Source organism: Notolepis coatsorum (assembly GCF_963971535.1).
Source record: "Notolepis coatsorum genome assembly, chromosome: 4".
Lineage (NCBI taxonomy): Eukaryota > Metazoa > Chordata > Actinopteri > Aulopiformes > Paralepididae > Notolepis > Notolepis coatsorum.
Window position 1 is genome coordinate 134,871,802 of NC_140168.1, and position 72,089 is coordinate 134,943,890.

The window sequence follows — 72,089 nt, forward strand, 5'->3', positions numbered from 1 at the left end:
CCAAAGGGATTTCTACGTGGACGATGGTCTGGCAAGCGTGGAGCGTGAAGACGAGGCTATAAGACTTGTCCAAGAGTCAAGAGAACTCTGCAGCACTGGGAGGTTGAGACTACACAAGTTTGTCTCTAACAGCAAAAATGTCATGGCAAGCATCCCAGAAGAAGAATGTGCTGTAGTTAAGGAACAAGACATGGACATAGGAGAACTACATGTGGAAAGAGCTCTTGGAGTAGAGTGGTGTGTTACATCCGACACCTTCCAGTTCAGAGTCCAAGTAAAGCCCCTTCCTGGACGAAAACGGGATCCTCAGGGTGGGAGGGCGTTTAGGCCAAGCGGAGCTACAACCAGTACGGTGTATTTAGAGAGACCAATACACAAGATCATTACATTGATAGAAGCAGACTAAAGCACTAGTGAGTCATTTAACATTAAGTTGTTTTGGCACTTACCCATTTTCTGCTTGCTTTTACTCTAAAAATAGGAATTTTGTTTTTTGTTTTGTTTTACACTAAAAAGAGATACTTACCTGGTTGAATCCAATTGATCCTAGATACATATTCTTTGAAGTATCCGCAATAGGAAATTCCACATTCTATAAGTATGTGCAATAAGACATTCCACATTTATTGGTATGTGTAATTGGTGGGAGTGTAACTGCAGCTATGGTTAACAGTTGGTTAATATAGTTATTTATGTTTACAATTTGGTAGGCAAGGTACCTTGGTTGAGAAATGCAGGTTTCAGTCTATGTCAGAGTTTCAGAGCCTCCTCCTCGGAGAGTCCTAGTCCAATTGTTACATAGCTCAATGTTGCAATATGTCTTTTCAACCTATTGCTCACGTGGGAAGTCTCTCTGGGGGTTCCACGTCCCCTCCTTTATGGAGCAGGTTGACGGGGTATTGTTTATAGAGTTCCCTGACTCCTCGCCGGTAATGGTCTGTTGAGTCATGGGTTTCCCCCGTCATAGGGTACGTCGCTCCCCGTCCCCTCTTTTATGGAGCATGGTTGACGGGGTGTTGTTTTCCCTCAGCCGTGTCGTATGGGACCCATGTCCGTATTTTTTTCTGTGAAAAAATCGGCTTCTTGTCCTTCTCCCAGGCGGCTTGGAGGAATTGTATCTGGGTTCTTGTTAGAATGTCCATTGATATGTTTTGGGTCTCGACGTGTACATAGTGCTGGCCCTGGGTGCTTCTGATAGGAACCACGCATGGGCTTGCGCGCCTTGGTTGTTCATCATTGAAACTGCGTTTTTATGGGGCAACTGGGATGGAGTTTGTCTCCTCTGAGCGCCAGTGTACTAGGCTTGTCTCGACGAATTCTCGTTCATATCTGGGGGATGTTAACAGAATAGATCAAAGCATAGGTAGAGGGGTCTCACGCCCTTGGGGTGGGCCACCGGGCGCGGTACGAAAGGGACCGTCTGGGTGGCGCCCTCTATAATGTTTTGGATCGACACGCGTACCTACCCCCCTCCTGGGACTGGGGATGGCGGCGTGATTAGGGCACGGGACTGATTCTGGTCGCGCCGGACCTGGTCAGTTAACCCGTTGTCCGCCGGGGTGCAGATCTGCTGTTCTGGTACCCTGAGGGACTTGTGCTTTTTTCGGGGGGGAAAATGCCGGGTCGGCCCGGGCGTTGCAGGGTTTGACGTTATGGAGATGTTTGTGGTTGTGTTACTACGTGTTACCCCTCACTGTTGCTTGGTCCATGTTGTGTTGTACCTTGCACTGTGCTAAAGAAGCCTGGTCTTTCTCCATTCTTTTTCGCCCCTCTCTTCTCCTGCTTAGGCAGGGCTGGGAGGGGGCTGTTGAGGTGGTTCTTATAGAACCCCTCTGGCATCCCTGTGTACGTCCCGGTCCGCGGGGCCCGGGTTCGAAATTGTTTTCGCCGACCCGTTGGCCTGGGTTAACCCCTTTTTGAAAACTGAAACACTTGTACTGCGGTATAGCCAGTGTATACTCGCAGTTGTGTTTTGGAGTTTTTTCTTGGGGGGGTTATAGGAACAACCACCTCATGTTAGAACCAAGGGGGTGGTTGGTTCCCATGTGTGTTGGTAGCGGAGTCAACTCTCGGGGTAGGCCGGATTTGGCCCTGTCTACCTGTGAATGTGCCCCCGCACCTTTCATGACGTCTGCCAATCATGTCAGCCTTCTCTGCCTCGGCCCCTCTAGAGAGTCGAGGGGTTTTTGTGGAGGCTGTGACATGGTGCACAACAATGCCAGCATACGCCCCTTCCGCCGGGGTGCTGTTTCAGCAGACCCCTTTGGTGCCTGTCTAGTCCGCAGTGCTCCAGGCTCAGGTCGAGTGGCCTCTTGCCTGGATTGAGGGACCGACCTCTTTGGGGGTCGTCTCCCCGGTGCGCTGCCTGCTCCCGCTGTGGGTGTAGCCTATTGAGTGCTTCGGGGCGGCGTGCTGTAGGGGGGAAGGGCCTGCTCTTGGATGGGCCCTGTCCGAATACGCTGGCGATGTGGGGGGTGGTGTCACTAGTGACCGCCTGGTGGGGTCTCGATGCTGCGGCGTCATTGGCCTCTCCAGGCCCCCTTTTTTCCCGGGGGGGTCCAGTCCCTGCCTGGGTCTGGGTCCTCCTTCGCGCTCCGCTGCTACGGCCTTGCCACAGGGTTGGGCTTTTGCTCTTGACCCTGTGATGTTAGGGGTGGTAACGGGGGTTTGTTCCTTTCCGTTTGTTCCCTAGTGGCATGCGGGTTGCGCGTTTGTGTAGTCGTGGGTACGCCCCACGGTCTGCTCACCCTGTGCGTTGAGTTGCTGAAGTCTCCTCTTCGCGCAGTCGGATCCGACACCTTCTCGTCCTCCGCTAGGCGGGTCCGGGGGCTCGGGTCCTCCCCGGTTCTGATGATCGTGGGGGGCCTCAGCGGGTGCATTTGTCGAGCTCCGTTCTGCTCAGCTCCTGTGTTGCAATACGACGCAGAGCGGAGCTATACGATGTATAACGTACGGTTATGTATATAACCATAGTTATATGAGTATAGTGACGCTCTGCGTCGGACTCACTGAGGACCCCGTGGTCTTGCCTTGTGGTGAAAGACTTGGGAAGGAGCTGATGGTATGGCCACACCCCTGCTTATGTAGGGGCGGGTGGGGGTGTGGCCAGACAGATGATGGTATGTAAAGGTGCATGTGAGAATTTATTCAGTGCTAGTACTGAAGTGAAGAGTATTGCAATATGACGCAGAGCGTCACTATACTCATATAACTATGGTTATATACATAACCGTACGTTCCCCCACATAGTTTACGAACAGCTATTGAACGTGTGACATTATGAATTGAAAATGGGGGACCCTGATGTAAACAAGACGAAAGTCTTTCTCTGGTCTGCATCCCCTTAACAATTCTGTGTATTGAGTTGTACTGTATTTTCGTTCATACTAATACACATTGGCCGTATTAGGGGGTGGGAAACTGATGGGTGGGGATCGGGCGTTGTGGACAGCGACTCCTACAGGTCGGTTGGTGCGCCTGCGCAGTAGAATCAGGAAGTGTCGGGGGCAGCGTGAGCCTCCCACGCGTTACTCCTCGCCACTGAGAGATCGAGCTGCGCAGGTGAAAAGATGCGACTGCTGTTACCTCAAGTACCGGAGGGGACTTGTGCTATGTATGACTTAGTCCACATTGCAGCCGGCTTGTGGGAGGCAAGAAACAGCGTTCGTGACAGGGGAGGGTTGAATTGGATGATACGAAATTGGGATGGGAGAAAATATAGAAAATGGGAAAAAAAGTGGATAAAAAAAAGAGTTGTACTGTATTTTCCCATTCTGCAATCTGTTAATTAAAGTTTTCAATCAATCAATCAATCAATCAATCAATCAATCAATCTCTTCCTCAGCCTCCATGCTGTTTTTTGACAGGGGTGTAAAAAGTACCCAGAAATTATACTTAAGTGAAAGTATGGGTACCTTCTCAAAATCGTACTTAAGTAAAAGTCAGAGTATCTGGCTAAAAACACACTTGAGTAAAAGTCAAAAGGTTAATACTTTTAAATGTACTTAAGTACTAAAAAGTTAAACTTTTTTTCTGACTGTCTATTCTTCTGATAGCAGGTGTTTAATCAAAGATCCCCGCTTTCTAGGCTTGCACAAGGACCAATCAGCATGGGTATGGGCGGGTTCATTTTCCATTGATGGGGATTTGATTGGCCTTTTTTAAATAAAGTGTGGCCGCAGGATTAATAACGTTAACGTTAGTTCGGCCAGAGAAACAAATATACTAATAAAAATGGTTGGAGCTGCGAGATTTGTACTTTGTACTTTGTAGGTCTGCAGGAGTAAAAAGTATGTTTTTTTCTCTGAAATGTAATTCAGTAAAAGTACAAGTATACAAACCTAATAATACTCGAGTAAAGTAAAAATCCCCAAAAATGGTACTTAAGTATTGTAACGAAGTACAATTACTTTAGTACTTTACACCCTTGCTTTCTGACCAGTAGCCGACGTGATCTCACTCTGATCTACCGGTCTGTGTGCACACGTCATCTACAGAGGACTGCGTATAAACCTATTCTAACGTTATAGAGCGGTCGTCTGGTAATAGGAAGGTTCCTGGTTTAATTCCCGCTCCTCCTGGGCAGCGTGTCAAAGTGTCCTTGAGCAAGACACTTAACCCCCTAACTGCTCCCAATGAGCAGGTTGGCACCTTGCATGGTTGCCTCTGCTGTCGTGTGTGAATGTGTGAGTTAATGGGTGAATGTGACGAACAAAATTGTAAAGCGCTTTGGATAAAAGCTGTTATATAATAAACCATTTACCATTTATTTATTCATTTAAATGAAAACAAAAAACTCTTAGCCTAGTTACTAACTAGTTACTGGATTTTAGTCGGTGCTGAAAATCTCTATAAAAACAATAAAACACTCAAACATTCATGTCCATTAGTATCTCAATAATATTTGAGTAAATGAGTAAATTTATATGGCTGAAAAAGAACATGACATGTCAATTGTTACGTAGTTTTTGTTGTTTGCTGTTGTTTCATGTTAATCGTGTTAAAATGTTTAAAATAAACAAATGGGTACAAGAATAATTTTGATTCTAAGTTTTGTTGACAAAATGTACACTTCCATAAAATAAAAATAGAAGAGAATTAGAGAGTAGCTCTTGATCACATTCGACTGAGAGAGTAGCTCTTGATCACATTTGACTGAGAGAGTAGCTCTTGATCACATTTGACTGAGAGAGTAGCTCTTGATCACATTCGACTGAGAGAGTACCTCTTGATCACATTAGATGGACAGTTAATTCCTTTCTGCCTTTATTTCTGGTAAAAATAAATTGACCAACGTTTTCTTGCTGACCGGGCTGCTTGTTGAAATAGAAATACACTACATTTAGCAAAACAGCCCGGTGCCTCTGCAGGGAGTCCGTGTAAAACATTTGTTGCGCGTGCATGGCCTTGAAAAGTGATTTCTGCTGGGCAGGTAAACTGCTAATTTCTCAGAAGTTGCCTACTGGGAGCTTTAAATTGCAATTTCCACCATGATTAGGCGTACAGCTGCCAACAGCGCCCGCCTGGTATTGAAAAACAGATTTGATTTCTACTTCCACTTTTAAGTGTATCCTTCATTTTATTTCATTACATTGTAAGTGTTTTGTTCCCAACAATTTTTTTTTAAAAACAGGGACAAAGGAAGAGAACCAATGAACACTTTTCATCCCAAACATTTAAAAAATGGAAGAAAGTAAAGAAAAAAAGGACATTCAGAATGTAATTCAATTTCAATAGATGTTCATTGTTGTGAAATGTTTGTATATAAAAAAGTTATTTCAGTGGCCATTGTTCCCTGGAAAAAAAAAATTCAAAAAAAGAAAAACAGATTTGATCTGTGAAGAAACCTGTCTAAAAATAAACAACCTCAGCCACACTGGGGACGCTCTTTTCATGACAAAAGCAAACGTTTCTGACTATAAGAGGATTTTGGAATGCTGGTTATTCTGGTTATTCCTTCCTTACAGTGTAGCTGCAAGGTGCCTTGTTCCAATGTGTTGTACACTGAGGGCTAGATCCACAAAGAATGGATTGCACAGTGCTAATTGCACCCTTACTTACAATTCACTATGAATTGAAAATGGGGGACCCTGATGTAAACAAGACGGAAGTCTTTCTCTGGTCTGCATCCCCTTAACAATTGTGTGTATTGAGCCAAACTGTATTGTATCCATTCTGCAATCTGTTAATAAAATTTTCATTCAATCAATCACCGCGCAGAATGATGTATGAATCCGAAGGAGTACATACTCAGAGTTGTACTTAAAGGAGCTGTAAGTGGTATTCTTTTGTTAAAATATGTGTTAAATAGCTCTAGATTCCAACAGCCGTCACTGATATAGAGTGTCTGGTCAGTAACATCGGTCTCCCAGTCCCTCCAGTCTGCAGTAAACAGTCATCACTGATATAAGAGTGTCTGGTCAGTAACATGGGTCTCCCAGTCCCTCCGCTCTGCAGTAAACAGCCATCACTGATACAGAGTGTCTGGTCAGTAACATGGGTCTCTCAGTCCCTCCACTCTGCAGTAAACAGTCATCACTGATATAGAGTGTCTGGTCAGTAACATGGGTCTCCCAGTCCCTCCACTCTGCAGTAAATAGTCATCACTGATATAGAGTGTCTGGTCAGTAACATGGGTCTCCCAGTCCCTCCACTCTGCAGTAAACAGTCATCACTGATATAGAGTGTCTGGTCAGTAACATGGGTCTCCCAGTCCCTCCACTCTGCAGTAAACAGCCATCACTGATACAGAGTGTCTGGTCAGTAACATGGGTCTCCCAGTCCCTCCACTCTGCAGTAAACAGCCATCACTGATATAGAGTGTCTGGTCAGTAACATGGGTCTCCCAGTCCCTCCACTCTGCAGTAAACAGCCATCACTGATATAGAGTGTCTGGTCAGTAACATGGGTCTCCCAGTCCCTCCACTCTGCAGTAAACAGCCATCACTGATACAGAGTTTCAGTAACATGGGTCTCCCAGTCCCTCCACTCTGCAGTAAACAGCCATCACTGATATAGAGTGTCTGGTCAGTAACATGGGTCTCCCAGTCCCTCCGCTCTACAGTAAACCCAAAATAAATGTTCTGGCTTATTTTAACATATCACTTACAGCACCTTTAATGTACTCTATTATTTTTTAAGAAGCCTGTATGACTTGGCACTAATTTCAACACCAGCGTTTTGGTTCATGAGACGCTGGAAGGAAGTGGGCCGCTGGTATCAAACAGCTCCATGGCCGTTACACAACATTCCAACGGTAAACGGTAGAGAGAGGTATGTAAAGATAATTAATTGCTCATTAAAATGGGTGAAGGGCAACCAGGAAACAACAGTCAGTAAGAAACTCTGTGGAGGGCAACCGGGAAACAGTCAGTAAGAAACTCTGTGGAGGGAAACCGGGATGGTTGAGTTATGCAGGTCACATGACCCGCAATGACCAAATGTGATGCAAGAAGCATGGATACATTCCATAATGTTTTGGCTAAATGGTAAATGGCTGCTTTTTTATATAGCAGCTTTTATCTAAAGCGCTTTACAATTTGTTCCTCACATTTTAGCCATCCACTCACACATTCACACACCGACGGCGGAGGCAACCATGAACCTGCTCATGGGGAGCAATTAGGGGTTCAGTGTCTTGCTCAACGACACATCGACACACTGCCCGGGAGGAGCGGGAATCAAAACCAAAGAGATGATTGTGGATTTTAGGAGGTCTGGGGCCAGGGACTACAGCCCCCTCAGCATCTATGGGGCACCGGTCGAGAGAGTGAACACTATCAAGTACCTCTGAGTCCACATATCTGAGGACTCTCCAGGACATTAACACCAGGCATTGCAGGGCCAAGGCTAAGAGAATAGCCAAAGACTCTAGTCACCCAAACAACTGCCTCTTTGCACTGCTGCCAGTACAGAGAGACTCAGAAGGAGCTTCTATCCCCAGGCCATCAGGATGCTCAATGACTCCATGTAACATCAACCCATCCATCTACACTCATTGCACACACATCCACATGCACACACTCACTTTAAACATTCACCTTAACATTCACTTTAGATACTTTCTAACACTATGCAATTTTTTTCCCTATTTATTACAAAAAGTATTTGCACTACATCTCTACCACATTTAAAAAAAATTGCATTTTGTTAACATTTTGTACTTTAGTTTTGTATATTGTATATGGGGCGACAGTGGCTCGGGAGGTAGAGCAGTCATCTGGCAATCCGGAGGTTCCCGGTTCGATTCCCGCTCCTCCCGGGCAGCGTGTCGATGTGTCCTTGAGCAAGACACTTAACCCCTAATTGCTCCAGATGAGCAGGTTGGCACCTTGCATGGTTGCCTCTGCCGTCGGTGTGTGAATGTGTGAGTGAATGGGTAAAATGTGAGTAACAAATTGTAATAAATGGATAAAAGCGCTATATAAAAAAGAAGCCATTTACCATTTGTATATTATTTTGTATAGTGTTTGGTTTTTATTCTTTTTACTTTTTTTACTGTATGAAGCACAATCTCAGGAGGCTCATACAGAACCAAGCATTTCACTGTAATGTACTGTATAATGTAATGTATCTTATGTGACAAATAAAACTTGAAAACCTGATGATGATGATGATGATAGTAATAGTGGTAGTAATAATACTAATGATAATAATAATAATAATAATAATAATAATAATAATAATAATAATAATAATAATAATAATAATAATAATAATAATAATAATAATAATAATAATAATAATAATAATAATAATAATAATAATAATAATGATAATTAAAAAAAAAGGTTATTAGTTGGTAATAATGATTATTCGTTTTGCAAATACTTTTATCTATAAAAAAATATTTATAAAGGTGCTTGAGTACGCCTATATAAATATCACCCATTACATTTTGAAAAATAACATTCGAGGGACCCTTAAGTCAGAAAATAAAAAGATAGATAATACAATTTAAAAAAGTACTTACCCCAAAATTAAAATCAATTGTTTCAATATACCTTCTTCAATAGGTTTCCAGAGAGTCAGATGTATTCAGATGTATTCTGCATTAATATTATATAATTTTTACAAAAGTTCCGAGTCTATACCGATGAGGCCCGTCTGATCTTACACCTGTCTTGAGAGCGAGGACTTATTATAAGGTGAGTGCATGTTGTGACGTAGTGATGAAAGGTGTTCAACATAGCGTCTGTCAGTTCCTGGTTAGTTACAGTAAGGGCTGCTCCTTTGTTCTCAGGGTATTGTTACTGCATTCCATTCAGGAGCCAAATCAAGGTATCTAATTACTGGATCTGAGCAAAGCAATACTGGCTCTGACTTGTGACGTCAAATAAGTCAAAATAGAAATGCTGATGAACTGATATGCAAAGGAAGAATAAATCAAATTGATTTCAAATCAAATTCAAATGTAATTGTAAAGCCTGAGATCAGACATGGAAAAGCCCCCATGGGCTGTACAAGCCTTCTTGTACAAGTCAAGAAGAAACATCAAAATAGATAAAAAATAATAATAATGAAAACGCCATAAAATCCATAATGCAACACTCCCAATGAAGATAAGGAACGACTCACTAAAGACCTAGCAATAGGAAGAAAGAAAACCCACCACAGGCGGCATGGTAAATGGTAAATGGCTGCTTTTTTATATAGTGCTTTTATCCAAAGTGCTTTACAATTTGTTACTCACATTTTACCCATTCACTCACACATTCACACACAGACGGCAAGGTGCCAACCTGCTCATCAGGAGCAATTAGGGGTTAAGTGTCTTGCTCAAGGACACATCGACATGCTCAATATGGCGAAGAGCGAGACGTGATTGGCCGGTATGATAATATAACGAAAGGTTATCCTATAACCTAGTTATATGAATACTGGCTGAGCGTCTCGCTCTTACCGCCCTGAGGTCCCTTGGTTGGGTTTTCAGTGTTGGAAACTTTTTCTGAGGAAGGGGGACTGTGACCATGTCCGGCGTCATATAGTAGGATGCGGGGGCGTGGCCTGGTCACGTGCATTAGAGTGCAATTGTTTTGTTCATGAGCACAGTAGGTGCTGGAGATAAGAGATATCTCATTATGGCGAAGAGCGTGACGCTCAGCCAGTATTCATATAACTAGGTTATAGGATAACCTTTCATTTTATGGTGAAGCTGTAATAACAATACACATTAAATGCAAGCCCATTTAAATGGGTGACATTGTTTGTACAGGATATTCAATATTCAATATAATATTATCAGACTTTTTTTTTTTATCCACTTTTTCTCCCATTTTCTATACTTTCTCCCATTCCAATTTCATATCATCCAATTCAACCCTCCCCTGTCACGAACGCTGTTTCTTGCCTCCCACAAGCCGGCTGCAATGTGGACTAAGTCATACATAGCACAAGTCCCCTCCGGTACTTGAGGTAACAGCAGTCGCATCTTTTCACCTGCGCAGCTCGATCTCTCAGTGGCGAGGAGTAACGCGTGGGAGGCTCACGCTGCCCCCGACACTTCCTTATTCTACTGCGCAGGCGCACCAACCGACCTGTAGGAGTCGCTGTCCACAACGGCCGATCCCCACCCATCAGTTTCCCACCCCCTAATACGGCCAATGTGTATTAGTATGAACGACCAGCTAAACTGAAAGCAATGTGGAGCGCTGGGCTCGAACAGGCAAGCCCAGCGTCTACGTCATTCATGGCGAGCGCCTTGCCCACTACGCCACGTAGCCGCCCATATTATCAGACTTATAAACATAACTACAGAACATTATAATACGCATATACAATATTAAGGTGTGAGCACACATACAGTACAATAAACAAAATACAATAGTCCGTTCAAATTGCCATTCTTTCTGTGCTGCTTGGGAAACTCATTTGATAATTTATTTTTAAGTGGATTTGTTACCATCCTATTATACAAATAATAATAATTCATATAATAATAATTACTGAATCACATGCAACAGGATTGTGATTGGAGGATCAAGAAAAGAGGGCAGGGTTTGAGACAGGTCGATTACCAGTAGTACTTGCCGTAACAAATAATAATAATAACTTTATTTGTATAGCACTTTTCATACAGAAATTGCAGTTCAAAGTGCTTCACAGCAGTAAAAAATAAAGGCATAAGCGAGCATAAAAAAGATAGACAGGTAGCAAGGTAAGATAGATCACAGTTTTTCACATTAGGATCTAGCATCCCAATATCTCTGTTTACAGTTTCATTCGGTAATAAAAAGAATAAAATAGAATAGACAGAGTAAAAAGTGCGTTTTGATTCAGTTGAAAAATAGGCTAAAAATAATAAAGACAGTAAAAAGTGTGAACAAACCCAAAACTAAAAGGATAAAGTGCCCATGCATATTTAACATCATCCATATACTGTAGGAGTACTGATCAATAAAGGAATATCTTATCTCTTATCTTATCTAGGATCAATGCTCCGGTACATGACCATATATCTCATTATGACTTATGAGGTACATCTGGTGTCAACTTGACCTGCTTTCACACATGACACATACAGTAGTTCTTGATGAGTCACGTAGCGTGTGGCAATCTCATTTGCAATCTTGTTCACTGTGGTTTTACAGTAAGCTGGATTTCCTTGTGCTGCCAGTCATGTTGTAGATGAGTAGGTGTTTACATACTTGAGAGCAGAGCCCAGGAACCCAGATTCGGCTCAAATAAGGGACTAAACACGTTTCGCAATTATGCCACATCAATGTGGAACGCCCTACCCAAAGCTGTAAAGGAATGTGGATCACTACCCACTTTCAAAACCTCTCTCAAGGGACACCTACGGGAGACTGCAATTCAACACTGGCCCCTGTAAATATCCTAACCCAACCCCCTCCAATGTACAGTCATTTACCTAGTATGGTTTTGTCAATAGTTCAATGTACAATTGTGTTTGTTTGTACAGTGTCTCCTCCCCCCCCCCCTCAATGTACAGTGTTACTTGTTTATACAGTGTGCCCCCCGCCCCCCCGCCCCCCCCCCCCCCCCCCCCCCCCCCAACCACCTCCAATGTAAATTACCCAGTATGGTTGTCAATATCCCAATGTACCCAACCCCCCCCCACCCAACCTCCTCCAATGTACAGTTTCTACGTCAAATGTATATACTCCCTTTTCTTGACTCCTTCTGTATCACAAACAGTACTGTATTTGCAAATCTGGTATGTCATAAATGTATAGATGTAGCAGTACTGACTATCTGTATGTCATGTATGTCATATATGTCTATATGAATTGAAAATGGGGGACCCTGATGGAAACAAGACAAACGTCTTTCTCAGGTCTGCATCCCCTTAACAATTGTATGTATTGAGCCGTACTGTATTGTACCCATTCTGCAATCTGTTAAATAAAGTTTTCATTCATTCATTCATTCAGGTCTGACAACACTGTAAGTTAAGGACCAGTCGACCAAACGTTCAGTGTTGTATCCATTGGTCTTTTTTTTTTTATCTCTTAATTAATTTACATTTACATTTAGTCATTTAGCTGACGCTTTTATCCAAAGCGACTTACAAGTTCTGTACGACAAGTCATCAGGAAGGGCACAACTCTATCAGCTGAGTAACAATGTTCATCAAAGTGTTGAGTGCTACAGTGTAGGTTCGTTTATTAGGACAAGTGCATGACAGTAAGGTTAGTTAGGGTTAGATTATTATTATATATTTATTTTTTATTTCAGATCAAATTCATTCTGCCAGTAGAATTGCTGGAGATGCTGCTGCAGTTCCTCTGCTCACTTATTTGACCTACAGTGTACGAGAAAAGGGAACATAGTTACTTTAGTCAGGCCCTCAAGTACCTGTGTCCCCTAGGAACCTCTTAAAAAGGGAACATGGTTACTTTAGTCAGGCCCTTAAGTAGCTGTGTCCTCTAGGAACCTCTTAAAGGGAACATAGTTACTTTAGTCAGGCCCTCAAGTAGCTGTGTCCTCTAGGAACCTCTTAAAGGGAACATAGTTACTTTAGTCAGGCCCTCAAGTAACTGTGTTCTCTAAGGACTTCTTAAAAAAGGAACATAGTTACTTTAGTCAGGCCCTTAAGTAGCTGTGTTCTCTAAGGACTTCTTAAAGGGAACATAGTTACTTTAGTCAGGCCCTCAAGTACCTGTGTCCTCTAAGGACTTCTTAAAAAGGGAACATAGTTACTTTAGTCAGGCCCTAGGAACATCTTAAAAAGGGAACATAGTTATAGTCTATTTGCCACCCCATAGAGCCCCATTGTGAACCCGGAAATTTCGGAACCACCAACGTTTTATGATGGATATGGATAGTACGGATCCCCAGCACTCAGAAACTGCCGGATGCTAAGTTGTAAATGTTGGGCAACTTTTTTTATTTGCATAATTAGCTAACATTTGCATAATCGCCTAAATGGCCAAATCTCAGAAACTACTTGATCAATTTCAACAATGTTGGAGTTGTTTTGGGGGTTATTCGGGATACTGAATCCAGTTGTATGATACTTAAGAGAAGAAAAAAGTTTCAAAATTGCAATATTTACTGGAATTTACCAAATTTTGGTGAACTTCTTTTTGAATTTTCTGTTTATAAATGTTTCAGAAGATGCAGAATTTATAGATAATTTTCATGGACTGTTCAATTGTAAACAGAATGATAATAATAATAATAATAATAATAATAATAATAATAATAATAATAATAATAATAATAATAATAATAATAATAATAATAATAATAATAATAATAATAATAATAATAATAATAATAATAATAATAATAATAATAATAATAATAATAATAATAATAATAATAATAATAATAATAATAATAATAATAATAATAATAATAATAACTTTAATTTGTAGAGCGCCTAATAGACCACTACACTTCCGCGTTACATTGAAATCGGGGAGGAGATTGCGGGGGGAGCAAATGAATGAATGTGGATGAGAGCCGTGATGTAAGTGGTTGCATTCCTAATCGGCAGAGAAAAAGCCAATTTTTAAGCACCTATTCCCCATGCACATGCGCAGATTTCCCACGGATTGTGACGCCACGCACACCCGCCCTGGACTGTTCCATCAGAGGGGTGAGCTTCGTGGCCAGTGTCCTTTCAGCCGAACAGGATAATGAAACAATGATCCCACTAAATGGCCAGACGAGTCATATGGCGACATCTACAATTACCTCATTGAGTCTCCAGGTAGACTGTTTATATTTAAGTGCAGTGGTCTGTAGCCACTCAGACTACCACCGAAGCTCCCCCCTCTGATGGAACAGTCCAGGGTGGGTGTGCGTGGCGTCACAATCCGTGGGCAATCTGCGCATGTGCATGGGGAATAGCCGAATAGGTGCTTAAAAATGGGCTTTTTCTCTGCCGATTTAGTTCTGATCGATTAGGAATGGATCGCGCCGTGTTCAGGAGATTCAGGCGCATACAAGTCTATTCGATCATGTCTCCAGCACCCACACAGCCGTAGCTGCAATCACTTACATCACGGCTCTCATCCACATTCATTCATTTGCTCCCCCCGCAATCTCCTCCCGATTTCAGAATCCCGGAAGACTATTGTTGATGAGTTGTTATGAAGAGCTGGCTACAATCCAGGAACAAAGATACAATGGTAAACCACTATCTTCCTCATTCCTGGTTGTGTCTGTGTGAAATATCTCCCCAAACAGGTTCAAATGTTCTCGAGGTCATGTCCTACAAAGTATCCTCTATACCAGTGATGCCCAACCTGGGGTCCGCGGACCCCCTGGGGTCCGCCAGGGGGCGCAGGGGGTCCGCCAGACCACAGATGATTTTTTTTTTATTTTTTTTTTATCATCAGAAGCATGAATAGTCTCTCCACTACAATAAAAAATAAAGATAAATAAATAAACATCTAGACATGATTTTTGAACGTTAACAGTAGGCTACCGGGTAGCCGCTAAAACGCGAATCAGTTGACTGTATCACTTTCTGTAGCTAGCCTAGCACGCTAGTTAACTTTCTCGGCTCGTCTGCAGTCAGCCGCCAGAGGCGAAAATGTGTGACAAACGAAAAGGAGATGACGGCAGCTCATCTGCAAAAAAAGTTAGGACCTACAGCAATCGCGAAAATTACATCACCATGGGCTTCACTGAGGGACCAGACAAACGACCTGAGTGTGTGATTTGTGGAGAAAAGTTGGCAAACTCGAGCCTGAAGCCCAGCAAGCTGAAGAGACATCAGGCGTCTAAGCACCCAGAAACCGTTGGGTAGGATCCAGACTTTTTTCGGAGGAAAGAACAGTCTCTCAAGGCGAACAAGCCTGTTGATGTTAGAGTAGCGTGGAGCAGGGGTGGCAGTGATTTACAGAAGGCTACCGAAGCCTCCTTTGAGTGTTCGCTTTTAATTGCAAAAGCAAAGAAACCGCACAATATTGGCGAGCAGCTCATCAAACCAGCCTGCATCAATCACAGGTGGCGGATAAACTAAAATCAGTACCACTCTCGAACAATGTAGTGAAAGACCGAATTGATAAGATGTCAAGTGATTGCGAGCAGCAGCTGTCAGAAAAGCTTAGAAAGGGTCCATTTGCCATACAACTTGATGAAACTACAACTGTCGCAGACGAGGCTGTGCTCATCGTTTATGTGCAATATATTGAAAATGAGGATCTGAAGCAGGACATTCTCATGTCAGTCAACCTTACTACCAGGATATTTTTACTGCAGTGGATTCTTACTTCATTCAACATAAATGCAAACCGTTCACCATTAGGGCCTGATTTGAGAGGATGAATACAGGATTTGAATATTGGCCAACATTTTGAAATACATATGGTGCAAGATTAGATTTGTTGATTGAAGGCACAAGTCAAAGAAGCATAGTGGGTCTAATTATGATGCATATGCCTGTGTATAAGCAGTTTGTTATTAAAATGACAAAAAAAAGGTATTAAACCCAGCTAGGACAGATTCTCTCTGCTACTGATTGGAATTTCCTGTCTCATATTTAGTTTAATTTGTTGCATTGATTTGTTCCATAAATGCAAACCGTTCACCATCAGGGACTGATTTGAGAGGATGAATACAGGATTTGAATATTGGCCAAACATTTTGAAATGCATATGGTGCAAGATGAGATTTGTTGATTGAAGGCACAAGTTAAAGAAGCATAGTGGGTCTAATTGTGATGCATATGCCTGTGTATAAGCAGTTTGTTATTAAAATGACAAAAAAAAGGTATTAAACCCAGCTAGGACAGATTCTCTCTGCTACTGATTGGAATTTCCTGTCTCATATTTAGTTTAATTTGTTGCATTGATTTGTTCCATAAATGCAAACCGTTCACCATTAGGGCCTGATTTGAGAGGATGAATACAGCATTTGAATATTGGCCAAACATTTTGAAATGCATATGGTGCAAGATGAGATTTGTTGATTGAAGGCACAAGTTAAAGAAGCATAGTGGGTCTAATTGTGATGCATATGCCTGTGTATAAGCAGTTTGTTATTAAAATGACAAAAAAAAGGTATTAAACCCAGCTAGGATAGATTCTCTCTGCTACTGATTGGAATTTCCTGTCTCATATTTAGTTTAATTTGTTGCATTGATTTGTTCCATAAATGCAAACCGTTCACCATTAGGGCCTGATTTGAGAGGATGAATACAGCATTTGAATATTGGCCAAACATTTTGAAATGCATATGGTGCAAGATGAGATTTGTTGATTGAAGGCACAAGTCAAAGAAGCATAGTGGGTCTAATTGTGATGCATATGCCTGTGTATAAGCAGTTTGTTATTAAAATGAAAAAAAAAAAAGTATTTTATGGTATCTTATTAGGAGGGGGTCCGCAAATTTCATCAGAGATGTTTGGGGGTCCCTGGGGGGAAAAAGGTTGGGAACCACTGCTCTATACAGTGCCCCATTGTTCTGACAGGATTATTACGTTCCTTTTGGCCTCCTTGCTGACGTGGACGAGAAACCTATCTATAGGCCTAGTTATCAAATTCTTGGTTTGCAATGGTTTTGCACCTTGTGGGTAAATAAAAACCCAGTTTTCATCTACAACTCCTGTTTCCTCATTGTCTCACGGCTTGGTCCCTAACAAGGAGAAATGGGCATTCTAAACACTGTGCAATTTTTAGAATGTATATCCCGGACTGTATTTTTATTGTTATTTGTGATTTTTGACTACCTAAACTTTACGCAACATAGGGGAGGAGCAAACATAGCTTGCATAGCAGCCTTCTAAACTCTAATTTGAAAATTACCTTGAAGAAAACGTTTTCTGCCAGTGAAGTTTTGTCACAGATATTTGACGGTGAAAGTGACATAGGAGAGAATGTGTCTGAGACCCTGATTATGAGGCGTCCTCCTCTGATGAGAATGAGACCCTTAGTGCAGATGCTCCTGTTGTCTCTCAACCACAAGCAGACACGTTACTTTCCAAAAACGGAAAGTTATCATGGGCCCACTCCCCACTTGAACAACATAATATATATTATGTATGTATAATTGGGTGGGTGGGGGGAGTAGGGGTAATGTTTTATTTAAATGGTTATTTAGGTAATCAACTAAGTAACATGAAGCACTTGAAACATACATTTGGGTAACACTTTTGATTATGATCATTTTCTGGAGGTTTAAACTGCTGGGGTCAAAATGTCCCCAAGGATAAAGAGTGTAAAGTCAATTTGAGGATAACACGAGGGTTAACAAAACCATTTCAAATAATTTGAGCCCTGCTAGATAGAGGTAGCAAATAACTCTAAGGATGGCAATAATAATAATAAACGTTATTTGTACAAATTCCATACAAGAATTGCAGCCCAAAGTGCTTCACAGCAGAAAATACACTAGAATAAATCAAATGAGCATAAAATAGACAGAATAAATGCAATGCAGAAAATAAAAATACAAGATGATAGAAGTAGATGATCGTAGTGTTCTTGGGGGCATGTAGTTGACAAGAAAATTGCCAATATAGCTTGGTCTGGTTCCATTTAGGGCTTTGTACATAAGGAGGAGGACCTTCAAATCAATTCTAAATGTTACCGGAAGCCAGTGTAATAGCCTAGCTGAGAGTTGAATAAGCTGAAGGATTTTCTTCAGTCGGCTTGGAATAAAGGCATGGATCCGTTTTTCAGTATCCTTTTGATTTATAAATGGTTGTACTTTAGCTTTGTTTCTAAGGTGGAAGAATTATGTTTTTGTCACCTAGTTAATGTGGGACTTAAAGCTTACAGTAGACCTGAGTCTATGATAACCAAGACTTGTAAGCAAGGAGTAAGTTTCCCCATAATATTATTCAGCAGAATTTCTCTTGAAATTGAAATTTGGTAAATTCCAGTAAATATTGCAATTCCGAAACTCTTGAGTATCATAAATGGATTCAGCATCCCGAATAACCCCCAAAACCACTCCAACATTGTTGAAATTGATCAAGTAGTTTCCGAGATTTGTCCATTTAGGTGATTATGCAAATGTAGCTAATTATGCAAATAAAAAAGTTGCCCAACATGTACAACTTAGCATCCAGCAGTTTCTAAGTGCTGGTGACCCATACTATCCATATCTATCATAAAAGTTTGGTGGTTCCAAAATTTCCGGGTTCATTGTGTTGGCAAATAGACTATTACTTTAGTCAGGCCCTCAAGTACCTGTGTCCACTAGGAACCTCTTAAAAAGGGAACATAGTTACTTTAGTCAGGCCCTCAAGTACCTGTGTCCCCTAGGAACCTCTTAAAAAGGGAACATAGTTACTTTAGTCAGACCCTCCAGTAACTGTGTCCTCTAAGGACTTCTTAAAAAGGGAACATAGTTACTTCAGGCAGGCCCTTAAGTACCTGTGGCCCCTAGGAACCTCTTAAAAAGGGAACATAGTTACTTTAGTCAGGCCCTTAAGTAGCTGTGTTCTCTAAGGACTTCTTAAAGGGAACATAGTTACTTTAGTAAGGCCCTCAAGTACCTGTGTCCCCTAGGAATCTCTTAAAAAGGGAACATAGTTACTTTAGTCAGGCCCTCCAGTAGCTGTGGCCCCTAGGAACCTCTTAAAAAGGGAACATAGTTACTTTAGTCAGGCCCTCCAGTAGCTGTGGCCCCTGGGGGCCTCCTAGAAATGCTGAAACATACTCCAGACACTTTATTATGTAGTATGTATTGTACTGTACTGTATATGATTGTTGTTTACCTGTGCATCATCAGCATCTTCGTTTTACGTCCCTATTTTCCCACTACAGTGAGGTTGGATGGGCGATGACTCCACGCCACTGGAGTCATCATTTTTGGTTTGTAGCCAATCTGTTTTTCTATACCTCGGATGCCCTTCCTTACAGGTAACCCCATTGTCGGTGAGAACCTAACCTTTGCGTATTCCTACACACACAAGGCAGTGCGGTTTTCTTTCAGGGTTTTCTCCCTTAGCCTTTGCGTATCCCTACGAACACACACACACGGCAGTGCGGCACCCTGTATCCCTAGGTAGGGAGGCTAGAGGGGGTACTAACACTTGCCCAAGGTGGACCCTCCGACTAGTGGAGGGAAGGAGTTGTCTTACTTCTCCATTCTAGTTCGGCTTCCGCTAGAACTAGCCACTGCCTTGCATCACCAAGACAAATTACAATCAATGTAATCTTAGCAGCTCCCCACTTTACCCCTATTTACTTATTCTACTATTACCTGCCCATACCTGTACCTCCCCTCCCCCCATCCCCCATGCTGCTATGATGCCTGCATTTCCCCAAAAGGGATCAATAAAGGAATATCTTATCTTATCTTAGTCTCTACTATTCTCTTTTCATTAATTCAAACATTAAACTTATCGTATCTGTTATCTTATCTTATCATCCCATTGCCGTTGTGTCCTTGGGCAAGACACTTAACCTACTTGCCTCGTATGAATGTGTATGCATGTGAATGAATGTTGGTGGTGGTCAGAGGGGCCGTAGGCGATGATTATTCGCCACGCTTCCGTGAGTCTGCCTCAGGGCAGCTCTGGCTGCAATTGTAGCTTACCACCACCGGTATGACTGTGTATGAACGAATAATGGACTCTGTGAAGTGCTCTGGGTGTCATGAAGAGCGCTATATAAATCCAAGCCATTATTGTGTCTTGAATGCACGGTAAGACTAAACTGGTGGATTAATTGAGGAAGCAGCCCTGGTACAATCTGATCATTAGTTGGGAGTACTTACATGCAATTATGGTAGCCAGTATAATATTCAGAAGAGTCGCTCCTGCATGTAAGGACTCCTTAAGGATGCTTACTGCTGTGCTGTTGCTTGGAACCACTGTTTGATTCCTGAAAGTGAGGGTCATATCCACTGCCAGTGCCCTCGAATCATCCCTGCAGAGAAGGTGAAATAGGTCAAATACTAGACGACACTAAAAACAAATACAAAACCTTTGCACCCTGACGAAAGCTGAAACGTTGCCAGGAAACCAATGAAGCCATCTTTTCAACAGAACAGCCTGACATTATTGTCAACAGAACAGTGACCTAGCGGCTGGGTGGTGCAGCGGACATTGCGCTCGTCACCAACGCAAGAGACACCAGGTTCGAATCCGGCTGCCAGTGTTGCCTCCGGCTTGGGCCGGCCGTCATACTGACTCAATTGGCAGAGTTAGCGGGTGGGAAGTCGAAGGGTGGTAGTCTGGTCGTTGTGAACAGCGACTCCTACAGGTCGGTTGGGGCGCCTGCACAGCAAAGTCAGGAAAATGGCGGGGACAGTGTGAACCTCCTACACGTTACTCCTCGCCAAAGTCTGCGCTGGCAGGTGAAAAGATGTGACTGGCTGCCTCCACATGTATCAGAGGGGACATGTGACGGGCTTCTATCCTCCCTACAACCGGCCAGTGGGGGGCATATGCGAGCAATGATCAGGACAGGGGAGGGAGAATTGGCACGATAGGTAAATTGGGATGGGAGAAAAAAAATCACAGAAAAAGGAGGAGAAAAAGTAGATAAAAAAAAAACAGAACCTGACATCCTTTTCAACTGAACAGCCTGACATCCTTTTCAACAGAACAGTGACATGACATCCCTTTCAACAGAACAGCCTGACATCCGTTTCAACAGAACAGCCTGACATCCTTTTCAACAGAACAGCCTGACATCCTTTTCAACAGAACAGCCTGACATCCTTTTCAACAGAACAGTGACCTGACCTCCTTTTCAACAGAACAGCCTGACATCCTTTTCAACAGAACAGCCTGACATCCCTTTCGACAGAACAGCCTGACATCCTTTTCAACAGAACAGCCTGACATCCTTTTCAACAGAACAGCCTGACATCCTTTCCAACAAAACAGCCTGACATCCTTTTCAACAGAACAGCCTGACATCCTTTTCAGCAGAACAGTGACCTGACATCCTTTTCAACAGAACAGCCTGACATCCTTTTCAACAGAACAGCCTGACATCCTTTTCAACAGAACAGCCTGACATCCTTTTCAACAGAACAACCTGACATCCTTTTCGACAGAACAGCCTGACATCATTTTTAACAGAACAGCCTGACATCATTTTCAACAGAACAGCCTGACATCCTTTTCAACAGAACAGCCTGACATCCTTTTCAACAGAACAGTGACCTGCCATCCTTTTCAACAGAACAGTGACCTGACATCCTTTTCAACAGAACAGTGACCTGACATCCTTTTCAACAGAACAGTGACCTGACATCATTTTCAACAGAACAGTGACCTGACATCCTTTTCAACAGAACAGCCTGACATCCTTTTTTTATTTATTTTTTATTGATCTTTCCCCCCTCCATTTTCCTCCGATTTTCTCCCATCCCAATGTTAGTCGTTATGCCAATTCCCAATCCCCTTCCTGGTCCCTGCGCACTTACCCCCCACAGTCAGATCATCTGGGAGAGTGGAGGCTATCACGTGCTTCCTCCGACACACGTCCAGCCAATCAACCACTTCTTTTCACCTGGCAGTGCGGATATTCTCCGAGAGGGCGTAGCGTGTGGAAGGATCACACTATCCCACTCAGGTCCCATCCGCGCTTAGCAGGCGCCCCGACCAAACTGTAGGAGTCACTGTTTACAACGACCCGGACCCACCCCGCCAGCTTCTCCCACCCTCTAATACTGCCAATTGTATTAGTGTGAACGGCCAGCCAAGCTGGTGACAACCCCGGAGCTGAGCCTGACATCCTTTTCAACAGAACAGCCTGACATCCTTTTCAACAGAACAGTGACTTGACATCCTCCACGTCTGCCTGAAGTATCCTACCCGCTGTGCTATTCTACAAAGGAGACAAACTTAAATTTCTTAACTGCTACCGTATAAAACATCATTTTATCGTGAAATGAGACCTCACCAGAATCTGTCAATTGTGCTGTTAAGAAATGAACCTGGATATCTAGTCCTGAAAGCATGGGCCACCTGTGAACACAAAATGTTAGCTCACATTAACACTTGTTACTGTACATACCAGCACACAACTGCATAGCACAAGTGTGTCTACACACACTACCATTCTTCTACAGTATGTGGTATCCACATAACCTCAACCGGTAGAGTGGTAGTTCCCATTCAAATCAACATTCATGAATAGTTACTTAACTTACTTGGCTACATTTACATTTACATTTAGTCATTTAGCTGACGCTTTTATCCAAAGCGACTTACAAGTTCTGTACGACAAGTCATCAGGAATGGTACAACTCTATCAGCTGAGTAACAATGTTCATCAAAGTGTTGCGTGTTACAGTGTAGGTTAGTTTATTAGGACAAGTGCATGACAGTAAGGTTAGTTAGGGTTAGATTTATTTTATAAAAGATTTTGGCTAGTACACAACACTATGTAATAGGACTGTAACAATCTCAATACATAATCAAATTCAGTGTATTGACATTTTTAACTATCGTTCTCATTCTTTTCTCTATGTCTCTTTTTTCTCTCAGTTTAACTGGTATGGTATGGTATGGTATGGTACGGTACGGTACAGTACAACGAAAATATGTTCGGCATCCAACCAGAGTGTAAATGTAACACAGTAAAGTGCAATAGTAATATACAATGTACAGGTTGTAGTATTATTATGTACAGTGATACAGGTATAAAGACACTATGGTATGGTAGCAAGTAATACTGGCCAGCAGTGTAACTAGTAAGAGTAGGTAAGGGATATGTACAGTTCTGTATCATAGTGGATCCGCTCGGCGTCACTCATGCACTATCCCCGCATGTGCACGCGCACTGAATAAAGACCACAATGTACCTTTATATCCCAATATTTGTCTGACCACACCCCTATCAGCTTACCTACATAAGCAGGTGTGTGGTCACCTGCTCTCCTCCTTCTCGCTTTCACCACAAGCCTTGGGAGATCCCCACTTGACGTGTTGCTAGTAGGAGGAAGTTGGAAAACAAGAGATACGTTGACATCATATCTTTATTTTCTCTCTCACTATTTTCGAGAAAATACGGCGATATTGTCTTCGTACTGGAGTGTCTGGAAGATGATGATCATTCTACACCTCCGTCGGGTTTCGTATTGGGAGTTTATGCCGCTACATGCCTCTCAACTGCAGTCCTCCTTGCTGGGGCTGGTTGCGGTAAAGCCTTTCAGCGACACAGCTGGACTGTAGGACGCGCCGCTGTTGTGAGAAGCAGTGGGTTCCAGGTTGGTGAGTGATGTTTTGCTTGCGAGCTCCACTTGTCTGTTAGTGCTATGGGGACTAGCTGACAATGTTTACGAACACCGGCCCCAGATTAGGGTCTTTTGTTCAGCCTCTTAGGCAACAGCGGAAGACCTTGGTCTGAAGCCCATTATAGTTAACTAGTGGGCCACGACCAGTAACACTGGTGATCCCTGTGTTTTCTGGACGAGTGGATGTTTCTCTGTCACCGTGTAGGCCCCGTCTTTCATATACAAATGAGAGTATTCCCTCACGAGGAAATATGGGCATGGATGTTCGTTATCGGAAAATCTGTGTTCAAGTCAGCTACGGCCCAGATGGGACTTGTGCTGGCTCCGTCGGATGTTGGTAAAATCACTGTTGTAAAACTGTGTTAACATTTAGTTTCTCTTCTCTCTTAAACAGTGAGGAGGGTTTCAGAACGGCGGCCTGTCTGAGTGATTGTTATATCATTGTGTACAAGTTCAGGTGATAGCTGCTTAGCTTACGTGCTAGTGGTGGCCTACTGTTAGCCAGTCAGCTGTTAGCTGCGGCGCTAGCCTGTTGTGATCACTAGGCTAGGAAACGTTAGCTTGCGTGCTAGTTGTGGCCTACCTAGGCTAGGCTAGGAAACGTTAGCTTGCTGCTATCGGCCGAGGGCGGCCGTTAGCTTAATGCTACACTGTTGAACGTGCTGTGACTATAACATGTTTTAAACACTCTTGACTACGACGTCATCTTTGACAGAGGATGTTCGTCGAACCTGCCCTGAGCCAGGACGGCGAGGACTGCGTCAACAAGGGGGACCGTAGCGGCGGGATGGAGCGGCGACGCTGCCCAGGTCAACAACACAGGACGGCTGTGTTTACTACGGTGCCTTGTTAGAGACTGCAGTTTCGCTTGATCTGCGCTCAAGGTAGGCAAGGTCCTGACCAGACCTTGAACACTTCTTCTTGCTTTCCCTTCTAAATGGTTTGTAAATAACGATGTTTTCCAAAACGAGTGTTGCTGCACTACATTTAGGATACGACGCGAGTTATGTGTGAATTGTCTTGTCACTGGTAGTAGCTTCTCCATGCAAATCGGGTTGTTTGTTACAGATGTGAAAATGATCTGGTTTGTTGTGTTGGGAAACATTGTGTGTTCATGTACCGTGTACTCACAACTAAGGGGGTTAAACTAACCTATAAAGCTATGCTTAGTGACATATGAGTAAAGAATGATTCTTTTCTCAGCCTGTAATGACAATAACAGTGTGTTCACATATTAACAGGTTTACCTGTTTAACTGGCCGTATTAAGGGTAAAGTAGGAGGGTTGTGTTTCCCCCCAGTTCCCTGGGGACTTCTTCATCCTCCTCTCAGACATGTTGTTACACTATATTGTGTCACTGTGTGGTAGGGATACGATGTAACCCTTAGCTTGATTGCTGAGGTTGTGCTGAAACAGCTTGAGGAATTTTATTTTCCTAAAAGAAAAGATTGTTTGGTCGCTTTTCGTGTGTGCTTAGCAAGGCCTGTGGCCGATACTAATCGAGAATTATGTATTCTCTCATTATGAAAAACGGCGTTCCTCTGTAGAGTGTTTTTGCCATTTTTTGTAGGTGATAATGGGTTGTGTGTGTCGTGTGACCTACAACTGGGTTGGGCTGGCCACAGAAGCACATGTGTAAGTTTGGTACCGGGGCTCTTGGAGGGCCCTCTCTATTCTGTGTTTTTTCCTTAGTAAAAATCAGATAGCAGGTTAGCACATGCGCTGGGTGAAGCTGTTAGACGCTTCATGGAGCTGACTATGACTGCGTGATACTCTTTTTGTCATTACATCGTATCATGGGTGTGGGGTCATAAAGGGGTGAACTGGTAACCTTTCCTCCCCCTTTTTTCTGTTGGTCAGGGGTAAACCCACCTGTCCTTCAAGGTTCCTGTCACGTTGCGGTTCGGCACGTTACAGGGTGAGGGGGGGGGGGGGGGGGAGTTTCCTGGTCCCACGCCCTGGAATATTGGGCGTGTGCACCGCAGAAATCCCCCCGCCATAGAGTACGTCACTGTGCGCGTCTCTGTTGGTAGGACTTCCGTGTGCTGTTCAGGTCCATGTGATGGATCTGTTTCGGGGGGTGGTCAGGGCTCCTCCTCACGAAGCTCCTATTCGGGCCTTCTGTGAGTTGGGACTCTCCTTCCATGTGAGGGAGCCTCCTCAGAGTACAGAGCCTCCTGCTCAGATTGTCAAGGTGAGTGGGACCTCAAGAAGGAGTCCTACTCTATTGTGTGTGTATTCGATTCAATTCGCTTATTGAGTGTGTATGGGTTCAGTGCCTCCTCCCCGGAGAGCCCTAAAACCAAACTTTTACATGGCTCAAGGTGCAATATATTCTTTTCAATCTGTACAGCTCGCGTGGGAAGTATCTCTGGGGATTTCCTTCTCCTTCCTATGGGAGGGTGGTGGGATGTAAAAAAGTGAAAAATGTTTACCCCCGGCTGTGTAGACTGGGATACATGATGTTGGTGCTTCCTTCTTTTCTATTAAAAAGAGTTGGAGTTAGGAAGTATCACACCCCTCTTGTCGTTCCCCTGGGCGCCTTGGGGATTCAATGACAGGTCTAAATAGCCTGTTCATTGATGTGGTTGTGTCCCGACGCACGCATAGTGCTAGCTCGGGGTGTTCTGTAATCAGGCGACTGACTGGCACGCCTTGGTTGCTTGGGGTTAAAACGGCGTTTTTATAAAGCAACTGGGATGGAGGTTTTTCCTCTTCCGACGACCTGTTTTGGTTGTCGACGGATTCTCGTTCATATCTGGGGGATGATGACGGAATGGATCTGAACATATGTAGAGGGGTCTCACGCCCTGGGGGTGGGCCAACGGGCGCGGTTCGCCCTGAACGTCTGGGTGGCGCCTTCTTGCCACGGGGTTGGGTTTGCCCTTGACCCCGTGATTCTGGGGGCAGTAACGAGGTTGTTCCCTCCGTTCGTTCCCGGGTGGCATGCGGGTTGTGCGTGTGTGTAGTCGTGAGGTCAGGCCACAGTCTGCTCACCCTGTGCGTTGAGTTGCTTGAGTGCCTCTTCGCACGGTCGGGTCCGTCGCCCTCCCAGGAAACCCCCAATAGGGGGGGTGCCCTCCATTAGGGGGTGTCGGGGGGGCTCAGCCCTCCCTGTTCTGATGGTTGTGGGGGGCCTTCAGCGGGGTGTATTTGTCGGCCGGTGGCTCCGCTCGGCCTCCCTTGTGCATGAGTGACGCCGAGCGGATCCACTATGATACAGAACGATAGGTTATGACTATAACCAAGTTCTGTTAATAGTGGTGACGCTCGGCGTCCGACGCCGCTGCAGCCCTTGATCTCACCTTGTGGTGAAAGCTTGGGAAGGAGGAGAGCAGGTGACCACACACCTGCTTATGTAGGTAAGCTGATAGGGGTGTGGTCAGAAAAATATTGGGATATAAAGGTACATTGTGGTCTTTATTCAGTGCATGTGCACATGCTGGGATAGTGCATGAGTGACGCCGAGCGTCACCACTATTAACAAAACTTGGTTATAGTCATAACCTATCGTTATAGATATAGTATCTACAGATACTGTATGTAAAAGGATTATGTGAAAGTATGTACAGACAGATGTGGATAGAAATGTATACGATAAGAATAAATAAACAAATATATATATATATACAGCATTATTGTTCATTCATTAAATTCTTTACCAAGAAAATTGACCTCATTAGAGATGAAATTGTTGCCTTACTCAACAATCAGAGTCCCTCCCAACCTCTGATGGGCCTTCCCCCTGATTTTGAATCCAGCCATTCGCTATGCTGCCTTGAAAATGTCTCACTTATGCCCCTTTTCCACTGCATGGTACCTACTCGACTCTACTCTACTCTACTCGGCATTTTCGATTTTCCATTACCATTTCCATTCCATTCCATTTCCATTACCAAAGTACCTGGTACCTGGTACCAGGTACTTTTTGGGTACTTTTTGGGTACTTTTGTTGCAGCAGGCACAAGTGCAATAAACAAAGGATACAGTCACTGTGTATTCTGCCTCATTTATTGATTAAACAAAACCGACATCAACACAATTTGCCACCGAGCGGAGAGTTTAGTCTCGCAAAAAGATCGCTGACTTGTTAAGGCTTAAGCTTGTTGTTAGGTTAGGTGCTAATATTGTGCTAGCGTTTTAGCATGGCTATCGTACATAGCGTGATCAATATAACTCGCTATTGATTGTTTGTATGAGTAACATTAATGCTAGTAGAATAGACACAACGTGAGGTAATCACCATCCATTTTAAACCGGTTATTACCTAATGCTAACGTTAGCAAATAGAGGCGAGACTGGTAACGTTACAGCTTTGTTGTTAGCCTAATGCTAATGCTAACGTTAGCATACAGCCTAGCTAACGTTAACGCTTGTAGAATAGACAATGAGAGCTAACATTAGCGTTAGCAGAATAGACACAACGAGAGTCTCGTTAATGTTGTTATTGATTGATTGATTGAAAACTGTGTTTTACTCTGGCTTGCGCCTAGCTCACGGACATAGCTATGCTGGAGCTCTCACAGAGCTATGGAGCTCTCAGCTGTACACCAGCAGCCCCGCCTCCCCACACGGAGACAAACTGAGTACTTTATTTTAGTACCTGCAGTGGAAAAGGAACGAAGTACCAGGTACCTAAAGCAAGTAGAGTAGAGTAGGGTAGAGTCGAGTAGGTACCATGGAATGGAAAAGAGGCATTAGTGCCCTCTCTAAATTGGTTGGCGCGGCTAAACCCTCAACCTGTCTGTTTGACCCTCTTCCAGCAACTCTCGTCAAAAAACGCTTCCCAACTCTAGGCCCTGCCCTACTCAATATCTTCAACACCTCCTTCTCTACTGGCGTAGTGCCCCTGGCCTTTAAATCAGCCGTCATTAAACCACTACTTAAAAAACTGAACCTCGACCCTCTAATCTTGAAAAATTACAGATCCATCTCCAATCTTCCGTTCCTATCCAAAGTGTTAGAACGGATCGTCGCAACGCAATTTACTGACCACTTATCAAACAATAATCTTAATGAATCTTTTCAATCTGGCTTGCCTTTAGGGCCTTACACTCCACCGAAACGGCGGTTACCAAAGTCACAAATGACTTACTGCTCTCTCTTGACTCAAACCTCACTTCTGTGCTCTTATTGCTTGACCTCAGTGCAGCCTTTGACACTATCGATCACTCGATTCTTCTAGGTCGGCTTGAGAATCATGTTGGCATTCGGGGTCACGCACTAGCTTGGTTTAAATCTTATTTAACTGAAGAACACACTGCGTGGTCTATAATGATTTAACATCTGAGACCCTCCCAGTGCAATGTGGTGTCCCACAAGGCTCTGTCCTGGGCCCTTTGCTATTTTCGATTTACATGCTACCCCTCGGCAATATCATATGCAAATTTGGCATAAACTTTCATTTTTACGCTGATGACACCCAATTATATTTACCTATTAAGCCAAATGATTCCTCCCAATTACAAAACCTTGAGGCCTGCTTGCTTGCCATCAAAAAGTGGATGTCGCAAAACGTTCTACTCCTTAATGCAGATAAAACTGAGATGTTAATTGTTGGCCCCCCAAACCACAGAGGCCTGTTTCAGGACATCTCCCTCAACTTTGATACTTGTCATGTATCCCAGAGCTCCACCATAAAAAACCTCTGAGTCATTTTTGATCCCTCCCTCTCATTTAATGCACATAAAAAATTCACCAAAATTGACTTCTTCCATCTTCGTATTATCGCAAAAATTCGCCCCATTTTAACTCTGGCTGATGCTGAAACCCTGATTCATGCTTTTGTCTCATCACGTCTGGACTACTGTAATGCACTTTTTTCAGGCCTACCTAATTCAAGCATAAAAAATCTTCAACTCGTGCAAAATGCGGCTGCATGGATACTAACTAGAACTAGAACATTTTATCACATCACACCAGTTGTGTCCGCCCTACACTGGCTTCCTATTCAAGCCCGATCTGACTTTAAAGTGCTACTCATAACCTACAAAATTTTAAATGGGCTTGCACCGCTCTATCTATCCGATCTCATCTCACGATACTCGCCTGCTCGTGCTCTGCGCTCACAAAATGCGGGGCTTCTATCGATTCCTAGGGTTAAAAAGAAATCCGCCGGCCACAGAGCCTTTGTCTACCGTGCTCCCTACCTGTGGAACAAATGACCTGCCGTCGTCATGGGCGCCTGCTCTGTCGAAGTTTTTAAATCCCTGCTTAAGACGCATCTTTTCTCTCTCTCCTTCAACCTACCCTGATCTCACCTGGTCGGGGACTGACCTTTAGATTAATCTGTCTAGTTTAGTTAGGATGTCTATTTTCTCCTATCTCTGCTTTTCCACAGCACTACAAACATGAACTCTCTAACCCCTGTGTAAATCGTCTTTAAGTGTTATCTGCAATATATGATCTTGGTGAGTTGAGGAAAACTCACTCTGTGTCTCTGTATGCTGTTTCAGCATACTCTTAAAGCTGAAGGTTCCTCTTTCCCGGAACACAAGCCATTTCCTGCTAACTGTTTAACGTAAGGTTATGTATATAACCAAGTTCTATGAATTATGGCGACACTCAGCATCAGTTGCATAATATCTCGCTTCAGTGGATATGCACTGAATACATTTCAAAATGTACCTTTACATACCAACATCCGTCTGACCACACCCCCATCTGCTGCCTACATAAGCAGGGGTGGGGCCACACACTCATCTCCTTCCCAACAAATTTCACCACAATGAAAGATCAAGGGCCGCAGCGGCGTCCTGATGCTGAGCGTCGCCATAATTCATAGAACTTGGTTATATACATAACCTTACGTTCTATTTCATTATGGCTTTCGCTCAGCATCAGTTGCATAACAGGAGCTGAGCGGGAGCCATAGCTCGACAAATGTACCCCGCTGAGGCCCCCCATAACCATCAGACCGGGGAGGACCGAGCCCCCCGACCCTCCCTAATGGAGGATACCCCCCCTATTGGAGGCTTACGGGAGGGAGACGGATCCGACCGTGCGAAGAGGAACTCAAGCAACTCAACGCACAGGGTGAGCAGACCGTGGCTTGACCCCACGACTACACACACGCACAACCCGCATGCCACCAGGGAACGAACGGAAGGAACAAACCTTGTTACTGCCCCCAAAATCACGGGGTCAAGAGCAAACCCAACCCCGTGGCAAGGCTGTAGCAGCGGAGCGCGAATGAAGACCCAGACCCACTGAAGGGACTGGATCCCCTGGAAAAAGGGGGCCCGGAGAGGTCAATGACGCCCGGCATCAAGACCCCAACAGGTGGTCACTTAGTGACACCGCCCCCCACATCGCCAGCGTATTCGGATAAGGCCCCTCCAAGAGCGGGCCCTTTCCCCCCAATAGCACACCGCCTGGCACACTGACCCTGCAGAACAGGCAGTCAGCATGGCCGTAAGCACTCAAAAAAGGTTAACCAACGGAAGCAGGCAGCGCACCGGGGAAACCAGGCAGCAGGATGTAACCTGAGCCTGGAGCACTGCGGACGAGACAGGTGCCAAAGGAGTCAGCTGAAAACAGCCCCCCCGGCGGAAGGGGCGTATGCTGGTGTTGTTGATCACCATGACAAAGCCTCCATTAAAAAAAAACCACCTAGAGGGGTCGAGGCAGAGAAGGTTGACATGATTGGCAGACGTCATGAACGTGCAGGGGCACACTCAACCGGGTAACCCGGGAGTTGACTCTGCTCCAACACACCAGGGAATCAACCACCCTCTTGGTACCACATGCGGTGGTTGTTCCTATAACCCCTCAAGAAAAAACTCCAAAACACACCTGCGGGTATACACTGGCTATACCGCAGTACAAGTGTTTCAGTTTTCAAAAAAGGGTTATTCCAGGCCTACGGGTCGACGAAACATTACTTCGGACCGGGCCCGGCGGCTCGGGAAGCACAGGGTTACCAGAGGAGGTCCAAAGACCACCCCAACAGCCCCCTCTTCGCCACGCGTGAGAGAGGAGCGAAAAGAATGGAGAACCAGCCCTAAGCTCACCGCACTTGGTATTCCCAGGCGGTCTCCCAACCAAGTACTAACCAGGACCGAACCTGCTTAGCTTCCGAGATCGGACGAGATCGGGCGTGTACAGGTTGGTATGGCCGTAAGCCATTACGATAGTGCAGAGTACAACATGTACCCAACAAAGCAGGGGTGGGCAATTATTTTTCCCGGGGGGCCGAATGAGCAACTGAAAATATGTTGGAGGGCCGGGCCAAAATTCCAAACTCAATTATGCATAATATACATTTTATTTCTATATAAAAAGCAGTAAATGGCATTGTTTTGACCCCTGGTAAGAGTGTATGTTATAGGTGAGGTTAGCTTTCAAAAATATAATTTATTCAAATAGAATTTATTTCCAAAATGATAAACAAAATGTGAAACATTAATAACAAAGGGCATGTATGAAAAAGTGCTATACAAATAAAGTTATTATTTTGAGTTTCATATACTATTGAAACAAGGATTTTCTTAACTTTCTAAAGACATCACATCATCTTATAGCCAAAATAAACAATACATGTCACTGAACTGTGTAAATAAAAGTGTCCCGGTAGCCTTTTTTACTTTACATGCCTATATTAAACATTTAATGTTTTCAGAACTGTGCAAAAAAAAGAAAAAGAAAACGATCAAGTGTCCCATTTCACTTGTTATATTTCCACATTTTAGTGTTCTTCAGCTCTTTTTTTCATTCAGTGTGATAAATCCAGTCTCTGTTGAGCTTTAACAAGTCCATCAAAGTCAGGTTGCATGTCTGAGGTGGAGATACGAAGCACAGCTGCCAGATGTTCATCAGTGAGAGAGGATCTGTACCTGGACTTGGTAAACGTCATGACTGAGAATGTCTGTTCACATATGTGTCACCTGGCAGCGCTAGTGACCACAACTCGGCCCGCCCCCTTCTCGGCTAGACGTTCTAGAGTTTTCTTTAATTTTTTTATGTGTTTTTTTCTTTTCTTCATATTATTATAAATTGAATGTATAAGTACTTGTTTACTATAAAAACGAACAGTTAGAATATCTAAAATAGTGTCAATCCTGTGTTTAAATTTAGGTTGTTCACGGACTTTTTTTCAATGAAACGGGGGCGTAATTACTGTATTTGCATGTGAATCAAGCCCGCAGAGATTTACATTGGGGGAGTGTTTGAAGCGACGCACTGGCTGTTTACACTTTCAATGGGATTATCATCAGGTTGCACTCTGGATCAGAAAGAGATGAATGCATTGGATCTAATGAACGAGTACAGGAACTTTGTTAAACCAGTTGATTCAGTCTCTGCTCACCAGTGAAAACACCGCGCTATTCAACGGAATTAACTATGAGATCGGTCGAGATGCGTCTGCATGGGTACGTTTAAGAATGTTTGTTTATGTTTACAGTAGCATGTTTACAATTCCGCATCTTTGATAAAACTACACCAAGTTTTTCTGCCGACCACAAGTCCAACCATGTCACGTTTATTGTGTTATTACGACGAGCTCATGCTACATTAACGTTAGCGTTAGCTAGCTAGCTAGCCATACAGCCATGTAAGTTAAAGTTGCTAACGTTATATTGATAGCTATTGTTTCAGATAGCAAGGTGGAGAGCTACATAACATGCACAGTGTGTATGTGTAACTAGGAGGGATATGAGGACTGTGTGTATGTGTAGCTAGGAGTGCTATGATAACTGTGTGTATGTGTAGCTAGGAGGGATATGAGGACTGTGTGTATGTGTAGCTATAGGAGGGATATGAGGTATGTGTGTATGTGTAGCTAGGAGTGATATGATAACTGTGTGTATGTGTAGCTAGGAGTGATATGATAACTGTGTGTATGTGTAGCTAGGAGGGATATGAGGACTGTGTGTATGTGTAGCTAGGAGGGATATGAGGTATGTGTGTATGTGTAGCTAGGAGTGATATAATAACTGTGTGTATGTGTAGCTAGGAGGGATATGATAACTGTGTGTATGTGTAGCTAGGAGTGATATGATAACTGTGTGTATGTGTAGCTAGGAGGGATATGAGGACTGTGTGTATGTGTAGCTAGGAGGGATATGAGGTATGTGTGTATGTGTAGCTAGGAGTGATATGATAACTGTGTGTATGTGTAGCTAGGAGGGATATGATAACTGTGTGTATGTGTAGCTAGGAGTGATATGATAACTGTGTGTATGTGTAGCTAGGAGGGATATGAGGACTGTGTGTATGTGTAGCTATAGGAGGGATATGAGGTATGTGTGTATGTGTAGCTAGGAGTGATATGATAACTGTGTGTATGTGTAGCTAGGAGTGATATGATAACTGTGTGTATGTGTAGCTAGGAGGGATATGAGGACTGTGTGTATGTGTAGCTAGGAGTGATATGATAACTGTGTGTATGTGTAGCTAGGAGTGATATGATAACTGTGTGTATGTGTAGCTAGGAGGGATATGAGGACTGTGTGTATGTGTAGCTAGGAGGGATATGAGGTATGTGTGTATGTGTAGCTAGGAGTGATATAATAACTGTGTGTATGTGTAGCTAGGAGGGATATGATAACTGTGTGTATGTGTAGCTAGGAGTGATATGATAACTGTGTGTATGTGTAGCTAGGAGGGATATGAGGACTGTGTGTATGTGTAGCTAGGAGGGATATGAGGTATGTGTGTATGTGTAGCTAGGAGTGATATGATAACTGTGTGTATGTGTAGCTAGGAGGGATATGATAACTGTGTGTATGTGTAGCTAGGAGTGATATGATAACTGTGTGTATGTGTAGCTAGGAGGGATATGAGGACTGTGTGTATGTGTAGCTATAGGAGGGATATGAGGTATGTGTGTATGTGTAGCTAGGAGTGATATGATAACTGTGTATGTGTAGCTAGGAGTGATATGATAACTGTGTGTATGTGTAGCTAGGAGGGATATGAGGACTGTGTGTATGTGTAGCTAGGAGGGATATGAGGACTGTGTGTACGTGTAACTAGGAGGGATATGAGGACTGTGTGTATGTGTAACTAGAAGGGATATGAGGACTGTGTGTATGTGTAACTGTGACACTGACATCCATAACTTCAATCATACATTATTTTATTATTTATGCATCAGAGAATGGCCCATGCCAGATACAGATACAGTGCTATGATTATAAACTTGTTGTTATTACACACACACACACACACACACACACACACACACACACACACACACACACACACACACACACACACACACACACACACACACACACACACACACACACACACACACACACACACACACACACACACACACACACACACACACACACACGGACCCTGCATCCATACACTCTGTAGAAATTGACTTTTATTTTATCTTCTTAAAATTGTTTATTTTTTATTGTGATGTTACCTACTAAGATAAGATGATCCTTTATTAATCCCCTTTGGGAAATTCTGGTGTCAAAGCAGCATGGGTGGAGACAGGGGTCCTGAGGAGAGAGAAATGTCATGGCAGCACTTAATTATGTTAATGCTATGCAGGAGATGGGCGTTGCTGGAGGGGGTTTGTTGACGCCCCAGCTCACTTTGTCTGAAGTGTGAAAAGTGGCCTTCCTTTGAGAGGGCTTTCACCCCCTTAAGTATTCTAGGACACAACCAGGTTTACAAGTTATAATTGAGCACATCGTGTTAAAAAAATTCTCAGATTTCAACATATGACACATCATTTGAAAGCTTAGATTCTGTACTTTAGCAATCTGGAATAATCTGAAAAATGAAAATGTAGAGATCTGGCACAAAGCGCTGTGAGGTGACACATATAGGTGGATCCAAAGAGAACCAACATCTTCTGAGCATGTCTCCTCATGTTTGGAAAGTTCTCCTCCTTGAGAGCAGAGTAGAACTCTAGCAGTGATGCTGACTTAAAGTGCTCTTTCAGTAGTGAATCAGACTGCAGGTCAATGAGTTCAAGCTGAACATCAGTGGGTGCACTATCAACACTGCAGGTAAAGGGAGAGGAAACCAGCTGCATTTCATCCTCAACCTTTTTGAAATCTTGAAAACACCTTGAAAATTCATCATGCAGTGCTTCCAACATGGATGAGTACCTGTGCCGGTGATCAGCTGATGGTTTGACTTCTTTCAGGGTTTTCATGTGTTTGAGATTGTTGCTGCCTAGTTGCCTTGAAATTAATTGCAACTTTGTCATGAAGGCTTTCACATGGCTATGCATTTCATGAGAAAAAATGCCCTTGCCCTGCAGTTGTGTGTTCAGTAGGGATGGGTACCGTTCACATTTGAACCGATACGGTACCGGTACCTGTGAATCGATACCGGTACCCAACGGTACCTTTTTTCTGTACTTTAGTCTCTAAAAATGTAATCTACCTAGTTGTGAAAAAAGAAATCCAAACTTCAAATAACCACACTTTCGACCGTTTTCGGCTTGCCCCAACTGCTTTGTTGTTGAATCAAGTCAAATCCTAGGTACGCGTATATTGTGCGTGTGAACGTTGAAAAAAATAAAAAATAAAAAAACATAAAAAAATAAAAAAAAATAATAATAATAATAATTATCATGTAATCTTTCGCGGGCCCGTCAGAATCATCCCGCGGGCCGTATCCGGCCCGCTGGCCATACAATGCCCAGGTCTGCAACAAAGGGTCTCCATAACACCTAACCCTGTGACACCCGGGCCGACCCGGCATTTTTCCCCCCGAAAAAAGCACAAGTCCCTCAGGGTACCAGAATAGCAGATCTGCATCCCCGGCAGACAACGGGTTAACTGACCTGGACCAGCGCAACCAGACCAGTCCCGTGCCCTAACCACGCCGACATGCCCACTCCAGAAGAGGGGGTAGGTATGCGTGTCGATCTAAAACATGAAAAGAGGGCGCCACCCAGACGGTCCCATTTGGACCGCGCTCAGTGGCCCACCCCAAGGGCGTGAGACCCCTCTACCTATGTTCTGATCTATTCCGTTAACATCCCCCAGATATGAACGAGAATTCATCGAGACAACCTAGTAAACTGGCGCTCGGAAGAGACAAAACTCCATCCCAGTTGCCCTATAAAAACGCTGTTTTAATAACAAGCAACCAAGGCGCACCAGCCTCATGCGTGATTCCCATCAGAAACACCCAGAGCCAGCACTTACATACGCGTCGAGACCCAAACACATCAATGGATAGTCTAGCAAGACACCAAACATTGTTCCTCCAAGTCGCCTGGGAGAACGACAAGGAGCTGTCGTGCTTCATGTTCCTTCCTCTTTTTATTCAAAAAAGAAAGAAACACAGACTGACATGAATCCCACGTGACGCAGCTGAGGGTCAAAATTGTTTACATTTTTACATCCCACCACCCTCGCCACAGGGAGGAGATGGAAATCCCCAGAGAGACTTCCCACGCGAGCTGTATAGATTGAAAAGAATATATTGCAACATTGAGCTATGTAACACTTGGTTTAGGGCTCTCCGAGGAGGAGGCACTGAACCAATACACACTCAACAATCGAATTTAATCGAATACACACACAATAGAGCAGAACTCCTTTTTGAAGTTCTACTCACCTTAACAATCTGAGGAGGAGGCTCTGAAACTCTGAAGAGGCTCCCTCACAGGGAAGGAGAGTCCGAACTCACAGAAGGCACTTCTCCCCGAGGAGGAGCTTCGTGAAGAGGAGCTCTGACAACTCCCTGAAACAGATCCATAACATGGACCTGAACAACCCACGTAAGTCTTACCAACAGAGACGCGCTCAGTGACGTACTCTATAGCGGGTGAATTTCCGCGGTGCACACGCCCAATCTTCCAGGGCGTGGGACCAGGAAACTCCCCCCCCCCCCCTCTTACCCTGTAACGTGCCGAACAGCAACGTGACAGGAACCTTGAAGGACAGGAGGTTTTAACCCCTGACCAATCAGAAAAGGGGAGGAAAGGATTACCAGTTCACCCCTTTACGACCCCACACCCATGATACGATGTAATGACAAGTAGAGCATGACACAGTCATAGCCTGCTACATGAAGCATCGAACAGCTTCACATAGCTCATGTGCTAACCTGCTATCTGATTTCTACTAAGGAAAAAACACAGAACAGAGAGGGCCCCCTTTAAGAGCCCCGGTACCAGACTTACATATGTGCTTCTGTGGGCCAAACCTAACCCAGTTGTAGATCACAAGACACACACAACCCGTCATCACAACAAAAAATGGCAAAGTACACTCTTGCTACAGAGGAACGCCGTTTTTCATAATGAGAGAATACAGAATCCTCGATTACGTATTGGCCACAGGCCTTGCTAAGCACACATGATAAGTGACCAAACAATCTTTTCTTTAGGAAAACATTTTTCTCAAGTGGAAAGCACAACCCCAGCAATTAAGCTGAGGGTTACATCGTATCCCCACAAACACAGTGACACAATATATTGTAAACAACATGTCTGAGAGGAGGGGGGGAAGCCCCAGGGAAACCGGGGGGATCACCCCTCCTTCCTTACCCTTGATACGACCAAGTTGAACAGGTAACCCTGTTAATATGTGAACACACTGTTCATTGTCATTACAGGCTGAGAAAAGAATTCATTCCTCAATCACATGTCACTAAGCATAGCTTCATAGGTTAATTAACCCCCTTAGTTGTGAGTTCACGTTACATGAACATACATGTTCTCATCACAACTAACCAGATCATTTTTACACATGTAAACAACAACCCGATTTCTATGGAGAGAGAAGCTATACCAGTGACAAGACAATTCACACACAACACGCGTCGTATCCTCAATGTATTGCAGCAACACACGTTTTGGAAAACATCGTTATTACAAAACATTTAGAAGGGAAGGAAAGAAGAAGTGTTTAAAGTCCGGTCGGGACTCCTACCCTGAGCGCAGGCCAAGATAACTGCAATCTGGTTAACGGGACACCGAAGTTGAACACAGCATCTCCTGTGTTGGCGACGAGGGTAACGTCGCTGCGCCACCCAGCCACTACGTTTCTCCATGTTGACGCAGTCCTCGCTGGCAGGGCTCCCGGTGTAGGTTCGACTAACATCCTCTGTCAAAGATGACGTCGTAGTCAGAGTGTTTAAGGCATGTTATAGTCAAAGCAACGTTCAACAGTGTAGCATCAAGCTAACAGCCGCTTTCGACTGATAGCAACAAGCTAACGTTTCCTAGCCTAGTGACACAACGGGCTAGCGCCGCAGCTAACAGCTGACTGGCTAACAGGTAGGCCACAACTAGCATGCAGGCTAAGCAGCTATCACCTGAACTGTACACAACGACATAACAAGCCACACTTCAGACAGGCCGACGTCTGAAACCCTCCTCATCCTTTAAGAGAGAAGAGAAAAAGAAATGTCAACACAGTTTACAACAGTGATTTTACCAGACATACGGCAGAGCCGGCACAAGTCCCATCTGGGCTGCAGCCGACATGAACATGGATCTTCCGATAACGAACATCCATGCCCACATTTCCTCGTTAGGGTGTACTTTCACTTTTATGTGAAAGATGGGGCCTGCACGGGACAGAGAAGCATCCGCTTGTCCAGAGAATCCTGGGATCACCAGGTCCTGGTCGCGGCCCACTAGTTGACCATCATGGGCTTCAGACCAAGATCCTCCGCCGTCGCCTAAGAGGCCAAACAGAGGACCCTAATCTGGGGCCGGCTTTCGTAAAAATTGTCAGCTAGCCCCCATAGCACTAACAGACAACTGGCGCTCGCAAGCAAACATTACTCACCCAGGCTCGAAAACCAACCAGTACCTCACAACAGACTTCCACAGTCCAGCTGAATGGCCGGAGGGCCAAACCCATCCAGCCGCAGCAAAGGAGGACTGCAATTTGGGGAGTATATCAGCGACGCGAGCCCATAATACGAAAAAACCGGTGGAGGTTTAGAATGATCATCATCTTCCAGACACTCCAGTGACGAAGACAATATCGCCGTATTTTCTCGAAAATAGTGAGAGAGAAAATAAAGATATAATGTCAACGTATCTCCTTGTTTTTCTGTTTTCCTTTCCTCAGACTAAATATTTTCTCCACGTCAAGTGGGTATATAACAGGCACTTCCTTGTGGATGAAATTTGAGAAGGAGATGAGTGTGTGGCCCCACCCCTGCTTATGTAGGCAGCAGATGGGGGTGTGGTCAGACGGATGTTGGTATGTAAAGGTACATTTTGAAATTTATTCAGTGCATATCCACTGAAGCGAGATATTATGCAACTGATGCTGAGTGAAAGCCATAATGAAATAGAACCTAGATACTGCTTGTCACACTAACTGTTTCTGTAGAGTCAGCAATGGCACAGCTTATTATCTACTATCAGCATGACCATATTGTCTAAATGGCACGCTTTAGGTCACATGTCTATTCTACTGCATTTCCGTAATAAAAGCTCTGTGACAGGGAAATGGTTTTCAGTGTCTCTCTGAGAGACATTCCCTGCTGCAGCTTGTAATAGTAAACCTGTTGTCTTGTGTTGTCTCTTAACTTTGGTTAAGTGCTTGTTGGGGGCACAGTAAATCTCTAACAATATGCTTACTTCATATATCTACTTTATTCAAATATATGCTTACCTATATCTATTGCTATGTATGTCCGCCCACTACAATCACGCAAGCTGTCTAACGCCTGTCCCGTCTCCCTGTCTCCCTGTGAGTTGCTGTCCCGGAGTGTTGACCGGAGTGTCGGACGTCCCGTGATGAAGGCCGGGAGGATGCGATCCTCTCTGCGTGCCCTCCTGTCTCCCTGTCTCCAGCGGTCTCATAGTGGTGACCGGAGTGTTGGACGTCCCGCGATTATGTCGGGGAGGTTGCGACCCTCTCTGCGCCGCCCCCTATCTCCCTGTCTCCGGCTGTCTCAGAGCAATGACCGGAGTGTTGAACGACCCGTGATTAAGACGGGTAGGACGCAACCCTCTTTGCGCCGCCCCTGTGCCTCAAATAGATTCGCTATCAGCTCTATCTTTAATCTTTCAAAATGTTCAGTTGCTATCGCTATCAGCTCTATCTTTAATTTTTCAAAATGTTCAGTTGCTATTGCATGCACTCATCTGTGTTTCACTACACACATGAGTGCATGCTTACCAACTGTTAGTCTGCAACACTACTATCACTGACATCTAAGAAGGGAGATCCCCCCTTGAATGGCCCTTCTAAGGTTTCTCTCCTCCACACTGCATGTGGTGCATTTTTCCTTATTGTTAGGTTTTAGTGAGTTTTTCCTTACCTTCGCATGGGGTATATCTGGGAGTGCTTGCATTCATTAATTTATTTGCATTTATTTTAAATTTGTTGGACCTTATGGTGTTCTTGTTTTGTTCTTGACTTATTGTTATGTTTCTTCTTGACTTGTTTAAAGAAGACGTGTCCGGCCCATGGGGACATTAACGTGTGTTGTCGGGCCTTACAAATAAATTTGATTTGAATTTGATTTATTGTACATGCTATCATACAGAGTTATATGGGCTATATGCAGGTGTATAAATAGGTCTATAGAAGGATTATATGCAGGTATATTCAGACAGATATATATATATATATATATATATATATATATATATATATATATATATATATATATATATATATATATATATATATATGCAGTAAATATAAATATATATACATTTATATATGCGGTATATACAGCACTGCTGTACATGCTATTATATAGAGCAGTGTTTCCCAACCGGGGGTACGCGTACCCCTAGGGGTACGTGGGTGGTCCCCAGGGGGTACATGAAAAAAAAAAAATATATATATAAAAAAAAAAAAAAAAAAAAAATCTCCATCTTTTTATTTTTTATATAAGTTTAGAGGAAAGAGACATTCACATCAGCATTTCATATTAATTCCCACAGTGGCATAAAAAAGTGTCTTTTCAGTATATAGATTGTCCGTCAGTATAGTCATATACTGTGTAGCCTGCCTGCTTGCAGTTGTGATTTTTAGAGATGAATCATCGTTTAATAATATAATGTGTGGCAAACAAGGTATGTTTATCTCCGTTATATTAGTGAGAAATAATGCAACCTTGGCCCAAAAAGCTAGTACTCCTGGACATTCCCACATCATATGTATGTATGTTCCTATGACTTTTTGCAGACATAAAGCAGTGCACATAGGGGACTTTGTAAAATTCTGATTTGACAGTTTCCTGGGTGACAGATCAAATCTTTGTATCAGTTTGTAATAAGTTAATTGATTATTATAATTACGAGAGGTTAACGGAATATTATCCCATACATTCTGCCAATTTATGCAGGCGTTGTAATCCTTTAAATCTATGTTCCAGACAGTGGTATTACCTGTAGTTCTGTTTAGTTTTCCTTGTATTTTATTATATAATCCAGAAACAAAACCATTTTTAACATTTATGCCACTCACTATAATCATTAAAGGATGAACTGGTAACGGCTGATTCCATGGGATACCATAAGTGTGCATTGCAGTGCGCAACTGTAAATAAAAAAAGAAGGATGTACTAGGGACATTATAGATTTGTTTGAGCTCTTGAAAGGATCTGAGACCGTATTCACTGTATATGTCAGATAGTTTGTGAATACCTTGTCTTTGCCAATTGGGAAATGTAGCTGGTTTCCCTCCCAACAGTAAGAAGTTGTTATCAAAATTAGGGGTATCTAGGTGCCATTTTGTGTCCCACTGTCTCATTTCGGCAATATATTTCCAAACGTAAATTGAATGTGCTATAATTGGGCCGAATTTAGTACGGCAAAAGCTTTGGGATAGACCAGAAAAGAGGATATATTTGAGTGTACTGTATATGGAGATACAATGTGCTTCTCCATATTCACCCATGGTATGTCAGAATCATTATTGAACCATCTTAGCAACGGCCTGAGCATAAAAGAGAAATAGTACTGTTCGAAATTATGAACCGATAGCCCTCCTGCTTTTCTACTGTAAAAAAAGAAAAATGTATGTACAGGAAAACTGTACCCAAATAAAGAATAATGCATGCCAAAATTGGGGGAATTCAAATTAAGTAATAATTTGATGGATATAATATTATTATTGGCTATACTTGTTCTATCGCGCAACGTTCAGCTTCCCACCGGACTGTCAGGTGTTACACCGAGCATCATCATTGTAGTGTAGCTAGTTAGCAAAATATCAAGCCTCTTTAAAAATGTCTGTTAACATTATGGATCAATGGCTGAGTCGAGCTGGTTCATCCAGCAACAACAGCACAGGTGATACTGCTGAATCAGGAGAACCCATTCAGAAGAAAAAGAAAACGGCGAAAGTGAAGAATCGTCAGTTTGGTGAACATTATGTGCTCTCTGGATTTACTGTCACAACTACAGAGCAACCACAGCCAAACTTTACTTCAATAAACTGCCAACCTGTGTGACCATGTGACCTTATCCAGGTCATCCACTCACTCACTCACTCACACACACATACACACACACACACACAGCCGGTCTGCCACAATATAGAGACTATTAATTATATATCCTGGGGATCACCACGATTGATTGCGTAGTAGGGGGTACTTTAGGTTGGCTTGCAATGCTTTGGGGGTACAGTACTCAAAAAAGGTTGGGAAACACTGATATATGGGTAGACTATAGTATGAGGTGGGTAGTTAAGATTATCTAGGTTAGTAGTTAACCCACACCAATAATACATGTGGATATGCTAATAAAGGAAGACTGTGATTTTGCTGGAGAGAAGAAAAAAGAGAATCACCTCCTTTGTGACATTTTGCGCCAAACTCTGGTGCTCTGCAGTGTCGGCATCCAAGACCGCCGGGCTGAAAGCCCCGCTCATCCGCATCCGCATATACATGGTTCCCACTGGCCTCGCTGCATACCTATTCCCCACATCACCGCGGTCGGGTGCTGTCGGGACCGGCGGTCCAAGACGGGACATGGCACCCAAGGCTGTGTCATTCGTCTTTGAAAAGTCGAAGGCGGTACGGATCACCGCTGGATACGCAAAGACAATTGGTCTAACTACGGCACGTTTTGGGACATGTTCGATGAACACAGTGGATCCCTTTGGCATCGGAACGCATGGAGATCTCGCTGCCAACGTGACCTTCTCTGAGGCAGGTTCCGGGGTGGATGAGTCGGAGGAAGTTGATGATGAGGAAAATGGCTCCAGAGAACTTGTTTCTGTGGCAACATTAGCATTGCCTGTCACAGGCTGGGAGCTTGGACTCGATGACTTAGGTGTGGTGGGTGAGGTGGGTGAGGTGGTTTGAGACAAAACGACTTCAGGAGTAGATGCGTCTTGAGGACTTGACGCAAGTGTCACTTCCACACTCGCAGTCTCGGAAGAATTGGTTTGGATCCGGGTTGGAAAAAGTGAAGCCATTTTACCAGATGTTGAGGGAGATGAAGAGAATTGGGATGAAGATGTTGTCATATTTGATAACGCTTGGCTGGGGACAGATGAATCAGTTAGTGGCCGTGAAGTGGGCGAGATGCCTGTTGATTGTGGGGATGAAATAGACATGGGGGATGATGGTTGCTCTGGAGTAGAAATTGTGGTCGTGGGCAGTAATGGCATTTGGCTGCCAAATGATGTTGTTACAGATCCTGTAGTTTGTGTTGGTGTTGTGGCTGACTGTTTTGTTTCATATCCTGTAGTTTGTGTTGGTGTTGTGGCTGATTGTGTTGTTACAGATCCTGTAGTTTGTGTTGTGCTTGATTGTGTTGTTACAGATCCTGTAGTTTGTGTTGTGGCTGATTGTGTTGTTACAGATTCTGTAGTTTGTGTTGGTGTTGTGGTTGATTGTGTTGTTACAGATCCTGTAGTTTGTGTTGGTGTTGTGGTTGATGGTGTTGTTACAGATCCTGTAGTTTGTGTTGTGGCTGATTGTGTTGTTACAGATTCTGTAGTTTGTGTTGGTGTTGTGGCTGATTGTGTTGTTACAGATCCTGTAGTTTGTGTTGGTGTTGTGGTTGATGGTGTTGTTACAGATCCTGTAGTTTGTGTTGTGGCTGATTGTGTTGTTACAGATCCTGTACTTTGTGTTGTGGTTGATTGCGTTGTTACAGATCCTGTAGTTTGTGTTGTGGCTGATTGTGTTGTTACAGATGCTGTAGTTTGTGTTGGTGTTGTGGCTGACTGTTTTGTTTCATATCCTGTAGTTTGTGTTGGTGTTGTGGCTGATTGTGTTGTTACAAATCCTGTAGTTTGTGTTGTGCTTGATTGTGTTGTTACAGATCCTGTAGTTTGTGTTGTGGCTGATTGTGTTGTTACAGATTCTGTAGTTTGTGTTGGTGTTGTGGTTGATTGTGTTGTTACAGATCCTGTAGTTTGTGTTGGTGTTGTGGTTGATGGTGTTGTTACAGATCCTGTAGTTTGTGTTGTGGTTGATTGTGTTGTTACAGATCCTGTAGTTTGTGTTGTGGCTGATTGTGTTGTTACAGATCCTGTAGTTTGTGTTGGTGTTGTGGCTGATTGTGTTGTTACAGATCCTGTAGTTTGTGTTGTGGTTGATTGTGTTGTTATGGATCCTGGAGTTTGCATTAATATTGCAGTTAATTGTGTTGTTACGGATCCTGGAGTTTGAGTTTGTGTTGTGGCTGATTGTGTTGTGATGGATCTTGGAGTTTGTGTTGGTGTTGTCGTTGATTGTGTTGTTAAAGATCCTGTAGTTTGTGTTGTTAATGTGGCTGGTTGTGTTGTTATAGATCCTGTAGTTTGTGTTGTTAATGTGGCTGGTTGTGTTGTTATAGATCCTGTAGTTTGTTTTGGTGTTGTGGCTGGTTGTGTTGTTACAGATCCTGTAGTTTGAGTTTGTGTTGTGGCTGATTGTGTTGTTAAAGATCCTGTAGTTTGTGTTGATAATGTGGTTGATTGTGTTGTTATAAATCCTGTAGTTTGTGTTGGTGTTGTCGTTGATTGTGTTGTTACATATCTTGTTGTATTTGATTGTGTTGTTACATATCCTGTAGTTTGTGTTGGTATTATGGTTGATTGTGTTGTTACATATCCTGGCGCTTGGGTTGGTGTTGATTGTGTTGTTACCGATCCTGTAGTTTGTGTTTTCATTGTGGTTGATTTTTTTCTTAGAGTTCCTGTACTTTGTGTTGGTGTTGTGGCTGACTGTGTTGTTACAGATCCTGTAGTTTGTATTGGTGTTGTGGCTGATTGTGTTATTATGGATCCTGTAGTTTGTGTTGGTCTCATGGTTGATTGTGTTGTCACAGATCCTGTAATTTGTGTCATGGTTGGTTGTGTTGTTATAGATCCTGTAGTTTGAGTTGGTGTTGTGGCGGATTGTGTTGTTGTGGATCCTGTAGTTTGTGTTGGTGTTGTGGCTGATTGTGTTGTTGTGGATCCTGTAGTTTGTGTTTGTGTTGTGGCTGATTCTGTTAGATATCCTGTAGTTTGTGCTGGTGTTGTGGCTGACTGTGTTATTATAAATCCTGTAGTTTGTGTTTGTGTCGTGGCTGATTGTGTTATTACATATCCTGTAGTTTGTGTTGGTGTTGAGGCTGATTGTGTTGTTACATATCCCGGCATTTGGGTTGGTTTAGATTCTGTTGTTACCGATCCTGTAGTTTGAGTTGGTGTTGTGGCTGGTTGTGTTGTTATAGATGCTGTAGTTTGAGTTTGTGTTGTGGCTGACTGTGTTATTCCTGATCCTGTAGTTCCTGTTTGTCTTAAGCCTGATTCTGTTGTTACAGATCCTGTAGTTTGTGTTTTCGTTGTGGTTGACTTTTTTCTTAGAGTTCCTGTAGTTTGTGTTGGTGTTGTGGCTGGTTGTTTTGTTACAGATATTGTAGTTTGTATTGGTGTTTTGGCTGATTGTGTTGTTGTGGATCCTGTCGTTTCTGTTGGTAATATGGCCAATTGAGTTGTTATAGATCCTGTAGTTTGAGTTGTGGCTGATTGTGTTGTTATAGATCCTGTAGTTTGGGTTGCCATTGTGGCTGATTGTTTTGTTACAGATCCTGGAGTTTGAGTTGGTGTTGTGGCTGATTGTGTTGTTACAGATATTGTAGTTTGTATTGGTGTTTTGGCTGATTGTGTTGTTATAGATATTGTAGTTTCTATTGGTGTTGTGGCTGATTGTGTTGTTATAGATCCTGTAGTTTGTTTTGGTGTTGTGGCTGAATGTGTTGTTATGGATCCTGTAGTTTGTGTTTGTCTTATGGCTGATTCTGGTGTTACTGATCCTGTAGTTTGTGTTGGTATTGTGGCGGATTGTGTTGTTGTCGATCCTGTAGTTTGTGTCATGGCTGATTGTTTTGTTACAGATCCTGTAGTTTGAGTTTGTGTTGTGGCTGATTGTGTTGTGAGGGATCTTGGAGTTTGTGTTTTCGTTGTGGGTGATTTTGTTGTTACAGATCGTGTAGTTTGTATTGGTGTTGTGGTTGATTGTGTTATTATGGACCCTGTCGTTTGTGTTTGTGTTATGGCTGATTCTGTTGTTACATATCCTGTATTTTGAGTTGGTGTTGTCGCTGATTGTGTTGTTACATACCTTGTAGTTTGTGTTGGTGTCATGGCTGATTGTGTTGTTACATATCCTGTAGTTTGTATTGGTGTTGTGGCTGATTGTGTTGTTACATATCCTGTAGTTTGTATTGGTGTTGTGTTTGATCGTGTTGTGATGGATCCTGTAGTTTGTGTTGGTGTTGTGGCTGACTGTGTTATTATGAATCCTATAGTTTGTGTTTGTGTCATTGTTGGTTGTGTTGTTATAGATCCTGCAGTTTGAGTTGGTGTTGTGGCAGATTGTGTTGTTGTGGATCCTGTAGTTCGTGTTGGTGTTATGACTGATTCTGTTGTTAGATATCCTGTAGTTTGTGTTTGTGTTATGGCTGTTGTTACAGATGTTGTAGTTTGTGTTAGTGTTGTAGCTGATTGTGTTGTTACATATCCTGTAGTTTCAGTTGGTGTTGTGGCTGATTGTGTTGTTACCGATCCTGTAGTTTGAGTTTGTGTTATGGCTGATTCTGTTGTTACATATGTTGTAATTTGTGTTGGTGTCATGGTTGGTTGTGTTGTTATAGATCCTGTAGTTTGAGTTGGTGTTGTGGCGGATTGTGTTGTTGTGGATTCTGTAGTTTGTGTTGGTGTTGTAGTTGATTGTGTTGTTACGGATCCTGTAGTTTGTGTTGGTGTTATGGCTGATTCTGTTACTATGGATCCTGTAGTTTGTGTTTGTGTTATGGCTGATTGTATTGTTACATATCCTGTAGTTTGTATTGGTGTTGTGGCTGATTGTATTGTTACATATCCTGTAGTTTGTGTTGGTGTTGTGGCTGCTTGTGTTGTTACATATCCTGTAGTTTGTATTGGTGTTGTGGCTGATTGTATTGTTACATATCCTGTAGTTTGTGTTGGTGTTGTGGCTGATTGTATTGTTACATATCCTGTAGTTTGTGTTGGTGTTGTGGCTGATTGTATTGTTACATATCCTGTAGTTTGTGTTGGTGTTGTGGCTGATTGTGTTGTTACATATCCTGTAGTTTGTATTGGTGTTGTGGTTGATTGTGTTGTGATGGATCCTGTAGTTTGAGTTGGTGTTGTTGCTGATTGGGTTGTTACAGATCCTGTAGTTTGTGTTTGTGTTATGGCTGATTGGGTTATTACCGATCCTGTAGTTTGTATTGGTGTTGTGGTTGATTGTGTTGTGATAGATCCTGTAGTTTGTATTGGTGTTGTAGCTGATTGTGTTGTTACCGATCCTTTAGTTTGAGTTGGTGTTGTGGCTGATTGCATTTTTGTGGATCCTGTAGTTTGTGTTGGTAATGTGGCTGATTGTGGTGTTACAGATCCTGTAGTTTGTGTTGGTGTTGTAGCGGTTTGTGTTGTTGTGGATCCTGTAGTTTGTGTTGGTGTTGTTGCGGATTGTGTTATTACAGATCCTGTAGTTTGGGTTGGTGTTGATTGTGTTGTTACCGATCCTGTAGTTTGTGTTTTCGTTGTGGTTGATTTTTTTCTTAGAGTTCCTGTAGTTTGTGTTGGTGTTGTGGCTGACTGTGTTGTTATGGATCCTGTAGTTTGTGTTGGTGTTGTGGCGGATTGTGTTGTTAGATTTCCTGTAGTTTGTGTTGGTGTTGTGGCTGATTGTCTTGTGATGGATCCTGTAGTTTGAGTTGGTGTTGTTGCTGATTGTGTTGTTATGGATGTTGTAGTTTGGGTTGGTGTTGTAGCTGACTGTGTTGTTATAGATCCTGGCGTTTGAGTTGTGGTTGATTGTGTTGTTACCGATCCTTTAGTTTGAGTTGGTGTTGTGGCTGATTGTATTTTTGTGGATCCTGTAGTTTGTGTTGGTAATGTGGCTGGTTGTGTTGTTATAGATGCTGTAGTTTGAGTTGGTGTTGTGGCTGATTCTGTTGTTATAGATCCTGTAGTTTTTGTTGGTATTATGGCTGATTGTGTTGTTACATATCCTGGCGCTTGGGTTGGTGTTGATTGTGTTGTTACTGATCCTGTAGTTTGTGTTTTCATTGTGGTTGATTTTTTTCTTAGAGTTCCTGTCGTTTGTGTTGGTGTTGTGACTGACTGTGTTATTATGGATCCTGTAGTTTGTATTGGTGTTGTGGCTGATTGTGTTGTTACATATCCTGTAGTTTGTATTGGTGTCATGGTTGATTGTTTTGTTATAGATCCTGTAGTTTGAGTTGGTGTTGTGGCTGATTGTGTTGTTGTGGATCCTAAAGTTTGAGTTGGTGTTGTGGCTGATTGTGTTGTTACGGATCCTGTAGTTTGTGTTTGTGTTATGTCTGATTCTGTTAGATATCCTGTAGTTTGTGTTTGTGTTGTGGCTGACTGTGTTATTATGGATCCTGTAGTTTGTGTTGGTGTTGTGGCTGATTGTGTTGTTACATATCCTGGCGTTTGGGTTGGTTTTGATTCTGTTGTTACCGATCCTGTAGTTTGAGTTGGTGTTGTGGCTGATTGTGTTTTTGTGGATCCTGTAGTTTGTGTTGGTAATCTGGCTGGTTGTGTTGTTATAGATCCTGTAGTTTGTGTCATGGTTGGTTGTGTTGTTATAGATCCTGTAGTTTGTGTTGGTGTCATGGTAGGTTGTGTTGTTATAGATCCTTTAGTTTGAGTTGGTGTTGTGGCGGATTGTGTTGTTGGGGATCCTTTAGTTTGTGTTGGTATTATGTCTGATTCTGTTGTTACAGATCCTGTAGTTTGAGTTTTTGTTGTGGTTGACTGTGTTGTTATAGATCCTGTAGTTTGTGTTGCCATTGTGTCTGGTTGTTTTGTTACATATATTGTAGTTTGTATTGGTGTTATGGCTGATTGTGTTGTTATAGATATTGTAGTTTCTATTGGTGTTGTGGCTGATTGTGTTGTTATAGATCCTGCAGTTTGTATTGGTGTTGTGGTTGATTGTGTTGTTATGGATCCTTTAGTTTGTGTTGGTGTTGTGGCTGATTGGGTTGTGACGGATCCTGTAGTTTGAGTTGTGGTTGATTCTGTTGTTACCGATCCTTTAGTTTGAGTTGGTGTTGTGGCTGATTGTGTTTTTGTGGATCCTGTAGTTTGTGTTGGTAATGTGGCTGGTTGTGTTGTTATAGATGCTGTAGTTTGAGTTGGTGTTGGGGCTGATTGTGGTGTTACAGATCCTGTAGTTTGTGTTGGTATTATGGTTGATTGTGTTGTTACATATCCAGGCGTCTGGGTTGGTGTTGATTGTTTTGTTACCGATCCTGTAGTTTGTGTTTTCGTTGTGGTTGATTTTTTTCTTAAAGTTTCTGTAGTTGGTGTTGATTGTGTTGTTACAGATCCTGACGTTTGTGTCATGGTTGGTTGTGTTGTTATAAATCCTGTAGTTTGTGTTGGTATTGTGGCGGATTGTGTTGTTGTGGATCCTGTAGTTTGAGTTGGTGTTGTGGCGGATTGTGTTGTTGTGGATCCTGTAGTTTGTGATGGTGTTGTGGTGGATTGTGTTGTTGTGGATCCTGTAGTTTGTGTTGGTGTTGTGGTGGATTGTGTTGTTGTGGATTCTGTAGTTTCTGTTGGTGTTGTGGCGGATTGTGTTATTACGGATCCTGTAGTTTGGGTTGGTGTTGATTGTGTTGTTACCGATCCTGTAGTTTGTGTTTTCGTTGTGGTTGATCTTTTTCTTAGAGTTCCTGTAGTTTGTGTTTGTGTTATGGTTGACTGTGTTATTATGGATCCTGTAGTTTGTGTTTGTCTTATGGCTGATTCTGTTGTTACATATCCTGTATTTTGAGTTGGTGTTGTCGCTGATTGTGTTGTTACATACCCTGTAGTTTGTGTTGGTGTCATGGCTGATTGTGTTGTTACATATCCTGTAGTTTGTATTGGTGTTGTGGTTGATTGTGTTATTATGTATCCTGTAGTTTGTGTTGGTGTTGTGGCTGATTGGGTTGTGACGGACACTGTAGTTTGAGTTGTGGTTGATTCTGTTGTTATCGATCCTTTAGTTTGAGTTGGTGTTGTGGCTGATTGTGTTTTTGTGGATCCTGTAGTTTGTGTTGGTAATGTGGCTGGTTGTGTTACATATCCTGTAGTTTGAGTTGGTGTTGTGGCTGATTGTTTTGTTACCGATCCTGTAGTTTGAGTTGATGTTGTGGCTGATTGTGTTTTTGTGGATCCTGTAGTTTGTGTTTGTGTTATGGCTGATTGTATTGTTACATATCCTGTAGTTTGTGTTTGTGTCATGGCTGATTCTGTTGTTACAGATGTTGTAGTTTGTGTTGGTGTCATGGTTGGTTGTGTTGTTATAGATCCTGTAGTTTGAGTTGGTGTTGTGGCGGATTGTGTTGTTGTGGATTCTGTAGTTTGTGTTGGTGTTGTGGTTGATTGTGTTGTTACGGATCCTGTAGTTTGTGTTGGTGTTATGGCTGATTGTATTGTTACATATCCTGTAGTTTGTGTTGGTGTTGTGGCTGATTGTGTTGTTACATATCCTGTAGTTTGTATTGGTGTTGTGGTTGATTGTGTTGTGATGGATTCTGTAGTTTGTGTTGGTGTTGTGGTTGATTGTGTTATTACAGATCCTGTATTTTGTATTGGTGTTGTGGCTGATTGTGTTGTGATAGATCCTGTAGTTTGTATTGGTGTTGTAGCTGATTCTGTTGTTACCGATCCTTTAGTTTGAGTTGGTGTTGTGGCTGATTGCATTTTTGTGGATCCTGTAGTTTGTGTTGGTAATGTGGCTGATTGTGGTGTTACAGATCCTGTAGTTTGTGTTGGTGTTGTGGCGGATTGTGTTGTTGTGGATCCTGTACTTTGTGTTGGTGTTGTGGCGGATTGTGTTATTACGGATCCTGTAGTTTGGGTTGGTGTTGATTGTGTTGTTACCGATCTTGTAGTTTGTGTTTTCTTTGTGGGTGATTTTCTTCTTAGAGTTCCTGTAGTTTGTGTTGGTGTTGTGGCTGATTGTGTTGTTATGGATCCTGTAGTTTGTGTTTGTGTTATGGTTGATTGTGTTGTTATAGATCCTGTAGTTTGAGTTGGTGTTGTGGCGGATTGTGTTGTTGTGGATTCTGTAGTTTGTGTTGGTGTTGTGGTTGATTGTGTTGTTACGGATCCTGTAGTTTGTGTTGGTGTTATGGCTGATTGTATTGTTACATATCCTGTAGTTTGTGTTGGTTTTGTGGCTGTTTGTGTTGTTACATATCCTGTAGTTTGTATTGTTGTTGTGGTTGATTGTGTTGTGATGGATCCTGTAGTTTCAGATGGTGTTGTTGCTGATTGGGTTGTTACATATCCTGTAGTTTGTGTTTGTGTTATGGCTGATTGGGTTATTACAGATCCTGTAGTTTGTATTGGTGTTGTGGCTGATTGTGTTGTGATAGATCCTGTAGTTTGTATTGGTGTTGTAGCTGATTCTGTTGTTACCGATCCTTTAGTTTGAGTTGGTGTTGTGGCTGATTGCATTTTTGTGGATCCTGTAGTTTGTGTTGGTAATGTGGCTGATTGTGCTGTTACAGATCCTGTAGTTTGTGTTGGTGTTGTGGCGGATTGTGTTGTTGTGCATCCTGTAGTTTGTGTTGGTGTTGTGGCGGATTGTGTTATTACGGATCCTGTAGTTTGGGTTGGTGTTGATTGTGTTGTTACCGATCCTGTAGTTTGTGTTTTCGTTGTGGTTGATTTTTTTCTTAGAGTTCCTGTAGTTTGTGTTGGTGTTGTGGCTGATTGTGTTGTTATGGATCCTGTAGTTTGTGTTTGTGTTATGGTTGATTGTGTTGTTACAGATCCTGTAGTTTGTGTTGGTGTTGTGGCGGATTGTGTTGTTAGATTTCCTATAGTTTGTGTTGGTGTTGTGGCTGATTGTGTTGTTACATATCCTGTAGTTTGTATTGGTGTTGTGGTTGATTGTGTTGTGATGGATCCTGTAGTTTGAGTTGGTGTTGTTGCTGATTGGGTTGTTACAGATCCTGTAGTTTGTGTTTGTGTTATGGCTGATTGGGTTATTACAGATCCTGTAGTTTGTATTGGTGTTGTGGCTGATTGTGTTGTGATAGATCCTGTAGTTTGTATTGGTGTTGTAGCTGATTCTGTTGTTACTGATCCTGTAGTTTGTGTTGGTGTTGTGGCGGATTGTGTTTTTGTGGATCCTGTAGTTTGTGTTGGTGTTGTTTGTGTTGTTACCGATCCTGTAGTTTGTGTTTTCGCTGCGGTTGATTTTTTTCTTAGAGTTCTTGTAGTTTGTGTTGGTGTTGTGGCTGATTGTGTTGTTATGGATCCTGTAGTTTGTGTTTGTGTTATGGTTGATTGTGTTGTTACAGATCCTGTAGTTTGTGTTGGTGTTGTGGCGGATTGTGTTGTTAGATTTCCTATAGTTTGTGTTGGTGTTGTGGCTGATTGTGTTGTTACAGATCCTGTAGTTTGTGTTGGTGTCATGGCTGATTGTGTTGTGATGGATCCTGTAGTTTGAGTTGGTGTTGTTGCAGACTGTGTTGTTATGGATGTTGTAGTTTGTGTTGGTGTTGTAGCTGACTTCGTTGTTATGGACCCTGTAGTTTGAGTTGGTGTTGTGGCTGATTGTGTTGTTATGGATCCTGTAGTTTCCATTGGCATTGTAGTTGAATGTATTGTTGTGGATCCTGGAGTTTGTTTTGGCATCGTGGTTGAATGTATTGTTGTGGATCCTGTAGTTTGTGTGATGGCTGATAGTTTTGTTACAGATCCTGTAGTTTGAGTTTGTGTTGTGGCTGATTGTGTTGTTATACATCCTGTAGTTTGAGTTGGTGTTGTGGCTGATTGTGTTATTCCTGATCCTGTAGTTTGAGTTGGTGTTGACTGTGTTGTTACAGATCCTGTAGTTTGTGTTTTCGTTGTGGGTGATTTTGTTGATACAGATTGTGTAGTTTGTATTGGTGTTGTGGTTGATTGTGTTGTGATGGATCCTGTAGTTTGAGTTTGTGTTGTAGCTGCCTGTGTTATTATGGACCCTGTCGTTTGTGTTTGTGTTATGGCTGATTCTGTTGTTACATATCCTCTATTTTGAGTTGGTGTTGTCGCTGATTGTGTTGTTACATACCCTGTAGTTTGTGTTGGTGTCATGGCTGATTGTGTTGTTACATATCCTGTAGTTTGTATTGGTGTTGTGGCTGATTGTGTTGTTACATATCCTGTAGTTTGTATTGGTGTTGTGGTTGATTGTGTTGTTACAGATCCTGTAGTTTGTGTGATGGTTGATTGTGTTGTTATATATCCTGTAGTTTGAGTTGGTGTTATGTCTGATTCTGTTGTTACAGATCCTGTAGTTTGTGTTGGTATTGTGGTTGATTGTGTTATTACATATCCTGTAGTTTGTGTCGTGGTTGATTGTGTTGTTACAGATCCTGTAGTTTGTGTCATGGTTGGTTGTGTTGTTACAGATCCTGTAGTTTGAGTTGGTGTTGTGGTTGATTGTGTTGTTACGGATCCTGTAGTTTGTGTTGGTGTTATGGCTGATTCTGTTATTAGATTTCCTGTAGTTTGTGTTGGTGTTGTGGCTGATTGTATTGTTACATATCCTGTAGTTTGTGTTGGTGTTGTGGCTGATTGTGTTGTTACATATCCTGTAGTTTGAGTTGGTGTTGTTGCTGATTGTGTTGTTACAGATGTTGTAGTTTGTGTTGGTGTTGTGGCTGATTCTGTTGTTAGATATCCTGTAGTTTGTGTTGGTGTTGTGGCTGACTGTGTTATTATGGATCCTGTAGTTTGTGTTTGTATTATGGTTGATTGTGTTCTTATAGATCCTGTAGTTTGAGTTGGTGTTGTGGTTGATTGTGTTGTTAGAGTGCCTGTAGTTTGTGTTGGTGTTGTGGCTGACTGTGTTATTACAGATCCTGTAGTTTGTGTTTGTGTTATGGCTGATTCTGTTGTTAGATATCCTGTAGTTTGTGTTGGTGTTGTGGCTGACTGTGTTATTATGGATCCTGTAGTTTGTGTTTGTGTTATGGTTGATTGTGTTCTTATAGATCCTGTAGTTTGTGTTGATGTTGTGGCTGACTGTGTTGTTATGGATCCTGTAGTTTGTGTTTGTGTTGTCGCTGATTGGGTTGTTACATACCCTGTAGTTTGTATTGGTGTTGTGGTTGATTGTGTTATTATGAATCCTGTAGTTTGTGTTGGTGTTGTGGCTGATTCTGTTGTTCCAGATCCTGTAGTTTGTGTTGGTGTTGTGGCTGATTGTGTTGTTACATATCCTGTAGTTTGAGTTGGTGTTGTTGCTGATTGTGTTGTTACAGATGTTGTAGTTTGTGTTGGTGTTGTGGCTGATTGTGTTGTTACAGTTCCTGTAGTTTGTGTTTGTGTTATGGCTGATTGTGTTCTTATAGATCCTGTAGTTTGAGTTGGTGTTGTGGTTGATTGTGTTGTTAGAGTGCCTGTAGTTTGTGTTGGTGTTGTGGCTGACTGTGTTATTACAGATCCTGTAGTTTGTGTTTGTGTTATGGCTGATTCTGTTGTTAGATATCCTGTAGTTTGTATTGGTGTTGTGGCTGACCGTGTTATTATGGATCCTGTAGTTTGTGTTTGTGTTATGGTTGATTGTGTTCTTATATATCCTGTAGTTTGTGTTGGTGTTGTGGCTGACTGTGTTGTTATGGATCCTGTAGTTTGTGTTGTAGCTGATTGTGTTGTTACATACCCTGTAGTTTGTGCTGGTGTCATGGCTGATTGTGTTGTTACATATCCTGTAGTTTGTATTGGTGTTGTGGTTGATTGTGTTATTATGAATCCTGTAGTTTGTGTTGGTGTTGTGGCTGATTCTGTTGTTCCAGTTCCTATAGTTTGTGTTGGTGTTGTGGCTGATTCTGTTGTTAGATACCCTGTAGTTTGTGTTGGTGTTGTGACTGATTCTGTTGTTAGATATCCTCTAGTTTGTGTTGGTGTTATGGCTGATTCTGTTGTTAGATACCCTGTAGTTTGTGTTGGGGTTGTGGCTGATTCTGTTCTTAGATACCCTGTAGTTTGTGTTGGTGTTGTGGCTGATTCTGTTGTTAGATATCCTGTAGTTTGTGTTGGTGTTATGGCTGATTCTGTTGTTAGATACCCTGTAGTTTGTGTTTGTGTTATGGTTGATTGTGTTGTTATGGATCCTGTAATTTGTGTTGGTGTTGTGGCTGACTGTGTTGTTATGGATCCTGTAGTTTGTGTTTGTGTTATGGCTGATTCTGTTGTTAGAGTTCCTGTAGTTTGTGTTGGTGTTGTGGCTGATTGGGTTTTTGTGGATCCTGTAGTTTGTGTTGGTGTTGTGGCTGGTTGTGTTGTTATAGATGCTGTAGTTTGAGTTGGTGTTGGGGCTGATTGTGGTGTTACAGATCCTGTAGTTTGTGTTGGTATTATGGTTGATTGTGTTGTTACATATCCTGGCGTTTGGGTTGGTGTTGATTGTGTTGTTACCGATCCTGTAGTTTGTGTTTTCGTTGTGGTTGATTTTTTTCTTAGAGTTCCTGTAGTTTGTGTTTGTGTTATGGCTGATTCTGTTGTTACAGATGTTGTAGTTTGTGTTGGTGTCATGGTTGATTGTGTTGTTACAGATCCTGTAGTTTGTGTTGGTGTTGATTGTGTTGTGATGGATCCTGTAGTTTGTGTTTGTGTTTTGGCTGATTGTGTTGTTACATATCCTGTAGTTTGTATTGGTGTTGTGGCTGATTGTGCTGTTACATATCCTGTAGTTTGTGTTTGTGTTATGGCTGATTCTGTTATTAGAGTTCCTGTAGTTTGTGTTGGTGTTGTGGCTGATTGGGTTTTTGTGGATCCTGTAGTTTGTGTTGGTGTTGTGGCTGGTTGTGTTGTTATAGATGCTGTAGTTTGAGTTGGTGTTGGGGCTGATTGTGGTGTTACAGATCCTGTAGTTTGTGTTGGTATTATGGTTGATTGTGTTGTTACATATCCTGGCGTTTGGGTTGGTGTTGATTGTGTTGTTACCGATCCTGTAGTTTGTGTTTTCGTTGTGGTTGATTTTTTTCTTAGAGTTCCTGTAGTTTGTGTTTGTGTTATGGCTGATTCTGTTGTTACAGATGTTGTAGTTTGTGTTGGTGTCCTGGTTGATTGTGTTGTTACAGATCCTGTAGTTTGTGTTGGTGTTGATTGTGTTGTGATGGATCCTGTAGTTTGTGTTTGTGTTTTGGCTGATTGTGTTGTTACATATCCTGTAGTTTGTATTGGTGTTGTGGCTGATTGTGTTGTTACATATCCTGGCACTTGGGTTGGTGTTGATTGTGTTGTTACCGATCCTTTAGTTTGTGTTTTTGTTGTGGTTGATTTTTTTCTTAGAGTTCCTGTAGTTTGTGTTGGTGTTGTGGCTGACTGTGTTGTTACGGATCCTGTAGTTTGAGTTGGTGTTGTGGCTGATTCTGTTGTTACAGATCCTGTAGTTTGGGTTGGTGTTGTGGCTGATTGTGTTATTATGGATCCTGTAGTTTGTGTTTGTGTTATGGCTGATTGCGTTATTATGGATCCCGTAGTTTGTGTTGGTGTTGTGGCTGAATCTGTTGTTACAGATGTTGTAGTTTGTGTTGGTGTCATGGTTGGTTGTGTTGTTATAAATCCTGTAGTTTGAGTTGGTGTTGTTGCTGATTGTGTTGTTACAGATGTTGTAGTTTGTGTTGGTGTTGTGGCTGATTCTGTTGTTAGATATCCTGTAGTTTGTGTTTGTGTTGTCACTGATTCTGTTGTTAGATACCCTGTAGTTTGTGTTGTTGTTGTGGCTGACTCTGTTGTTAGATACCCTGTTGTTTGTGTTGGTGTTGTGGTTGATTGTGTTGTTACAGATGTTGTAGTTTGTTTTGATTGTGTTGTTACAGATCCTGTAGTTTGTGTTTGTGTTATGGCTGATTCTGTTGTTAGATATCCTTTAGTTTGTGGTGGTGTTGTGGCTGACTGTGTTATTACAGATCCTGTAGTTTGAGTTGGTGTTGTGGTTGATTGTGTTGTTAGAGTGCCTGTAGTTTGTGTTGGTGTTGTGGCTGACGGTGTTATTACAGATCCTGTAGTTTGTGTTTGTGTTATGGCTGATTCTGTTGTTAGATATCCTGTAGTTTGTGTTGGTGTTGTGGCAGATTGTGTTATTATGGATCCTGTAGTTTGTGTTTGTGTTATGGTTGATTGTGTTCTTATAGATCCTGTAGTTTGTGTTGGTGTTGTGGCTGACTGTGTTGTTATGGCTCCTGTAGTTTGTGTTTGTGTTGTCGCTGATTGTGTTGTTACATACCCTGTAGTTTGTGTTGGTGTTGTGGTTGATTGTGTTATTATGAATCCTGTAGTTTGTGTTGGTGTTGTGGCTGATTCTGTTGTTCCAGATCCTGTAGTTTGTGTTGGTGTTGTGGCTGATTGTGTTGTTACATATCCTGTAGTTTGAGTTGGTGTTGTTGCTGATTGTGTTGTTACAGATGTTGTAGTTTGTGTTGGTGTTGTGGCTGATTGTGTTGTTACAGATCCTGTAGTTTGGGTTGGTGTTGTGGCTGATTGTGTTATTATGGATCCTGTAGTTTGTGTTTGTGTTATGGCTGATTGCGTTATTATGGATCCCGTAGTTTGTGTTGGTGTTGTGGCTGAATCTGTTGTTACAGATGTTGTAGTTTGTGTTGGTGTCATGGTTGGTTGTGTTGTTATAAATCCTGTAGTTTGAGTTGGTGTTGTTGCTGATTGTGTTGTTACAGATGTTGTAGTTTGTGTTGGTGTTGTGGCTGATTCTGTTGTTAGATATCCTGTAGTTTGTGTTGGTGTTGTGGCTGATTGTGTTGTTACATATCCTGTAGTTTGAGTTGGTGTTGTTGCTGATTGTGTTGTTACAGATGTTGTAGTTTGTGTTGTGGCTGATTGTGTTGTTACAGATCCTGTAGTTTGTGTTTGTGTTATGGCTGATTGTGTTCTTATAGATCCTGTAGTTTGAGTTGGTGTTGTGGTTGATTGTGTTGTTAGAGTGCCTGTAGTTTGTGTTGGTGTTGTGGCTGACTGTGTTATTACAGATCCTGTAGTTTGTGTTTGTGTTATGGCTGATTCTGTTGTTAGATATCCTGTAGTTTGTATTGGTGTTGTGGCTGACCGTGTTATTATGGATCCTGTAGTTTGTGTTTGTGTTATGGTTGATTGTGTTCTTATATATCCTGTAGTTTGTGTTGGTGTTGTGGCTGACTGTGTTGTTATGGATCCTGTAGTTTGTGTTGTAGCTGATTGTGTTGTTACATACCCTGTAGTTTGTGCTGGTGTCATGGCTGATTGTGTTGTTACATATCCTGTAGTTTGTATTGGTGTTGTGGTTGATTGTGTTATTATGAATCCTGTAGTTTGTGTTGGTGTTGTGGCTGATTCTGTTGTTCCAGATCCTGTAGTTTGTGTTGGTGTTGTGGCTGATTCTGTTGTTAGATACCCTGTAGTTTGTGTTGGTGTTGTGACTGATTCTGTTGTTAGATATCCTCTAGTTTGTGTTGGTGTTATGGCTGATTCCGTTGTTAGATACCCTGTAGTTTGTGTTGGTGTTGTGGCTGAATCTGTTCTTAGATACCCTGTAGTTTGTGTTGGTGTTGTGGCTGATTCTGTTGTTAGATATCCTGTAGTTTGTGTTGGTGTTATGGCTGATTCTGTTGTTAGATACCCTGTAGTTTGTGTTTGTGTTATGGTTGATTGTGTTGTTATGGATCCTGTAATTTGTGTTGGTGTTGTGGCTGACTGTGTTGTTATGGATCCTGTAGTTTGTGTTTGTGTTATGGCTGATTCTGTTGTTAGAGTTCCTGTAGTTTGTGTTGGTGTTGTGGCTGATTGGGTTTTTGTGGATCCTGTAGTTTGTGTTGGTGTTGTGGCTGGTTGTGTTGTTATAGATGCTGTAGTTTGAGTTGGTGTTGGGGCTGATTGTGGTGTTACAGATCCTGTAGTTTGTGTTGGTATTATGGTTGATTGTGTTGTTACATATCCTGGCATTTGGGTTGGTGTTGATTGTGTTGTTACCGATCCTGTAGTTTGTGTTTTCGTTGTGGTTGATTTTTTTCTTAGAGTTCCTGTAGTTTGTGTTTGTGTTATGGCTGATTCTGTTGTTACAGATGTTGTAGTTTGTGTTGGTGTCATGGTTGATTGTGTTGTTACAGATCCTGTAGTTTGTGTTGGTGTTGATTGTGTTGTGATGGATCCTGTAGTTTGTGTTTGTGTTTTGGCTGATTGTGTTGTTACATATCCTGTAGTTTGTATTGGTGTTGTGGCTGATTGTGTTGTTACATATCCTGTAGTTTGTGTTTGTGTTATGGCTGATTCTGTTATTAGAGTTCCTGTAGTTTGTGTTGGTGTTGTGGCTGATTGGGTTTTTGTGGATCCTGTAGTTTGTGTTGGTGTTGTGGCTGGTTGTGTTGTTATAGATGCTGTAGTTTGAGTTGGTGTTGGGGCTGATTGTGGTGTTACAGATCCTGTAGTTTGTGTTGGTATTATGGTTGATTGTGTTGTTACATATCCTGGTGTTTGGGTTGGTGTTGATTGTGTTGTTACCGATCCTGTAGTTTGTGTTTTCGTTGTGGTCGATTTTTTTCTTAGAGTTCCTGTAGTTTGTGTTTGTGTTATGGCTGATTCTGTTGTTACAGATGTTGTAGTTTGTGTTGGTGTCCTGGTTGATTGTGTTGTTACAGATCCTGTAGTTTGTGTTGGTGTTGATTGTGTTGTGATGGATCCTGTAGTTTGTGTTTGTGGTTTGGCTGATTGTGTTGTTACATATCCTGTAGTTTGTATTGGTGTTGTGGCTGATTGTGTTGTTACATATCCTGGCACTTGGGTTGGTGTTGATTGTGTTGTTACCGATCCTTTAGTTTGTGTTTTTGTTGTGGTTGATTTTTTTCTTAGAGTTCCTGTAGTTTGTGTTGGTGTTGTGGCTGACTGTGTTGTTACGGATCCTGTAGTTTGAGTTGGTGTTGTGGCTGATTCTGTTGTTACAGATCCTGTAGTTTGGGTTGGTGTTGTGGCTGATTGTGTTATTATGGATCCTGTAGTTTGTGTTTGTGTTATGGCTGATTGCGTTATTATGGATCCCGTAGTTTGTGTTGGTGTTGTGGCTGAATCTGTTGTTACAGATGTTGTAGTTTGTGTTGGTGTCATGGTTGGTTGTGTTGTTATAAATCCTGTAGTTTGAGTTGGTGTTGTTGCTGATTGTGTTGTTACAGATGTTGTAGTTTGTGTTGGTGTTGTGGCTGATTCTGTTGTTAGATATCCTGTAGTTTGTGTTGGTGTTGTGGCTGACTGTGTTATTACAGATCCTGTAGTTTGTGTTTGTGTTATGGCTGATCCTGTTGTTAGATATCCTGTAGTTTGTGTTGGTGTTGTGGCAGACTGTGTTATTATGGATCCTGTAGTTTGTGTTTGTGTTATGGTTGATTGTGTTCTTATAGATCCTGTAGTTTGTGTTGGTGTTGTGGCTGACTGTGTTGTTATGGATCCTGTAGTTTGTGTTTGTGTTGTCGCTGATTGTGTTGTTACATACCCTGTAGTTTGTGTTGGTGTCATGGCTGATTGTGTTGTTACATATCCTGTAGTTTGTATTGGTGTTGTGGTTGATTGTGTTATTATGAATCCTGTAGTTTGTGTTGGTGTTGTGGCTGATTCTGTTGTTCCAGATCCTGTAGTTTGTGTTGGTGTTGTGGCTGATTGTGTTGTTACATATCCTGTAGTTTGAGTTGGTGTTGTTGCTGATTGTGTTGTTACAGATGTTGTAGTTTGTGTTGGTGTTGTGGCTGATTGTGTTGTTACAGATCCTGTAGTTTGTGTTTGTGTTATGGCTGATTCTGTTCTTAGATATCCTATAGTTTGTGTTGGTGTTGTGGCTGACTGTGTTATTATGGATCCTGTAGTTTGTGTTTGTGTTATGGTTGATTGTGTTCTTATAGATCCTGTAGTTTGTGTTGGTGTTGTGGTTGATTGTGTTCTTATAGATCCTGTAGTTTGTGTTGGTGTTGTGGCTGACTGTGTTGTTATGGATCCTGTAGTTTGTGTTTGTGTTGTCGCTGATTGTGTTGTTACATACCCTGTAGTTTGTGTTGGTGTCATGGCTGATTGTGTTGTTACATATCCTGTAGTTTGTATTGGTGTTGTGGTTGATTGTGTTATTATGAATCCTGTAGTTTGTGTTGGTGTTGTGGCTGATTCTGTTGTTCCAGATCCTGTAGTTTGTGTTGGTGTTGTGGCTGATTGTGTTGTTACATATCCTGTAGTTTGAGTTGGTGTTGTTGCTGATTGTGTTGTTACAGATGTTGTAGTTTGTGTTGGTGTTGTGGCTGATTGTGTTGTTACTGATCCTGTAGTTTGTGTTTGTGTTATGGCTGATTCTGTTCTTAGATATCCTATAGTTTGTGTTGGTGTTGTGGCTGACTGTGTTATTATGGATCCTGTAGTTTGTGTTTGTGTTATGGTTGATTGTGTTCTTATAGATCCTGTAGTTTGTGTTGGTGTTGTGGCTGATTGTGTTATTATGGATCCTGTAGTTTGTGTTTGTGTTATGGCTGATTGCGTTATTATGGATCCCGTAGTTTGTGTTGGTGTTGTGGCTGAATCTGTTGTTACAGATGTTGTAGTTTGCGTTGGTGTCATGGTTGGTTGTGTTGTTATAAATCCTGTAGTTTGTGTTGGTATTGTGGCAGATTGTGTTATTGTGGATCCTGTAGTTTGAGTTGGTGTTGTGGCTGATTGTGTTTTTGTGGATCCTGTAGTTTGTGTTGGTAATCTGGCTGGTTGTGTTGTTATAGATCCTGTAGTTTGAGTTGGTGTTGTGGCTGATTGTGTTTTTGTGGATCCTGTAGTTTGAGTTGGTGTTGTGGCTGATTGTGTTTTTGTGGATCCTGTAGTTTGTGTTGGTAATCTGGCTGGTTGTGTTGTTATAGATCCTGTAGTTTGAGTTGGTGTCATGGTTGGTTGTGTTGTTATGGATCCTTTAGTTTGAGTTGGTATTGTGGCTGATTGTGTTGTTAGATATCCTGTAGTTTGTGTTTGTGTTATGGCTGATTGTGTTGGTACAGATCCTGTAGCTTGTGTTGGTGTTGATTGTGTTGTTACAGATCCTGTAGCTTGTGTTGTGGTTTGTTCAAAGGTTATAGATGCTTTAGTTTGTGTTTTGATTGAATCTGTTGTTACTGTAATGGTTTTAAATGGTCTTTCAGTTCGGACATGTTGAAGGGTGCTCCCTGAAGATGGCAATGTACTTGTATGTGTTGTGGAAGCTGAAGGCATCGGTGGACTTGTGTGTGTTGTAAATTCTGAAGATGTTGATGGAAGTGCATGTGTTTCTGAGTCTGTTGATGGACCTGTATGTGTTGTTGAATTTGAAGACATTGATAGGCTTGTATACGTTGATGATTCTGAAGATACTGATGGACTTGTATGTGTTTTTGAGTCTGAAGACATTGGTGTACTTGTATGTGTTGTTGAATCTGAAGACGTTGGTGTACTTGTATGTGTTGTTGAGTCTGTTGGTGGACTTGTATGTGTTGTTGAGTCTGTTGATGGACTTGTATGTGCTGTTGAGTCTGTTGATGGACTTGTATGTGCTGTTGAGTCTGTTGATGGACTTGTATGTGCTGTTGAATCTGTTGATGGACTTGTATTGGCTGTTGAGTCTGAAGATGTTGATGGACTTGTATGTGTTTTTGAGTCTGAAGATGTTGATGGACTTGTATGTGTTGAGTTTGAAGATGTTGATGGACTTGTATGTGTTTTTGAGTCTGAAGATGTTGATGGACTTGTATGTGTTTTTGAGTCTGAAGATGTTGAGGGACTTGTATGTGTTGAGTGTGAAGATGTTGATGGACGTGTATGTGTTGTTGAGTCTGAAGATGTTGATGGACTTGTATGTGTTGTTGAGTCTGTTGATGGACTTGTATGTGCTGTTGAGTCTGTTGATGGACTTGTATGTGTTGTTGAGTCTGTTGATGGACTTGTATGTGCTGTTGAGTCTGTTGATGGACTTGTATGTGTTGAGTCTGTAGATGTTGATGGACTCGTATGTGTTGTTGAGTCTGTTGATGGACTTGTATGTGTTGAGTCTGTAGATGGACTTGTATGTGCTGTTGAGTCTGTTGATGGACTTGTATGTGTTGTTGAATCTGTTGATGGACTTGTATGTGTTGAGTCTGTAGATGGACTTATATGTGTTGAGTCTGTAGATGGACTTGTATGTGTTGAGTCTGTAGATGTTGATGGACTTGTATGTGATGTTGAGTCTGTAGATGGACTTGTATGTGTTGAGTCTGTAGATGTTGATGGACTTGTATGTGATGTTGAGTCTGTAGATGGACTTGTATGTGTTGAGTCTGTAGATGTTGATGGACTTGTATGTGATGTTGAGTTTGTTGATGGACTTGTATGTGTTGTTGAGTCTGTTGATGGACTTGTATGTGTTGAGTCTGAAGATGTTGATGGACTTGTATGTGTTTTTGAGTCTGAAGATGTTGATGGACTTGTATGTGTTTTTGAGTCTGAAGATGTTGATGGACTTGTATGTGTTGAGTGTGAAGATGTTGATGGACTTGTATGTGTTGTTGAATCTGAAGATCTTGATGGACTTGTATGTGTTGAGTGTGATGATCTTGATGGACTTGTATGTGTTGAGTGTGAATATCTTGATGAACTTGTATGTGTTGAATCTGAAGATCTTGATGGACTTGTATGTGTTGAGTGTGATGATCTTGATGGACTTGTATGTGTTGAGTGTGAAGATCTTGATGGACTTGTATGTGTTGAGTGTGAAGATCGTGATGGACTTGTATGTGTTGAGTGTGAAGATCTTGATAGACTTGTATGTCTTATTGAGTCTGGAGCTGTTACCCGACTTGCATGTGTTGTTGAATCTGAAGGTGTTGATGGACTTGTATGTGTTGTTGAATCTGAAGGTGTTGATAATTGATTCCTATTGGCCAGGGCTGAGGCAATGTATGACCTAGTCGACCTAGACGCAGTTATAGAGACTGAAGGTGCAGTCAACGAGTCAGTAGGAACCACAGATGTTATCTTTTGTTCCACGGAAATGTTTGCTTTAGTATAGGATGTCGTTGATGATGCCCGAGAAGTACTGGAGGGTGAAGATTCAGATGACTGAGTCGTCCTCGGTGTGGAGGTGATTGAGGATGTTGTAGGTTGAGTTGTCCTTGAAAACACAAGCGACACCATGGTAGCTGATGACCTGGATTCTGATGTAGTTGAAAGCAATGCAGTTTGTGGTTGTGTGGTGGTGGCGTCACCAGACAATAATGATTGCAACGTCCCTTGTGACGGTGAAGTGGTCGGTCCTACAGGTGTGGCAGGTGAATCTGGAGTAGTCTGTAAGGGCGTAGTTCCTAGTCGTCTAGTATTGGTGTCTGGAGTTGCTGGCATTGTTTCTTGAGTTGTCCGTGACGGAGTGGTGGTGGAGCTTGGAGATGCTGATGGAGTCGGTTGCACTCTGGTTTGAACCGTTCCATTGTTCGGGAATGGAGGCCATTCATTTGTCTGAGGCGTAGTTTGTGATGTAGAGCTGGTGAGTGGAGACGTAGTTACTCGTGTAGCAGTCGAAATTGGCGTAGAGGCGGAGACTGAAGATGTGGTTTGTGGTTCTGTATTCATGCCTGAGGATAGTGCTTGGTCAGTGGAATAAGAATTGGCATAATGAGTGGATGGTATGTCTTGCGGGGATATTGTGCTGATGTTCTTAGTTATGGAGGAGGGGGTCTTTTTCTGAGCGGGTGTCATTTGTGGGCTCGTGGTGAGGCCTGAGGTTGAATTTGTGTCCTCATGGGATGGACTTGAGATAGATGGTCCTGTTAAAATTAGTGTGCTTGGTACACCAGCTGTAGACATGTTTGTAGGTAAAGGGCCTGTGCTAGTAGTTGGTGTGACGCTGGCGTGAAGGTTTGGGTTTGCCTCTGCTGAATTTGGTAAGTGGGTTCCCAAATTTGACTGCGACATAGCTTGGCTAGTGTAGATTTGCCTCGGGGTTGAGGACATCGCATTCATCCTACTCATGTCCGATGAGCCAGATGCAACAGAACCTCCTGTCAGTGTCTGTGGGCTAGATAGGCTGACGGAGGTGGAGGACTGGTTGTGACCTCCATGTGTCACAGAGCTGCTGGATGCTCCTGAAGCCCAGTTGCCTGTGGTTCTGGTTCTGGTTAGCTGTGATGCACTGCTAGTAATTGTAGATGTCGCATCAGACTGTTCAGTAGGAGTCGAGGTGGAAACCGTGTTTCCTCCATTGAGCTTGGCTGTCCTCGTTGTTCCTAAGGTTGCATTCATCTCCTGTGTCCAGTTTGATGCAACTCCTGTTTCCACAGCTTCTCCGTGAGAACGAGGTTGAGAAGTAGTCAGTGTGACCCTGTGAACGGCAGCTGTGTGAAAAGGAAAGGTTGAATGTTGAATGATGCTAACTGATGCTAAATGATGCTAAATGATACTAAATAGGGATGCACCGAATATTCTGCCACCAAAAATTATCGTCCGAAAATAGTTAAAAAGGCATTTTCGGCTTTCGGCCGAAAGGGTTTTAGCACCGAAAATATATCACTGAATGTCAAAGAACAGGGTTACGTAACATTCGTAACCTAAAGTGTTGTTGTGATGACGTAATCAAAATGCGGCTACAGACTTTGCGCAACGTATAACGTGAGCAGCTTGGCAGCTCTTCCTGCGTTCTGCAGCCTGTGATAACTAACTCCTCTTGGGAGTCACGCTGTTTCTATGTAAACTCCGCGAGCAACGCATCCAATAAATGCGTCTTTAACATGCTTTATATCCTCGCCATTACTATATGCCCGTCGCGGATAAAACCTTTTAAACTTTGATAATCAAGTAATCAGTAAAGTAACTTGATTACTTTTTAAAGGAGTAATCAGTAATCAGATTATTTTTACATGTAATCTGCACTGTAAAAATTAACCAGCATTTCACAACATTTAACAGTATTATCTTACAGTAACATATTGTAATCAAGGCCCCCTGTAATATCCCAACAAATATATGTAAAAAAGACAGTATCTTTTGATTTCACATTATATTATTCTTATTTCACAATAAAGTACCGCAATCAAAATCCTCTGTAATATCATACCAGATGTTGTAATCTCACAATAGCATATGAACATTTCACATAATTTAATTAGTATTTCACAATAAAATATTGCAATCAAAATCCTCTGTTATATCACATCACATTTTGTAATCTCACAGTAGCATATGAATATTTCACATAATTTATTTATTATTTCACAATAAAATATTGCAATCAAAATCCTCTGTAATATCACAATCAATGTACAGTCTCCCCCACCCCACCCACCCAACCCCCCACCCAACCCACCCAACCCCCCACCCACCTCCCCCAATGTACAGTTTTTTCGTCAAATGTATATACTCTCTTTTTTTACTTTTTTTGTAAATACAGTACCGTATTTGTAAATCTGGTATGTCATAAATGTATATAGATGTAGCAGTACTGTCTATCTGTATGTCATGTATGCCATATATGTTATGATGAATTGAAAATGGGGGACCCTGATGTAAACAAGACGAAAGTCTTTCTCTGGTCTGCATCCCCTTAACAATTGTGTGGCATCACTGTACGTATAACGTATAGTATGCAGTCCTCAAAAACGAAAACTAAAATGGCCACTTTTGGGGGCGATTGATAAGAGGTTAAAAGAATGTATAGAATGTTGCGACCCGAAGGTTAGCTGACGTCAGCGGAGAGGGTGCATGTTATTCTCATGTGCAGAAGCTGTGTTATGTCTAGTGGTCATGGAAGAGAGAAATGCGGTATCAGATGACTCACCCGTCAGAATGATGATTACCATCGCACGACTCATGGTGGTCATTCTTCCATTTGAATGGACATCAGGAATATCTGATTGTAGAGCAGACACAGATAACAAAACAGATACTGTTAGCAATGTACTGTAGTCAAACTAAATGTGGCACCCGCTCATACAGTCACAATGTCGTACACATTTTATTGCATATTTGGAAGGGAGTGGGTCGCCTTTAGATGGGAGGCCGAGTCAGTCTAAAGTGAACTTGATTGATCCATGTTGGCAGACTACACAATTCTTTGTGTGTAATATCTAGTTATTATGTTGAGTCAAAATACGTTTGTTGGCCAGCCGTCTGTTGGTCATCGGTGTTCGTAATCTTACATTTAAATTAAATGTTTTCTCATGCATATCTTTGGACACCTCTAGCTGATAAACCAATCAGGATACAGAAACGGGATTTCGGGACCCCAAAATTGTCAACATGAACAACGGAGAATGCATCTGACTGGAACGCTAGCTGATTATACACAACATGAGACAGTAAATACTATTGTAATAAAACGTTCAAAACTATGTTCAATTTGTGTATTGTTTTGTTACTATATAAGATTGTATTTCGCACTGTATTAACCATAACGACGTCACAGATGAGCTTTAGATGGTTAACGTGATATTAACGCTATCTATCCGACGGTCCGACCTAAATACTATTGTAATAAAACGTTCAAAACTATGTTCAACTTGTGTTTTGTTTCTTACTATAAGATTGTATTTCGCAAGCCATACCGACGTCAGGTGAGCTTGCTATCCATTAGATGGATAATGTGATATTAACGTTAGATCTAACCGACCACAATTTGATTCGAAATGTATTACATACCTCACTTTGTTGGTCTCTCTCTGGTCTGCATCCCCTTAACAATTGTGTGTATTGAGCTGTACTGTATTGTACCCATTCTGCAATCTGTTAACCGTTTTCAATCAATGTCAGACGTCTTGAATTGCTCAGAATTTAAAATTGTGTCCCCAATAGGACATAATAATATTAATATTATTCCCCAGTATGACACAATAAACACAGAATGAATGCTACCAAAGAGAATGCTATATGCAATTTGTGTATAAAGTGTGTATTAATCCTGTAACATGAGTCAAGGTCAGATCTAGCCTGGCATAGAGAACAGAATGTTGATTTTTTGATGTTCAAGTTTCTTTATTAGTTGTCATACAGAAGTACAGAATACTTTTATATAAAATGCTTCTTTCTGTTTTGCTCCAGAGATTGTGCTAGATAAAAATAGAAGTCAAGTATGTAGACAAGTGTTCAATATATACATACAGTAACTGAGTTACAATACAATATACTATACAGTACAATGCAGAAATGGGATGAGGTACAATTTACAGTAAGGTGTAATGAGGTATGGGTTGTAGTGCATATTCTTTGCCAATAAATATAAAGTGTGTTTAGGTGTTCTAAAGTGGGTGCTGCAGTGAGTTGTTTGTTTAAAGTGAGTGTGTGCGTGTGGATGTGTGTGCTGTGAGTGCATTTGATGGTTGTTACATAGTGTTATTGTCATTTGTATGTGTGTAATGTGTAACTAGTACAGTGAGAAGGCATTTGGCGATTTCTTTAAACAACGTCTCCTAACAGATGAGGTGGACTTCCATGCTCCTGTAAAAAAGATGAAACTCAAAACCTTCAAGGACACAACAACATCAAGTGTTACCAAGGTGAGAGGCAAGGAGATGGCCCTGAAAGCAGACCGAGACCTCTTCGCCAGGCTTATAGTGGTGGGAACAGTCAGGAAGATTGACATCGGGGAAATGTTAGTCTACAGTCTGGGACCCTTCCCTGCAGCCATAGCGAACATGGATGGCTCTATGGTGAAAACTGATAAAGCCAAGTTAATGCACTTTCTCGAGGGATCAGTAAATCCACCCGCCACAGTTGAAGTCCCTGATGGCACAGGGGTGGAGGTGTTACCACTACAAACACTGTTCTCAATACAGGAGGAAGCAGACACCCGACTATTGCTTCACTGTGCTCATGTCTCTCAATACAGTTCCCATGTGGTGATCAGCAGTCCAGAGATTTCTTCGAGATTGACTGGATGTCACTTCCTCCAGCCCCAGTCGCAATCCTGGAACTTGTATACTGCTCCTGCAAAAAAAACACAATGCATGAAGGGGCGATGCACATGCAAATCAAACAACCTACCATGTACAGACATGTGTCTGTGTTTGGACTGTCAGAACACTGTATCTTCTTTTTTTCATATATTTTATTTCTTTTTTGGAAGGCACAGGTACAGGCATACAATGCACATTGTTGGTTCCAGCTATCTATTGTTTGATAGTTTGCACCATTTAATCTAGCTGTAGAAAGCTCCATTGTTACAACATCAGCTAATAACTGTTTCCAGTGATTAAAGGGCAGAGAATGTGGAGCTTGCCATCAAAGTGCCAATTTTTTTTCTCAGCAGTACTTCCTGCCAAGCTAAAGAATCATCATCATTAAGGAGCAGTAATTTGGGACAACAGGGAATATGTTTTTGTAATACATGTTACTGTTAAAATAAATAACATGTTATTTTCACACTTGTTATTGTGTTATAAATGTTGATTGATTGATTGATTGAAAACGTTATTAACAGATTGCAGAATGGGTACAGTACAGTACAGCTCAATACACACAATTGTTAAGGGGATGCAGACCAGAGAAAGACGTTTGTCTTGTTTACATCAGGGCCCCCCATTTGTAATTCATAGTGACAACCATAGGCGCCTGGCCTTAAGAGCACACAGAGCAGCTGCTCTCCCACTATTGAACTTGGGGGAGCAAGGGTATGATCTTGCTCCACCACTTTTTGATCATATGAAAAATATGATATACCCCCCCCCCCCCCCCAATATATAAATCTAACCATAACTACGTAATTTCAATCAAATTAATAATGCGCAATGACACTTAATAACACGTCCAAAGATTGCGAACCCCCCCCCCCCCCCCCCCCCCCCGCCCCATTATGGTTTGATCCAGTTCCTCCCATCTCCAGCGCGTAGACCTTGGCGCACAGCGCTGCAGGTAGGCTGAGTCAGTGTAAATATCAAAGCCCACAGAGTGTGTCATAATATTGGTGGCAGGCAGGCAGGCTTTTCCAGTAAGTTGTTCAAATAAAAGGATTATGTTAGACATAAGTTACTATTGAGTGGTAGTAGAACTTCTACGGTTCTACCACGCAATACAATAAAAGTGTTTCACGGTCCCTAATTGCGATCTGGTCATACGGTTTCCTCGAATAAATAATAATAACGTTTCCCTCTCTGGTTGGCGTTAGCTTTAGTGCTAGCCGCTAGCTAACGTTATCTAGATATGTGGTGTGAGCTGGATGACGTTGACTTCATTTCCAAACGTTAACGCTATCTATATGGCAGACGAGCAGGGCCGGATTAACGACGGCCGCGGCCCGTGGGCCTATAGTGACGAGGGGCCTCCATTATTTTTTTTTTTTACTTTTTCTTTATTTTTTTTTTTTTTTAGATCGATGTCATGATTGTGCACTGCAGACTCAGGGAGGAGGCAGAGAAGGAGAGAAAGAGACACAAGATTTACAGGTAATGGAAATATATCTTTTTTCTCTTTCTTATTAAAAACTTGGCCTATTTGAAAGGAGATTGATTTAATAAAAATGAATGAGCGAAAAATCAATATACAGTGTATATACAGTATAATATATTATTATTATAGTAATTGGCTATCATACTGCAATATAAACTGAGTTTTATAGTGAAAAGAGCAGCTTTATTGGTCAAGATTGAAGGCTCTATATTGCAGGAAATTGCACGTACAGGTTCATTAAATAAAAAAAAAAAAAAAAGTCTGCCATGGAGGGGGTCCGGCACGACCCCCCACCCCTTGCCTGTCCAAAAAAAAAAAAAATTAATAAAACAAAAATTCTTGCACCCCCACTTTCAACTATAACTAGGCGGCCATGGAACCAGCATCTAAAACAAAGACCGCTATTACCATAGTGTAACACACAGCAAGAATGTGAAACAAGTTACTATTATTAGTATTGGGTTAGAGTTGTTTGATTTACACTAACGTAATGTTAAAGTTAAAATGCTAACGTAGGTAACGTTAGTCTTTGTGAGCTGTGGCTACAACATTTTCCAATGTGTAATCGGACGTCAAAACGGACTACATATAAACTGCTGATGACTCATAACTTCCTATCACGTTTGAATAATGCTGTAAAGTTAAGTAAAAATGCATTTCAATAGTAATAGTAATGAATTGAGAGCTTACCGA

General features: G+C 42.2%; 1 long non-coding RNA gene across 1 annotated transcript; it reads right to left on the minus strand.

Annotated features, from left to right (window-relative positions):
* Nucleotides 1-12,131: 12,131 nt before the first annotated feature.
* Nucleotides 12,132-43,729, minus strand: LOC311227143. The gene is made up of 4 exons (XR_014619573.1): nt 43,332-43,729; nt 22,287-22,351; nt 20,146-20,297; nt 12,132-12,763 (listed from the first exon to the last, which is right to left on the minus strand). It is a non-coding gene; the product is annotated as an uncharacterized lncRNA (long non-coding RNA).
* Nucleotides 43,730-72,089: the final 28,360 nt, after the last annotated feature.